General features: G+C 34.8%; 5 protein-coding genes and 1 long non-coding RNA gene across 8 annotated transcripts; 3 read left to right on the forward strand and 3 right to left on the reverse strand.

Annotated features, from left to right (window-relative positions):
- Nucleotides 1-11,869: 11,869 nt before the first annotated feature.
- Nucleotides 11,870-18,528, reverse strand: LOC145123720 (uncharacterized). Its single transcript, XM_079058932.1, has 2 exons — nt 17,834-18,528; nt 11,870-11,985 (listed from the first exon to the last, which is right to left on the reverse strand). The coding sequence occupies exon 1, from the start codon at nt 18,526-18,528 to the stop codon at nt 17,839-17,841; it is 690 nt and encodes a 229-aa protein (XP_078915058.1). The 3' UTR covers nt 11,870-11,985; nt 17,834-17,838.
- LOC145123721 (uncharacterized) lies at nt 18,460-19,126 on the forward strand. Its single transcript, XR_013715263.1, has 2 exons — nt 18,460-18,543; nt 18,798-19,126. It is a non-coding gene; the product is annotated as an uncharacterized LOC145123721 (long non-coding RNA).
- A 7,079-nt stretch (nt 19,127-26,205) lies between these two features.
- On the forward strand, nt 26,206-29,428 carry LOC145123943 (uncharacterized). 2 transcript variants are annotated; one of them, XM_079059126.1, is made up of 11 exons: nt 26,206-26,347; nt 26,439-26,754; nt 26,956-27,034; nt 27,319-27,413; nt 27,554-27,658; nt 27,880-27,959; nt 28,212-28,302; nt 28,385-28,492; nt 28,599-28,685; nt 28,775-28,843; nt 29,114-29,428. In XM_079059126.1, exons 2-11 carry the CDS (start codon nt 26,497-26,499, stop codon nt 29,255-29,257), a joined length of 1,116 nt encoding a protein of 371 aa, XP_078915252.1. In that variant the 5' UTR covers nt 26,206-26,347; nt 26,439-26,496; the 3' UTR covers nt 29,258-29,428. The 2 variants fall into 2 exon arrangements, with proteins under 2 accessions (XP_078915252.1, XP_078915251.1); XM_079059125.1 differs by having other exon boundaries at nt 26,207-26,754.
- Nucleotides 29,429-29,755: 327 nt separating this feature from the next.
- On the reverse strand, nt 29,756-33,401 carry LOC145123942 (5'-3' exonuclease family protein). 2 transcript variants are annotated; one of them, XR_013715415.1, is made up of 19 exons: nt 33,248-33,401; nt 33,027-33,143; nt 32,875-32,933; nt 32,695-32,754; nt 32,556-32,609; nt 32,433-32,481; nt 32,301-32,348; nt 32,155-32,220; nt 31,982-32,032; nt 31,776-31,895; nt 31,619-31,703; nt 31,454-31,535; nt 31,271-31,385; nt 31,074-31,130; nt 30,897-30,943; nt 30,749-30,803; nt 30,360-30,519; nt 30,107-30,181; nt 29,756-29,946 (listed from the first exon to the last, which is right to left on the reverse strand). XR_013715415.1 is itself a non-coding variant. In XM_079059124.1 (18 exons), exons 1-17 carry the CDS (start codon nt 33,257-33,259, stop codon nt 30,107-30,109), a joined length of 1,152 nt encoding a protein of 383 aa, XP_078915250.1. In that variant the 5' UTR covers nt 33,260-33,401; the 3' UTR covers nt 29,756-29,946. The 2 variants fall into 2 exon arrangements, 1 of the variants encoding a protein (XP_078915250.1); XM_079059124.1 differs by lacking the exon at nt 30,360-30,519.
- Nucleotides 33,402-33,798: 397 nt separating this feature from the next.
- LOC145126588 (uncharacterized) lies at nt 33,799-34,446 on the reverse strand. Its single transcript, XM_079061922.1, has one exon. The coding sequence runs from the start codon at nt 34,444-34,446 to the stop codon at nt 33,799-33,801; it is 648 nt and encodes a 215-aa protein (XP_078918048.1).
- Nucleotides 34,447-43,170: 8,724 nt separating this feature from the next.
- Nucleotides 43,171-44,172, forward strand: LOC145126589 (uncharacterized). The gene is made up of 2 exons (XM_079061923.1): nt 43,171-43,644; nt 43,687-44,172. The coding sequence occupies exons 1-2, from the start codon at nt 43,171-43,173 to the stop codon at nt 44,170-44,172; spliced, it is 960 nt and encodes a 319-aa protein (XP_078918049.1).
- Nucleotides 44,173-72,089: the final 27,917 nt, after the last annotated feature.

A 72,089-nucleotide genomic window follows, 5' to 3' on the forward strand; every position in this document is an offset into this window, starting at 1 on the left:
TACGGTTTTTGAGTTAAAATACTCCTATAGTATTTTTATGTTTGATTCTCGAAGTTTTTGGTAAGTTGAAGACTTGTTGCTCATCATGATCCTTCTTCGGCATACATTGGTCCTACCTTGGCTAAATATAGTTGATCAGACTATATTCATCCAAGATCTGACTACATACCCCGAAGCTGAATCATGGTGTCCAACTTGTCTTGATACTTTTATGTTATTGTCGTTATGATACCGAATTAATGAATGCGATTGTGCGAATACTTTTATAAAAATATTAATTTTTATTTTAAAGTATTTTTGAAAAGCTACGTCAAAGAATTTTGTCTCGTTGTATTTATAGTTTGTATATCTTACGTAGTTCGATATACTTAGTTCACTATAAACAAAGCTCTGATACCAATCTGTCACACCCCCAAACCGGAACGGCGGAAACGTTCGGAGGCGGAGGACGTCATGCTCAGTATCATAACCATAGTGAAGAAAGTAAACACCAAAAAAGAATACATGTTTCCAAATAAATTACATATGATGTCAAAATAGTTCAAAAGAAATCTGCGCCTTAGCGTCTTGCCTTCAAAAATCTTGTGGTTACCTGTATTACTGATTACCTGAGAATACAAGTTGTTTTTGAAAGAGCATCAGCATAAAGCTGGTGAGTTCATAAGCAATTTATGAATGAAAAGAATGAATGATGTTCCTTTTTGTTTGTTACAGGTTTGTTTCCAGAAAATCCAATATTTTCTAAAAGTTTGTTGTAGTCTTAACTGAACCAAGACTTAGTATATGTAAGCAAATCGTCATACTTGTGTATGTGTGTGTGGTTTTATATTTAAATAAAACTCCTTAAATCCCCGTGAACTGTGTGTTTTGTTAATTCCCCATGTGAGATGTTATAACCATACTAAAAACTCGAAGACCTCGTACTTGACGTTCTTCAGGCGTCGGAATTGTTATGACACTTGCGACCCCAGACCTGCCGGTCTAGCTGTTGCAAGCAGCTTAGGTGCGGGTTTGTCAGACCCAATAAAGATCTATACACAACTATCACGCTCTCCCTACAAGAGATTCTGACTATATCTACAGGACTTTCTTGTGGTACTTAAGAGTACCCTGAAGGCGAATGTCTCACAAATTTATTCATTAACATGTTCACGTAGTTTGTAATGAAATACTCGTTTTGTAAATCGATTGTGTTACTGTTTCTTTGTTAAACGAAGTGTCCAAACTATACCTATTATAGTTTATCAAGAGTGTTTTATGTTTTAAATGAAACCTTGTTATGCATGGCTTTGTATTTCAATAAAATGGCATTGAAAATACTAAGTATAAAATCTTACACACCTTGCTCAGCATGTTACAAGGTGTGAATAACTCTTAAACTTATGTTTGACAGTTTTACCCTTAACTGTCACTGTTTTAGAATATTTATAGAAAAATCATCGTAAGTCGAAAACTGACTCCGTAAACTCTGAGAGTTTAGAAAAAGAGTCTACTATATTCATAAATTTTCCTATAATTTTTGGTGGTCTCAAACCAGTGTGAAAATGTTCATCTTCACAACCTGGTCCGATTTTGTTGCTGCAGTGATAGGCAGTTTTGTAAAAATCACCATAAATTGTAGCAACATCGTATGGAGATGTGCAAGTAGTCATTTTAAAGGTATAAACCTGAACTATTTTCATATTAAACAGTTTTGAAAAATATTAAGTTTAAGTTGGGTAAAACAGTTCGTGAACAGGTCACAACTTTTCTGTTGTAAGCTGTCAAGTTAAGTTTTAAATATGTTTTGGTGTTTTAACTTGTATCCCCCTCTGAAAACTAAAGAAAACTGGAAAATGTAGGGGTATGAACTCACCTTGGGTGATTTCTTGAAGAGTGGAAGGTCAAAGACGAGGAGTATCAAGTCAAGAACACTTAATGAACACGTGAAGTGTTGGATGATCCTAAGAACGATTTTTGGTGTTAAATGTGTGTAGATGATTCAAGGATGTTAGGAAAATATGTAATAACACTTGAGTTTAGATGAAATGCTTACCAAAAAGTGAAGTAATAGCTCAAGAACACTTCCAAAAAGTGGCTGGAAGTAGAGAGAAAATGAGCTTTCTTGAAGGGTTAAGAAGTGTGTAAGTGAAGGAAATGATCAAAGTGAACAAAGAACTCCTCCAGGGATTTCTTTATATAGATGTTGCTGGAGCAATTTGCAAAGTTGAAGGGATGTTTACCTTGGTTTGTGTGATGTGGATAGGGTTGGACCAATGAGAAGATGACACGTGGAGACAAGTGGGCACACTTGACCCACTTGTGGGGTAGAATACTCTTCTTAATATAAATTAATGATTTTTAATTAATAAATCCTTGAGAAATGAATAAAATATGAGTTTAGGGGGTTTAAAATGATAAAAATATGAATTTGGTGAAAAATCCCCGTCAAAAACGGGCTTAGGAAGCGAAAGTAGTCGAATACTAGGTATTAAGGAGCGAACCTGCGAGGTTCGGCTCTTAGGAGGTGAGAACCGAGAGTGGGAGAAGGAGGAACCGAAGATGGGTGAAGGAACCGAAGGTGGAGGCTCGGTCCGAAAGTGGCAGGTAACCGAAATGGACCGAGGGCTCGGTCTATTTCGGGCGTAGGGAGGGTTCGGCTCTGACTGGCTTCGGTTCGCAGGAGGTTCGGTCTGAGATGCTGACTTCGGTCCTGAAGGCTTAGTTCGGTCCTAAATGGGACCTTCGGTCCTAATAGAAGGTTCGGCCCTAAGAGGTTCCCTCTAAGAGGGTTCGGTTCCTAAGAAGGGTTTCGGCCCTAATTAGCCGTTTTTCGATATAACTCCCCGATTTAAGCGGTTTTTGGTCAATTTAAGGGTCGGGATGACCCGGTTGACTATAAAAAGTTGAGAGAGATTTTGAAAGAGATTTGGGAGAGATTTGGAAGAGATTTAATTTTAGCCATTATTATTGTATAACCTCGTAATGCAAGGTTCGTGAACCCCGTTATGCTTCGTTTATGATCATTTCAAGTCCCCAAAAGGGTCCATAGTCGTGTTTTGATGCATTTAACTCCCTTTTTAGGGTGTTTACATTGCTAAACACATAGATTCTTCGAGACACTTGAATTCTTGACATACAAATGCACATTTTTATACATAGAATAACTTTTAACATACAAGTACTAATTAAGTTTGACCGGATTGACTTGTTGACTTTATCTTTGACTGGAATTTGACGGTTGTCACACGGTTCTTCATGTTCTTCCAGTAACCACTTTTCCCGAATTGCAATAAAGTCACTATGTTTACTAAATTTTCGATTTTGACACCGAGTTTAAATTTGCAAGAAAGTCATTTTATTACCACAAAATTTCAATTTTGACACCGAGTTTTTTTTCTCAATTATGACATTACATTTACAATTTTGTTGCAATGTCAACCAATTGACCAATTCAAGAGATGTTATTGTGGTTTAGAAGCTCAATTTAGAAGCTCGATTTTGTTCAAACTCACTTACAACAAGTAAATGAAGACCCCTACAAGGTCGATTTAGGGGTTCAAAGTCACTAAGCATCTCTTGAATCAACATTATAGGGGTCTTCATTTACTTGTTGTACAAATGAAGCTTCTAAACCATAATAACATCTCCTGAAAGGGTGAGTACGCCCTTTCACTAACTTTTAGGTGAGTTTGAACCACTAGATTGACCTTTAGATGCCATTTGTGAAGAAATACTCTGACGAGAATTAAATATTAAACATTATAAGAAATTGAAGTGTTAAAAGTAGTAATTCATACCTTAATCCACCAAATTGAAGCTTTAATCCATAACTCTCATAAAAAATCGGACTCATAGGGTTTAACTAGGTGAAATCGCACCTTGGTGTGTGTTTTTGGGAGTGTTCTATCGAAATGATCTGATTAAAGATCATTTGTTTTTTTAACTTGTTCCATTTTCCACGTCGTGGTACACTTCATGCCATGTCGTGGCATGTCTTTTATGACACCTCTCTCTTGCGATATTTCCCGACCTGTCACTAAAAATAAAAGGTAATCTACTTTCCTCCTCGCCGTGGTCAAACTTCATCACGTCGTGGTATTTTAAAGTACATTGATGTCACTGTTCATTTTACGTAACTGGAATCACTGTTGCGAGACCACGTCGTGGTCTCGTCTTTGCCACGTCGTGGCTTTGACAAAAATGTATTTTCTACACATTTGATCACTATGTTATTACCACATCGTGATTTTCATTTATAGGGGAATTCATTTATTTTTTTTACAAATAAATCGACCTTGTAAGGGGTCTTAAATCGACCTTGTAGAGGTCTTCATTTACTTGTTGTACAAATCGAGCTTCTAAACCACAATAACATCTCCTGAAAGAGTGACCATGCCCTTTTCGCTGACTTGTAAATGGGTTTGAACCATTGGACCAACCTTCATTTATGTATTGTATAAATCGAGCTTCTAAACCACAATAACATCTCATGAATCGGTCAATTGGTTGACATTGCAATACAATTGTAAATGTAATGACATAATTGAGAAAAAAAAAATCGGTGTCAAAATGAAAATTTGTGTGGTAATATAAAGACTTTCTTGCAATTTGAAACTTGGTATCAAAATCGGAATTTTCGTAAACTTAATGACTTTATTGCAATTCGGGAAAAGTGGTTACCGGGAAAACTGGGAGAATTGGTCATTTGGTTGATATTGCAACAAAATTGTAAATATAGTGACATAATTACGAAAAATATAATTTGGTGCGAAAATCAAAGTTTCGTTATAATATAGTGACTTTCTTACAATTTTCCCTGAAAAAAATGTTTCAATATTGATATAGATTGTTTAAATGGGAATTTTGGAAAAGTATGTTGCTAGTGTAAGAAGACATAACTCGGTTTTCTATATTTCCAAAAATATGGGTAAATTTTTGCCAATGATAGAAGTATGATAATCCACATATTCATTTCATATCATTAGTCGATTCTTTAAGTTAGTTGTATACACATAAAAGGTGAAATGTCGCCATTTGCTCTCAACTAACTTCTCTCTTAATCGATACATGATCGTATCATCCTCTATTACTTTATAAAAATCAAAACAATGGTCATGCATGAATCAATCATAAAATCGAAGGTCTTCATTGCATTTAATCTGTTTTAGATTCCACTCCCTTTCCTCATAGGCCATCAATAGATGGCATTAATTGAACATAAATACATGCTCTACATGGAGCTTAATTTAAATCTAATACATACCCTCAAAGTTGGGATATGTATCCTTGTGGGGCTATGTCTTAGATAATTGTACTTTAAACATAAACACTTATACAATATAGAATTAGCGGACTTTATAATTTATTCATTATCTTGAGTTGTACATTACAAAATATAAATCCTAAAAGATGCAAATGACAACGAATATATTATTAACGTACCAACACCATTTCATGCATGTTGCATTCGTACAAGTGCACTATGCATATGTCTATCATTTATGACTTTTGTTGTTTTGTCATTTTCTTCTGTAGTGGGTAGTTTCTTTTTGCAGTAACTGCTTTATGTAGTGGGTAGTTTTAGCTTTGTTTTCTTTCAAGACTTTGTATTTTGTCGTGTAATTTTTAGTTGTCTGTATGAAGCAGTTCCAGAAAACACTGTGTGTGTTTCCTTCTTTCTTTTTTTTGCCTTGCTGTGAAAATCTGCTAAGTGCAGAATTGTTGTGTTTACTCAGTCTCTTTGGTCAACAAAGTGGTATCAGAGATTGGTTCACCATGGCAGAGCTTCAGGTAGTCGGTGGTGTGAAGAAACCCAACCAACACAACTACAATACCTGGGCTACTTGCATAATGTCAAATATGCAAGGCCAGGACCTGTGGGAGGTTGTGAATGGATCTGAAATACAACAACCAGAGACTGAAGATAACAATGGTATCCTTCGAAAGTGGAGGATTAAGGTTGGCAAAGCAATGTTTGTTCTCAAAACAACCATAGAAGAAGAAGTTCTAGAACATATCAGGGACTCGGTGACACCCAAGGAAGCGTGGGATATATTGAAAATGTTGTTTTCTAAAAAGAATGACACAAGGCTGCAAATGCTTGAAAACGAACTGCTGTCTGTTTCACAAAAGGAACTGAGTATCCCACAATACTTTCATAAAGTAAAATCAATGTGTTGAGAAATCAATGAGTTAGATCCACAAGCCCCGATTGGTGAAACGAGGATTAAAAGGATAATTATCCATGGTTTAAAGCCCGAGTTTAGAAGTTTTGTTGCAGCAATTCAAGACTGGCCAGTGCAACCGTCTCTTGTCGAGTTTGAAAATCTACTAGCAGCCCAAGAAACGCTAGCTAAGCAGATGGGTGGAATGTCAGTGAAACATGAAGAAGAAGCGTTGTATGCAGATAGAGGGAAAGGAAAGTCCAAAGTACATTCTAATCTTTATGTTAAGCGCAATGAAGATAAACATAAATTTCCTGATCAAGAAAGGAAAAGTAAAGACAACGAGAGGGGAGGTACATCTGGTCAGAAGCATAAAGGACGTTATACAAACAAACATGGGTCTTTTAAGTGTTACAACTGTGGGCATAGAGGTCATTTGGCTAGAAATTGTCGCTCACCACCCATGGAAGAAGTTAATGCTGCAACTTCACAAGAAGAAGAAGCATGGTATGTTGAGGCTATGTTTGCCCAGGTTCAAGAAGACATGGCATTCACAGCAACTACAGAAAATCACCAAAACCATTTGGATGAATGGATAGTTGATTCGGGGTGTTCAAATCACATGACGGGTGAGAAGAAAAGACTTCAAGACCCAATTGAATACGGTGGCAGCAGAGTTGTTATAATAGCAGATAACTCAAAGTTGAAGATAGCTCACGTTGGAGATGTTAGTTTCTCACCGGAAGACAACAAGAGAGAACAAACTCTTCAAAATATATATCACGTGCCTGGAATGAAGAAGAATCTGATGTCGGTGTCACAACTAGCATCTGATGGTCATTATGTTTTGCTTGGCCCTAACGATGTGAAAATCTACAAGCATTTTGAAACCCCATCAATTCCTGTAATGCGAGGAAGAAGGTCTCAGTCCATTTACGTAATGTCAGCTGAAACAGCCTATGTGAAGAAGGCAAAGAGGAATGAAACTGCAGACTTATGGCACATGCGCCTTAGTCATGTAAGTTACGATAAACTTGAACTAATGATGAAGAAGAAGTTAGTTAGTGGCCTCCCTCAACTCGATGTAAAGAAAGACTTGGTATGTGTCGGTTGTCAGTATGGTAAAGCTCACCAACAACCTTACGAAAAGTCGAACTATAAAGCTAAGTACCCTCTCGAACTAGTACACTCAGATGTATTTGGGCCAGTAAAGCACCTGTCAGTTAAGGGCATGAAATATATGGTAACATTTATTGACGAATTTTCACGTTATGTTTGGGTGTACTTCATGAAGGAAAAATATGAAGTACTAACCAAATTCAAAGAATTTAAGGATGAGGCAGAGAGGGATACCAATCACAGTTTACGTCGTCTGAGATCAGATAATGGAGGAGAATACTTGTCATTCGAGTTTGATGATTACTTGAAAAAGAACAAGATAAGTCGTTAACTAACTTGCCCTAATACCGCGCAACAAAACAGGGTTTCGGAGAGAAAGAATCGTCATTTAGCTGAAATCTGTGGTAGCATGATCCATGACAGGAATGTTCCAGGTCGTTATTGGGTTGAGGCAATGAAAACAGCGACTTATGTGATTAATCGGATTCCTTAACAAGGGTTAATGTATGTATCACCATTTGAGAAGCTTTGGAACATGAAGCCTAATGTAAGTCACTTTCGCATCTTCGGTTGTGTTTGTTATGTCTTTATACCAAGTCATCTTCGTCACAAGATTGAAAAGAAAGCCATACGTAGTATCTTTGTTGGGTATGACTCAGAAAGAAAGGGTTGGAGGTCCTGCGATCCTGTCACAGGAAAATGTTACATATCCATGAATGTAGTATTTGATGAATGTTCATCTTGGTGGTCACCAAATAAAGAAGCCTTACCTGACTCAACCTTTCTGAAAGAAGAACTTGAATCATCTCGAGTTAATCTAAATGTTGACGAAAGTGATATTACTATAGACGACGAAGAAATCCGAACAAGAAGCCCACGACCATGGCAAACATGAAATTATCACTTTGAGAATGGTGATGACAGGGTTGATGAAACATCAAGTATTAGACAATCAATTAGGCCTAGAAAGCCTAACCCAAAGTATGCCAATGCTGCGATGGTCGAAGATGAAGCGATAGAACCGGAGAACTATGGTCAAGCTTGTACAAAAAGAGAATGGATCACTGCCATGGAGGAAGAATATGATGCATTAAAAAGGAATCAAACCTGGGAATTGGTTCCTAAACCAATGGGTGTAAAACCAGTGTCATGTAAGTGGGTGTACAAACTTAAGAAGAAGGCAGATGGGTCGATTGATAGATTCAAAGCACGTCTAGTTGCACGCGGTTTCTCTCAAGAGTATGGATTGGATTATGAAGAAACGTTTAGTCCCGTAGCCAAACTAACAACGGTTCGAGTTTTAATTGCTCTAGCAATCAACAAAGGGTGGACATTATGGCAGATGGATGTAAGTAACGCTTTCTTGTACGGAGAGCTTGATCGAGTAATTCACATGGAGCAACCACTTGGATTTGTAAGTAAATCCAACCCAAACCATGTATGTAAACTCAAAAAGGCCTTGTATGTCTTAAAACAATCACCGAGGGCCTAGTTCGGTAAAATTGCAGAGTTTCTTGAATTTAATGGCTTTATGATGACTCGTGCTGATGCAAGTCTGTTTGTGAAGACCGAGAGAGGCAAGATAGCCATTGTTCTTGTTTATGTAGATGATTTAATCATTACATGAGATTTTGAAGGGATGATTTCTCAACTAAAGGAGAACTTATGCACTCATTTTCACATGAAAGATCTGGGAAAACTGAAGCATTTTTTAGGATTGGAATTGGAGTATGGAGAAGGAAAAGCAATTCTTCATCAACGGAAGTATTCATCTGATGTATTCAAAAAGTTTGGAATGTTTGACTGTAAACCCATAATGACTCCAATGGAACCAAACATTAAGCTGGGAATGAATGTTGGTAAAAACCTAGAAGATCCAACAATGTATAGAAAGATTGTTGGAAGCCTTATTTACTTAACATAACCAGACCTGATATAGCACATGTTGTTGGAGTGCTTAGCCGATTCATGCAAAACCCCAAAAAACCTCACCTCAATGCAGTCTGTAAGGTCCTAAGGTATGTTAAAACAACCTTAAATTATGGCATCGTGTTTAAAAGAGGATGAGAGTGCAAGTTGGCTGGATTTTGTGATGCGGATTATGCGGGTGATTTGGACTCACGCAGGTCAACAACAGGGTACATATTCATGCTTGGATTTAGTGTTGTGTATTGGTGCAGTAAACGTCAACCCACTGTTTCCTTGTCGACCACAGAAGCTGAATACAGGGTTGCTGCAATGGCAGCTCAAGAGAGTGTATGGCTTATACAATTGTTGGAAGATTTGGGTCAAGAAGTAGACTACATGATTCCTTTGCTATGTGATAATCTTTCATCGATCCAACTTGCAGAGAACCCCACCTTCCATGCAAGAACCAAACACATTGAAGTCCACTATCATTTCATAAGAGAGAAAGTTTTAGAAGGGGTCATTGATCTGAAGTATGTGCAGACTACCAAACAAGTTGCTGACTCTCTTACCAAGGGTTTAGCAGGACCAAAACTGAAGGAATTTGGTGAGAAAATGGGAATGGGTGAAGCTGGTGTTGAGAGGGGATATTAACGTACCAACACCATTTCATGCATGTTGCATTCATACAAGTGCACTATGCATATGTCTATCATTTATGACTTTTGTTGTTTTGTCATTTTCTTCTGTAGTGGGTAGTTTCTTTTTGCAGTAACTGCTTTAAGTAGTGGGTAGTTTTAGCTTTGTTTTCTTTCAAGACTTTGTATTTTGTTGTGTAATTTTTAGTTGTATGTGTGAAGCAGTTCCAGAAAACACTGTGTGTGTTTCCTTCTTTCTTTTTTTTGCCTTGCTGTGAAAATCTGCTAAGTGCAGAATTGTTGTGTTTACTCAGTCTCTTTAGTCAACATATATTTGGGTATATCTTGTTTGTACAACAAAATGAGGATGTCATAATGCCTATAGATGGAATTACCAGCTCTTGAATACACGACTTAGGGCGTATTCAGCACGGAACGTTTGAGAGCTTCTAGCTTCTAACGTTTGACAAAACGCTCCGTTTTGAACAGAAAGCCTTGTTCGGCACTACAAGCTTCTAGCGTTTAGTTTAAACAAAACACTCCAAATCCAAATGCTACTTCATGTAGCGTTTAACAAAACACTATCCGCTACAAGCTACCCGCTACCAGCTAATTTTTCCGAACACGCCCTTATATCCCTTCCGCCTTAGTGTGATAGTAATTTGAAAAGACACTTCATTTATTTCTTTTAGAAATAGGCAGTTTTGTCAAATTTTTATTCATTGTGTTTAGGTATGTATATAAGTATGATTACCTTAAATAGAGAATATATAATGTGACATGAAACTAGTTGAACGTAGTCAGATAGTTAATATATAATGTAAAAAACCACCCTAAAATATTCCTTTATTCACGAAAAAAAAAGGTTGTAATAATATTGCATGCATTTGCAGTGATATTTATACATAATCATGTATAAATTTTTTTGATAAAAATTAAAAAGTGTTTGCAGGTGAATCCGATCCAAATAATTTTGACAAGAAAACTCTATTTCATCACTTCTAATTCTTTGTATCTATGTAACCTCAACTAAGAGAAAATTACAAATATAATCAAATCTCTTAATTACTTTGTGAAAAATAGCAAAAAAAAACAAATTAAAAAAAATATAGCCATGAAAATCGCAAATGGATTAATTAAGCACATCTGTGATTTTAACATTTCATCTGCGAACGTACAAGTCGTTAAAGCACAACCGTACTTTAGCGACTTGTACATTCGCAGGTGGTTTTTTTTTAGTTTTTTTGATTTTTTCCGTATAAATACCCCTTATCATCGACTAAAATCGCAGATGAACTAAGTTCATCTGCGATTTCCTCTCATCCCACCTATGATTTGCGTTTTTTTTTATTTTATTTTTTTTATTACGAAATTGATAGGGTTTAATTACAAAACAACATTATTATATATAAAGTTTTGAAAAAATTATCAATTTAGTTATTATTTCTTTGAAAATTTTATTTAAAACATCCCTAATAAAATGAATTCTCTAACAAAAAGTTTAAAAAATGTTTGAAAAATGAAATCATCCATAGTACTTACACAGAGAGAATTCTCCAAAAGAAAATTGAAAAATGAAAAGAAAAAAATTACGTTTTATACTCTTGAAAAGGAGAAATCACAGATGGATGCAAAATCACAGATTGACTGAATCCATCTGTGATTTTGGTGACTATTTTTGTAATTTTGATTTTTTTTTTTTTTGTTATTTTTCACAAAATAATTAAATGATTAGGTTATTTTTGTAATTTGCTCTTTTATTTATATTTATATTTATATTTATAAATTAATAGGTATGATGAAAGTATGACCACTTCTAACTCTACCAATGGACAACAAATAAACCTTAATATTTTTTGTATCATAATAACTTGTACGTTACGTAACAAAATAATACACAACATTTTCGACCATGCAATCTCCTTTTTAACTGTTTTCATCACCAAATGTTCAAAATGCAAGCCATGCAATTAAGCATTAGAACATATAATGTTTAGAACACAAACTGGTTATAATATACTACATATAAACCATTACACAACAAATTAAGCTAGAGTACTGCTAGATTCACTATATTCAGATCTACGATGCAAATTAAATACTAACCACATATATTATAATTATAGATAATGTCGATATCTTTCTTCTGTCTTTGTCGGCATGATCTTGGTTACCTTGGAATAAAGGACATAAACTATCGTTTAGTTAGTCACTACATAAAATTATCTAACAGACAATAAATGATATTTTAAAGTATAATTTAAATATATGTGCTACCATATAAAGACATGTATTAACAAGTCACTTGGGGAGTTGGGGTTCCTGCCGTATACTTGAGTAGATATTTAGTGATGTTTTTATATAATGTTTAGAGATATTATAAATATTTTAAAACATTCAAATCATGAGCAATATACCACTACAAAATCTACTTCTAGCAACAAATAAATATGTCGAATTAATTCTATTTTTAGTTGTGAAAAGTTGCAATTAATTTTCAATTTTAAACATTCAGACCAAAATTATACAATTAGATATAATTATACATGATGCATGTTTAATACGACTTCAGCTGGTTAGATAAAAAAAATGATAAAAAAATAAAAAAAACTTTCTTAATTACAATAATTTTCTTCTACCTACTCGCTAGATTTCTATAATAACAACTTTTTTGCTGTTTAAAAAAAACAATATAAACTTATGTTATACGATCTATAATAATAAATGTTGATTTTTTTATTGGTTAAATGATATTTTTATTGTTTTATAGTTATATTCATTATGTTGTGTAATGAAATAAAAACGAAATATGAATTCTAGATTTACTATAGCTAGTATTTATCCTAATTTTGTGTAATGTAAATTTTGTATGAATTCTAGATTTACAATAGCTAGTATTTATCCTAATTTTGTGTAATGTAAACTTTGATTTTATTTAATGTTGTTGTGATATGTGGTTTTTAAATTTATAAACATTATGTGCTCAAAAATAACAGATTTGATGAGAAAGCTTTATAAAACATTTCCAAAAATAGAGTAATTAGTTAATTTCAGAAGAAAATTTTAAAAATAGTTAATGATTTGAAAAGGTTTAGTTAATATCACTTTATTTAATAAAATTATTAGAAATATTATGTTATAAAGCAAAAAGAAGTTATATATATGATGCCAATGATCCAAGATATTTTAATATCGTTTAATAAGGAAAGTAGACTCATATATAACTTGGTTCAATTTTCATGTAATAATAACAAAATATATCTAACTATTATATCACTTAACTTTTATAATGACAACAATAAGTAATATGTTTATTTCTTTGGCAAAAAAATAGTCATGTTTTCTCTTGTATGCGGAAACTAAAACAGTTGTATGTGGAAACTAAAACGATGTGGTTTAACATCCACTGAGCATTTCATAACTACTTTCAAATTGATCTGGTCATTCTCATCATCTTAACCTTGTAACCTTAACATCAAACATCATGTTCCCAACGGAAAAAAATTAAAAATAAAAATGAATGAAAGTGAGAAGAAAAAAAGTTGGTAGTTTTTAGTTTCATTAAAGGAAGAATTGAAGAGAAATTGAATGATTACTTTTCCTTCTAATTTGGAAGGATTTACTGGGAAATTAACAAAATATTTAATTTTTCTTTTATTTCTATTCAACTTGAATTATAAAGTATAAATTTATTTTCCTCTCATTTTTCTTTTTTTTTCTTTTTGTTTTTTCATTGTTAAAACTCGAGACGTAAGGTATCAAATATTAATACACTATAATTTATTTTTTTATTTGTGTTATATCATATTTTTCAACTATCATATACATCAGTGCATATGTTTTAATTAGTTGTGATTAAAAAATATTTATTTAATTTTTAACTTAAATATAATAATTTCATATTTTAATTAATATGAAAATGTATATAAATTAATTAATAATTAACATATTATTATAGTTCTATTAATTTATGTTATAATATAAGTGTTCGATTAAACAAATAGTAATAATATATATATATATATATATATATATATATATATATATATATATATATATATAAGATATTGAATTAAATTAAGTATTTACTATCGGAGTTGATTTTGTAAATGAGGCTTTTTATTTATCCATAGAAAATTTGAGATATTGACAATAATGCCTTCATTTTAATTTAGAGAGAGAGAAAACAATCACTTGAATTTGTTTCCAAATGAAACACGACACTCCTTTTTCCTCCTTCCTTCTTCACTTCTTCATATTTTGTCATTGCTAATATTTAAATCATCTACCGCCGCCATTGTCGTCTGTTACCATAGTTTCTGGAGAACCCCAATGAAACTGCTGATGAACCTTTGCAACCCCCTCGTATCGGTGAGAAACCATAAGCTATATTATGTGTAGTAAATCATGAGAAGGTAGAAGGAAATAGACAAAAGGCAGAAAACCCATAAGGATTCATCATCCACGTCTGGAAATTACTTAAACTATCAAGTATTTTGTGAACTTGAATTGGAAGTTTAAAAATTGGGTTGTAAGGTTTAGAAAACAAGAATGCAAAACAAAATAACCAAAATAACTCTCTGATTAATCGGAAACTAACTCAAAACCGATGTTTTACAATCTGTTCTCATAATCATAAACTTAATTATGGACATGTATATATAGCCTAACATACCAACTTGTATTAGACTATGAAACTTATAATCAACTTGCCATAAACTAGACTTGCCATAAATTAGATTGCTTGGTCTCTAATTCCTCATCGACTTAGGATTCCAACAATCACCCCGAATCTCTAAGTCCTTCTAGAGAATTCTTCAACCCCGATCCATATTTAAAATACGGGCTCGTCATTGTCGTCACATTCCGAAAAATCACCTTCTTGTAATTTTTGGAGTCGTTCCGGACATTCAGAGGCAAAGTGATTTGGTTTGTCACACCGAAAACAAATCACCTTAGATCGGTCTTTTTCCCTATTTTTCCGATTTTTGTCACAACAACAATTACAATTTTTGCAATTATTGGAATTGGGTTGAGTTAAATCAGAATTTTACTTGTGGTGATTGGGCTTACACCTTTGTGATACCTAATTACATGATTTAGGCCCACTTGACCCGTTAGACCCATTAAACCCTCTTGATCCATGATTACCAGTCGACACCCCTTTTCCCTTTGTCGATCTTTCCTTCGCTCCACCAGACAAGCCATCGCCACCACCTAAACCACTGCCGCCACTGCTCGATGACCACAGAACCTTCGGTTCTTCTCTTTTGTCATCACCCTCTTCCCTAATCCTTTCCTCATAAGCTTTAAGCCTTCCCACAACATCTTCAAATCCAACCGATTTGAGATCCAAAACTTGTTCCAAAGAAGCAACTATGTAGATGAACTTCGCTCTTGGTAATGATTTGAGAAACTTCTTCACAAGCTTCGTCTCATCAATTACTTCTCCTAGGGCTGCCGATTTTGAGGCTAATCCAGACAATTTTCCTACAAAATCGTCAATCGATTCCGAGTCAGACATCTTCAATTGATCGAATTCTGCCATCAAGGTTTGTAACCTAGCTTCCTTCACGCGGTCAGCACCCATGTGTCTGGCTTTGATTGCGTCCCACAGCACCTTTGAGGACTCCACATCTCCGATTTGCATAATCAAAGTCTTCAGGATCGCCTGATACAACAGCCTCATCGCCAGGTAATCTTTCTCTTTGTTCTTCTCTGTTCCTGGATCAATTACTGTCCAAGCCTTATGGATTTTGAGAACTACCTTCATTCGTATAGCCCAAACAGTATAGTTGGTTGATGATAGCATGGGACAGACAACTGTGGTGGATCCAACTTCCTTCACATTCACCGGAGCAGCTCCTCCTGCATTAGACATGTTGACCTAACTCGTCAACAGGTAAAAATTTGATCTCACAGCCTTCGGTTCCTAAGATCTGATACCAATTAAAGTTTAGAAAACAATAATGCAAAACAAAATAACCAAAATAACTCTTTGATTAATCGGAAACTAACTCAAAACCGATGTTTTACAATCTGTACTCATAATCATAAACTTAATTATGAACATGTATATATAGCCTAACATACCAACTTGTATTAGACTGGGAAACTTATGACCAACTTGCCATAAATTAGATTGTTTGGTCTCCAAGTCGTCATCGACTTAGGATTCCAACAGGTTGGAATGTGCTAGCAGTGCAAAAAACTGAAGAAGTTTGATGGTGTTCTTAAATAAGCTAAATTAAAACTAAAAATGAAAGTAAAAGTTGTATGTGTGTTTAACAAAAGGTGTGTTTAACAAAAGGTGTGTTTAAGAAGATGAAGTGGTGCTTCGACGAATTCCATGGAGAAGCGATAAACAATGGGACGGTGTGAAAGGGGGATAGTTTTTGCACTGGGATTTGTGCGTTTTGTCTAATCAAGTGACGAAAATTGTTAATCACTTGTTCTTCACCTGTTCTTTCTCTTCATGGATCTGATATTGATTTTTTTTTTCTGGTGCAAGTTGAAGACCCCATCATCCATGACAGATTTCTTGGTTTTTTTGTGCATGTTCTCCTAATTAATAGAGGATGAAAAGTTGAATTACTTGGTTCTTTCTGTTACGCAGTAATCTAGTCTACATGGAAGTCACGTAATTCTCGATCTTTTTATTGAAGCGATGGCCACCAGGAGTCTAGGAATGTCTTTCTCTTTCTTAATTATTTACATATTAAGAACCAATGGTATAAATGTCAAAACATTATTTTTTCTAGTGGGATAATCAAATGTTTTTAGGAAGAATTAAGACCCATTCAATATTGATTACATTATACTTTAATAACTATTATTATCTAAACTATTAAATTATATTGGTGATAATGTTTCATTGAATAATTAGAGGTATATATAATTACAATAATTATTAAAAATTATAAATTATTTGTTAATATGTAAGTGGATATTGTTTTTTAAACAGTGTTTATATTGTAATGAGAAGTGAGACTATCACAAAACATGATATGTCATAATCGAAAGAAAGTTCAACATCATTCCACCGGAGTAGGTGGTCTTAAACTTGAAATTTATGATATAAAACTTCATGTCATATAAAAAGTCATATTGAACGATTAACACAAATAGTGTACTTGTTTTAGAAGTGAAGTACATGAATTCAATTATTAAACATGTTAGCAATATGGCGATCGACATAAAAATGAGTGGGATTAAAGGTCATACTCATACATGTTGGTGAGATGACATACAACTTGTCAAAGTTCATATGAAATGACATTTTATATGGACATAAGTGTTATTTAGGTCAAAGATATGATGTGTTGTTAGGTCAAAGATATGATGTGTTGTTATAAAAGCAGAGCTGATTGATAGATAACAAGTTTTTATTATATATAACAATGTTTTTTTTTCTTTTCTTTTTTTTGTTATATATGTACATAAGTGTTTTTTTTTTTTGTACAACATATCTAAGTCATTAATTGTTATTTATTACAAAAAAGTGTTATATATGAATTACTTCTCTTATAAAAAATTTCAATATTCATCCTTTACAAAATAGGTATTTTTTATATTTTCCACAAAAAACACACCAATTGTATTCACAATTGACCGCTTCTAAATTACCATTTCCTCATAAAATTTGTTTTTGTGTAGTTTCAAAAACTTTAAAATATGAGTTATTATATATTGCGAATTATTTTTCTTATAATGCGAAATTATTATTACGAAAATCATAATTTTTTACTATTTTTTTAGAAGTAGAGGCCTTTGAAATTTCTTTTTGCAAAAATAAATTAGTATCGTTGTGCTAAAATGAATTGTTTGGTTGATATTGATTTACGGGGAAAATATAATAAAAAAAGTAGGCATAAAAAATGTTGATTTTCCAATAGACCTATGTAAAATTGATGATTTTTTATGAAGAAAAAAACTATTTTGAAATATATATATCAATATTACAAAATAGCTAGTTTTGTGGTTTTTCTGTAAATTAATTGTTATAGGAGGAGAGCTTGTTACCTTGTTCAGAGAATTTGGTAGGAAGTGGCAGAGGAGCGACGGGTTTTGGACACAAGGTTGCAATTTTCCTCCTCTTGAAGATGATTTTCCTGCTGAAAATTAAATCCCAAAAACTCTTCATCGTCTACAAACGCATTGTTGAATGTATGGATGAGTGTAGGGTAACTGGACTGAAGGGGTTCCCTATCAACAAACGCAAAGCCATCTCCCGAATCGTAACTCGGATTCCACGTGAAATCCATCGGGGTTATAACTTCTTCTTCTTCTTCAATCGATTTTTCCTGGTTTTTGTTTCTTGAATCGATTGACCCCATTGGGTAGTCATCAAAACCACTGATTTTCGCGAGAGTGGAGATCTCCTGGTTCCGCTCACCACCTGTTCGATGAAATGCCTCAGAGGCATCGACAACAGATGTAAGCAACTCATGCTCATGGTGATCATTCTCGAGCGCATCAATCACTGGTTTCGCTTCCTTCATGAGCCAATCAATGGCTTTACTGGGTCGATCATACCCAAGCCTGTCTTGAACATCGTAGAACTGGATAGCCGTGTTGGCTGATAAACGAACACGCCGATCCCTCGGACCCTTTGATGTGCAGACTTTGCTATGGCGATCTTTTCTTCTGAGCGACCTAACGATTCGACCACCTCCTTCTACTTCAACTATCTCTCCAATTCCTTTGCTTTTCCTCATTCTCAAATCTCACAGGTAACTACCTAAAACTAAAACCCTCTTTGCATATTTCATTTATGTCACACACTGAGTGTGTGTATCTGTGTGTGATGTGGGTTTTAGATATGGTAATAGTACTATCAATTTGATGATGAAAGAATGCATGTACAGATGAATCACTTTATACTCTTTTATACCAATTTTCTTATCTTTTTTAACACTAGAAACAAAATTTCAAGCTTCACATGTATAAAATGTGTCCATTTTGATGTATTTTTTATATAAATTAGTTTCCAAATTGGTCGATTTTTCTGCCATCTCTGTGAAGAAGCAATCTATGAGGTTAAAGATTAAAGTGATTCACTGTGGAAGTGGGACTTTGGTGGGTGGTTTTGCTTTCAGAGAGAGTGATGTTTCATGTGAAAAAACTGTTCATAAACCAGGCCTGCTCATGCATGCATTATACTTGGGGGATTTTTATCTTTTTTTTTTTTGTTATTAAATAGATATGTTTCTTGATTTGTTTTTTTATCTAACTCATATCTATTGACATTTTTTTTTCATTCGGAATCATTCTTTTTTGTATAATGTGGTGTTTCTTATGTGTTTTCTTGAGATATGTTTAATTTGTTTGTAGTTTAATTATGTTGAGTTGCCACTTGCCAACCTTTTCAACTGAGTTGAGTTAGTTATGTTTTACAAGAATAGTTTGTAGTTATAATTAACTTTTATTTGTGTAGAAATGTTAGGCAAAAAAAAGTTATAAGATTTTGAAATATACAAAATTATATTAAACGTGAAAAAAAAAATTAAAAAAACACTTCTAAAAATTAATGCAATGAGTGTTGAGTTGTGCTTCCATAATGTCAGCCTTAAGTTGAAGGGTACTGGCTTCTTCTGCGTCATCAGATGTGTACTACCTCCCATCCATGTCAATGGGATCACCCAAAATATTTTCACTCTGCATACACCATACTTTTCAATCTTATAATTTATATGATTTTTTAATTAATTAATAGGAGCTTTTTTCATTTTTTTCATTTTTCAATCTTATAATTTATATGATAGGTGTTAACACAGTGAGATATGAGTCGATGTCTGATTGAGTTGTACATGTGCTTTTTATCAGACTCGGTAAAAAACATATATGAGGCTATAAGACCGAATCAAAGGCTTTTAATCATGGTATCAAACTGTTTAAATATGATCGAGTTAGACTCAGACTCTTTTATCAGTAAAAGACATCAAACAACCCCACAATACAAAATGATGGGCTAATAATGGGTTAACATGTACATATAGACATCCTTCATTATTAAAGGAACATCAAGAACAAGATGAATGGATTACCTCAAGGATTTGATCCACATAGATTGAGGGATTGAAACCGATAATAGTAGCTGAAGTTACCTCCTTTAGCTCTTAATTCCTGAAAAACTCGAAGTTTTTTTATGAAAATTTCCAACTTATATGGGACATTCTCCCCATTTCTAAGCAATTGTATTATGGTCAATTCAACATATCTTCATCTCATAACTTGGTTGGATTTCATTGTAACGTGCACCTCATGTCATCATAACATCATTTTGTCATAATTATCAACATACTTTCGATTCGACTATCACTCGATCGATCACATTTTGACTCTCATGACAATGTGATCACAACTTTAACCAAAAAAGGAAATTTCAAAGTCAATGTCAACATCAAATAGTCAATCTTCCAACATACTATACCCGATCACAATTTTGACTCTCATGACAAGGTGATTACCACTTTAACCAAAAAAGGAAACTTTGAAGTCAAAATCAACATCAAAGAGTCAATCTTCCAACATACTATGCCCGATTGTATAGAAATAAGCATGACCCGTTGTGATTTTGCACTTTTGGTTGAATGTTTGACTAATGTTGTTATATGAATATCACATCGAGAATTTCAAATTATAATTTGTGGAGTTTGCTTGAATATGTAAATAGTTTGTATGCTTATGTGGTAATACCATGTTAACACAAAATTTTCTAACTAAATAACAAAGTTGATTTGTTCCTTCGAAGGCCATGCTTACAATCGATGCATACATAAGTAACTTCAATATCGAAAAAGCAATATTTATCCAAACATATACTAAAGGAAACAAGATGAAAAGATGATGAAAGAAACAAAGTTGTTTAACATGATATTAACGCATATAGAAGAAATTCATTTATCATGTGATTCATCATGAACAAAAAATACTAAATCTAAAAGATAATATTACAATACTTTACAAAAGTGTCCAAAATAAATAATAAAGCACTTTGCATATGTTGACCAAACATGCATTAATTATATATATGAGTATATGATTTCTACAGTCTCATAGGAAAAGATAAATGGTTTCAAGAAATTGCATTCCAATGGTTCGGAAGTTTAAAAATGATCATAGCATAAGTAGCTAATGAATAGTTGGGAAGAAAATTGATAGTTATGTTATCCTTGAACATATCCATTATTAAAAGAAAGTTCTTGCACTTTTGAACCTCCCACTAGACATGTTTGATTCACAACTCAAATTACTTTCAAATATGACTAAAGGAGTAAAAAAAAACCTTGTGATTACTTACCCGTAAAGAACACAAATTATGGGTAAAAACATCCACCTTATCCACCACCAAGAACCGCACGAAATCAATCATATTTTTCACTTTTGGACCTCTTACAAGCAGGGAACACATCAGCTATCCTACCATATTTGGCGCACATAGATATCTCCCGATTAACAAACCCCCATTGACAACTAAACATGGGAGAGAATACATAGCAACTTCAACAATTCTTAAAGACTGTTTGATATGCTTCTTACTGAGTCTGATAAGTGGTTAGATCTGACTCATCCAGATTCAGATTGATATCATACTTACAAGCTTCTGGCTCAGTCCTGACTCTTCTTATATGTCTCTTACTCGATCTGATTTAATGATATATTTTGACTCAGTCATATATGACTTAATTAGCAACTATCAAATAATTTCTTAATTTCTATAATGTTGTGTTTGATACACAAGACATGATGGGATATGATGAAGAATAGATCACTCACTTTTTTTGGTAGAACAAAAGATGGGAGTGTGAGTCTTTATTCAGTTTTGTACCACCTTTGTTCGAATGGGACTAAATAGTTATAATTCTTTCCTTATTAATCAGTCTTGGCATTAGGCTAAAATATACTACTTAAACATGATCTAACGAATTAATTAATTAACAATAAATTAATTCTCAACTAATCTAAAATTGGATCAACGTCACAACCACCATCCTTTTAACTTTTCTGTTCTTATGAACTCCCCCACCTAACTTTCCCCTCTTCTTTATCTTGCATTGTTTTGTTATTTTTGTTTGTTAAATTTGTGTTTCTTTTATGATTACTAGTTTAACCTATAATATAATTTATGATGATAAATTCTTGTAAACTTTAACTATTAAAATATACTCACATTATATAAATTAAAAATATAAATTGGTCATTCTTAAACTAGTTTATTGTCACAAAATATTACTCATATTTTGGAGTTAATTTTGACGTAATCTACTCGCATTTTAAAATGTTTCATCATCATAAAATATTATCATATCAAATAATTTGTGGCTGTCGAATAAACATGTTGTATTTCAAAGTTTACATTGTTATCAAAATTCATCATATAAAACATGACTTGTCTAAAATTGTTGTCTTAATAGATCACTCGAACTCTAAATTTTAGTTGTCATTATTAACATAGACACATATTAAACGTTACATATATCAAATTTTGTCTTATAAAAAAGTGGTCATTTTTCTAAAATATGTTATATCTTATAAAATGTCTTCGAGATACACTTCAACAAATCGGCCAATAAATTTGGCTGAGGTTTCATTCTCTTTCCCAAAAAAAAAAGACAACGGTCGATTCATCTTTTTCATTCTCTTTTAGGTGTAGTTCTCATTAAATAAAAGGATTTTAAAATAAATTATATACGAGTAATTAATTAAACTTTCAATTTTTAGTTAATTTAAGGTACTTAAATTAAAATTAATTATTTGATTGGTTGGAACTGAAGCTTAAATCTTGTGGATGTTAGTTAACCTATTAATCATCGAACTTAAGGTATGTTATTTGATCTACATGTCTAGTTTTGGTGGAAATATGCCCATCTGCAATTCAAGTCTTATTTAGAACGAAGTGCATACTTTATGAGTGTGTTAGCAAAACTAGCTGGTAACTAGTAGCGTTTTGTTAAACACTACGTTAGGTAACTTTTGGATTTTGAGCGTTTTGGTTTAAACTAAACGCTAAAAGTTTGTGGTATCAAACGTGACTTTTTGTTCAAAACATAACGTTTTATCAAACGCTACGTGTCGAACACGCCCTATAAGTGTAGCAATGAGTGTGTGTTATCCATTCTAAGATATCTAACTAGGTTTTGGATTTAGTTTGTAAGAATATTAACTTTTAGGATTGAAATATAAGTTAAGGGATTAGTCTTGCCAAACGATGAAAGACGGTATCTCTTAACCCCCAAAACCTCCCATCTCCTTCATTTGGGTTTAAAGGTTTAAATTTGAGATTTATGGGATAATGTATTATGTTAATGATTTAATTAAGTTAAGGATGTTATTACGTGTTTAAAACAAGTTTTGGATCCACTATAATCACTTTTAAATCGTTAAAATGAAGTTTGGAAGTGCTAGAAATGGATTTGGCAAAGTACAATGTTGTTTTGGATTTTCTGCACATCTAAACAAATACATGGACCGTATGCTAAACACATACATCATAGAACTTATATATATTGCCTATGGGGCATTGGTCAGTTGTTACATTGTTTCCATATGGCCATGTGTCGAGTGTTTAGAGTTCAAATGAGTTAGACAAGTTTATTGACCTCAATTTGCTCTCATATTTTATGAGTGAACAGAGCAGGGAGGCTCTGTGTGGATTCATGTGATTTGGGATGTTAGATTCCGAGCTTAGCAACTGAATTTATGTGGCTTTTTCAACTTGAAAGGATAAATTATTTAGTTTTTGCATTGGATTATTTAACTAATACGTGTGATGTTTTTTTTCAAAGGTTAAAAAAATTATAGTTGTCATTTTAGTCACTAAGACCAAATGAAAGAGAATGGCTAAGATCTGAAGGAACGATCTTAGGCTCTTAAGAACTTAGGTTCGATGTTACAAAAACGATTATGCTGAGCTTAGTGGTTGCTTTTTGGTTATAGTTTTTTGTAGGTTCTTGTGATCCTAATCTAGGATTTCGATCTTAACAACATTGTTTTTCATATAATTTACTATTTGTTAAAACAATTACTTTCCTTAATAAATAGACATTATAAATTAGGGATGTCAATGGAGCCAAACGGGGGCAGAAATAGTATCCCCGCCTCCGCTCTCGAATTCTCATGTTCCCTTGGCCTCGATCCCCCTGTGTCTTCGCCCTTGATCCTACCCTCAAATTTCAATATCACCCACACTTCCATCCCAGTTTCCCTATTTCCTCTGAATCCCACGTTAACCATGTTTGGCCCGAAATCCCTCATTTAACCTTATTAACCCTTTTTTTACTTGTTTATTTCGTTTAATTTTAAACATCACACTAGTTATTTAAATACTATATATATATATATATATATATATATATATATATATATATATATATATATTACACAATGGTTACTCCAAATTTATTTATTATTTTTATAAATAAATTAGTTAAATATAGGATAATAATTTTGGGGCCCCCGTGGGATATTAGGGACAGAGCGCCTATCCCCTGAAACTAAAGAGGGGTAGAACATGTCCTCGTCCCCAAACCTTAAAATATTATAAAAAAAATATCTTCGTACGATAACGGGGACCCATGGAGTCGGGGTCCACAGGAGATTCTTGACATCATTCCTAGTATAATTCTCATGTACATCCTCCATACATTTCAATTTTTTTTTATTTTTCAATTTTCCTTTTCGAGTATTTGATAATTAATATATGAGTTATATTTAACTTGCTAACTGAAAAACTAGTTGATAGTTCAAAAGTTAACTGTTAACTTATAAGGTAACTGATAAAATTTATATTTGATAAAAAATTATATGATAAACTAGTTGAAATTATAAAATAACATTTAGAAAAAAAATATATTTTTTTTATAATTGATTAAAGGTATATTTAAGAAATTTATATAAAACTTTTCAAAAACTATTCTACATACCTTTTTTTAAAAGGGATAATGACTTAAAAGGGTAATATATTATTTAATTTGTATACATTTGGTCACTGAGTTTTTTTTTCGTCCACATTTACCCCCTTCAACTTGTTAAACTGTACTTATTCAGTCCTTATGACCGGTTACACCAGGTTGGCCGGGAAAAATGACTTAATAAGGTAATATATATTTTATTTTGTACACATTTAGTCCTTAATTTTTTTGTACACATTTAGCCCTTAATATATTTTTTTTTGTTTCAAAATAAGAAATTTTTGTTTTTTTACTCATTCAGTACTTATGAATGGTTTCTTTAAGTTTTTCACACGATATCTTATATAGGGAAATCATTGATGAGGTGTTTTTGGGGCTATTGATGCTTATGTCCATCGCGATATCGACTGTTTGGTTGTGTAGGTCTTGTGGTTTGTCTTAGGTCTTGTGGTGGTGTGATTTATGAATTTTGAAATGTATGATGTGCGGGAAACACTCCTGAACCTACTACATAGGAAGTTATTAATGCTGATTATGCCATACTTGAGACACGAGTATTTATTCATATTGATTTTAGTTTGGATTCTATGTATACAAGTAGTATTGGTATTGATCAAATATATGAAGTTGGACCTTATTTGATTTGTATTTGTGTTTAATTTTGATTTATGTTTAATTTGAATTGTGTATGGCGTGTATATTTTTCCTTATAGTTATTCAAGAGGTTGATTCGATGGTTTTAATCAAAAACTTTGAACTTAGCAAAAACTTATACAGAAAGGTAAAATGGTCATTTTTATAATTCAGCACAACAATTAAGAGGTTCTAACCAAACAGCATATTAAAAATTTAGATCTTAAAAATTCAGACCCTCTTAGAAATTCAGACCTCTTAAAAATTCAGATCATGCCATACAGCCCCTAAAATACGAACGGATGGATATAAAGACCGTTATAATCCAAGATCGTATGAAGAAGTTGTTACGTTTAGAACACATGACCTAAGCAACCAAGTAGTCGAGATCGCAATGGACATAAACATCAAAATCCCCAAACACATCATTAATGATTGTCTCACGTAAGATGTCGTGAGAAAAACCAAAATAAATCATTCATAAGTATTGAATGAGTACAAAAACAAAAATGACTTATTTTGCAACAAAAAAATATTAATGACTAAACGTGTACAAAAATATTAAGGACTAAATGTGTATAAAATGAGAAATATATTACCATATTAAGTCATTTTTACCAGCTAACCTGAAGTAGTTGGTCATAAGAACTAAATGTTTACAGTTTAACAAGTTGAATGAGTAACATGGACAAAAAGAAAATTCAATGCCCAAATATGCACAAATCAAAAAATATATTAACCTTTTAAATCATTATTTCTTTTTAAAAAGTTAGTTTACTTGTCAAATATGACCCTCTTAAAATATGTAGCACGCCATTTGCCATAATTGAAATATATGGAAATAAAATCTTAATTGAATTATGTGGTGATGAATATCGCGAGATCGGAGATACTATAAATTACGACTTTAACTATCAGATTGTGTGCTTAAGATTCGCCACCGTCGTCGCCGTTTCCTTGCCGGAAACCTCCCATCCCTGTTTAATTCCCGGTACTTTTTCTCTATTCGTGTTCTTCCTTGTTATTCGATTCATTAATCACGGAATCAGGCGCATAGTTTTTCGATAACTATAAAAACGCAGAAGCAATCAGTTCAGTGAAAATTGGGTAGAAAGTCGATCGATCGTTGATCTGTTCGAGATGGGAGACTCCACCGCCACCGTCAGTGGCGGTGATAATAACACGTCTGAGAGAAACGCGGCGGAAGAAGTTTGTAGAATCGTGGAACAGAGTAAAGAGTTGCAGGAATCTGCGGCAACTTTAATTTCTCGAAATTCACAGGAGGAAGCTTCACTAAGGCAACGAGCCCTAGCTCTAGATTCAAGTATCAAAAGGCTTCATTCATACATTGCTTCCTCCGTCAAGAAAGGGAATTTGGATCCAAAAGATGCCGAAAAAGTAAGGCCTTGTGTGTTTGATTGATTCTTAATAGTTCACTCTCGAGAAGCTACTGTGTGTATTTAAGCTAATAAATACTGAATTTTTCGTTGCAAATTGAAGATATTATTGTGTGGACAGCTTTACTTGCAGGTTTTTTTAGTTATAAAAATGGATGCTTTATTTGGGTTGTAGTTGATTGTTTGTTTTATCCTCACACAGTTGGTTGATGAGCTAACTAGAGCGAGTTATACATTGAGTGAAGGAGATGCAGCTGCATTTCTTCCCAGCAAATCTTATGGTGATTTGCTTCCATTAATTAATTTAATCCTTCATTATTATGCTTGTGAGAACACTAGTCACACCACTTTTTGATAATTCATACTTTCCAATTTCAAATTGGAATGATTTTGAAAACGTTGAAGGAAATTTTGACAACTCCATAGAGCTATGAAGAGTTATATTTATAAAGTGGTAATGACTTGGTGTTTAGTTAAATCCAAACAAATTTTGTATTTTGAAAGCAATAAATTTTAGCTAAAGAATTCGAAAATAATTATCTTAATTGGTGTTGTTTGGTTACAGGAAGATTTTTGAAGATGTTTCTTGGTCCCATAAATGTTCATGCTACCAGAAAGGATGTTCAATTGAAAGTGAAAGAGGAATACAATAATTTCAGAGTAAGTTCTAAACCTTCCACCTATATAATATCTTAAACCTCTTCCATAACTATATTATAACTTGAAGATGTTTTCATTTGGTTAATTTTTTTTCTAAAGAGAGAATTTTATTTTCTTTCTTTTTGGTTCCCTATGAGCAGGATAGGACTGCATATCTATTTCTTTTTTTCCCATCATTGCTTCTGCTTCTAAGGTCATGGGTATGGAATGGATGTTTTCCTGCATTACCTGTTCAGATGTACCAGGTACTGTGTGTTCTTCTCATCACACTCTTGTATCCCATTTGTTACACAGGACACATAACAGGTTGTACTGTGTTTGACATGCATTGGACTGGAACTAGAAAGATCTCTTTTCTATGCAAAAGGCGTTAATGCCCTCCTCATCCTCATCATTGAAAATAACCCTAGAAAGTTTAATGCTCCCTTTAAAGCTTACTAGATAATTACAAGTGTGCCCTTTTCAGGCGTGGTTGCTCTTTCTCTACACAGGGTTGGCTTTGAGAGAGAATATCTTGAGAGTTAATGGAAGTGACATACGTCCATGGTAATAATTCAACAAACATTTTGGTCTCATTAATCTTTCCTTCTAAATGTTTAAGCTGTGTAGGGCCCACATGTTACACAGGACAGGTTGTACTGCATTTGACATGCATTGGACTAAGACTGATGTTAAGAAGACAAAAAAATTGCAACTTTTTTTCCCACTTAAAAAAGTGGGCATGGACTTGTTCTTGTTCTTGATCTTTCATTTGTGCAAAAGACGTAAATGCCCTCTTGATATCTTGTGATTTTTCAGGTGGATATATCATCACTATTGTGCTATGCTTATGGCACTCATCAGCCTCACATGGGAGATAGAAAGGCAACCCGATTGCTCCCAGAAACAGGTTAAATTATTTCATTTCATGTAATATTAGGCTCGTGTGTTTAAATTTTAATCTTATTTATTTTTTTTTTACATTTTTTCAGAAAGGTATACAATTGTTTTTGAAATGGGCAATCATGCAAGGAGTTGCAATGCTTTTACAAAATAGATATCAACGCCAGAGGCTCTATACTCGTATAGCATTGGGAAAGGTATTGTTATAATTTTTTTTTTTTAAATACAAAGAAAAAGATTAAATGTGACCCTAAAAATCATTAAAAAGAAAACGGATCTTTAAGGACTTGATTTTGATTGCAGGCTAGAAGAATGGATGTTGTGTGGGGTGAAACTGCTGGAGTAGAAGGTCAAATATGGCTTTTATACCCAATTCTCTTTGTCTTACAGGTCATTTTCTGCTTAAATACCAACCTACTTTCATAGCATTGTACTTCCAATTTACGAATTTACCCTTTGCTTATCTTTTTTATTCGTAGGCTTTTGAAGCATATGTGGGTCTGCTATTGCTTAAAACCGCAGTGGTTGGTGTCGTTTCTGAGTGGCAGGTATGTCATTATCTATTCTAATTCATACTTGTATTTTTTACGATGCAGATCAGAAGGGCATTTACGTCTTTTTCACATTTGAAAAAGATCAAGAACGAGTCCCTGGTCCACTTTTTTGGTTTGTACATAAAAAAGATACAATTTTTGTCTCATTAACATCAGTCTTTTTGGATGAGACAAAATAAATAAATGCAAATTTTGTGTTATTGACATCAGTTTCAGGATCAGTATCAGTCTATTAAAAAAAATAAAATTTATATTTTTGACCAGGTGGTTACGTGTGGAGTTCTTTTGATAATTATGGCGGTAGGGAATTTCACAAACACGGTAAAAACCCTGGTGTCAAAATCACGGGTGAAAGCCAAAATGAAGAAAGGTAAAAGTAAAAACGATTTGCTTCAAGGATCCTCATGACTTCAATAATAAAAAACAAGAGGATGGATGGATATATCATGTCATATTATTAGCATTTGTGATGCGTATTTTTTTTTTAACATTATATTTGAAGAGTGGACATTTGGATTTTGTTAAATTTAGAATATTAGTTGTGCCCAAAACTAATAAACTACTTTATTTTTGTTTAAATTCAACCATGTTTATATACGTACTTTAGAATTTGCTTTATATTGATAATTAGATATTAGATATTTGGTTTGTGTTCAATAGAATGAGAAACTAACGAATGCCGATGAATATGAACAATTCATGACATTTGGGTTGGTTGTTTTTGGTTTATATGTTAGGTTCTAATTCGGGTTTGAATGTGATGCAGGTTTGCTTTGCTTTACGTTGTTGAATCGTTTTTACTTTTTATAAAGAGTTAATTTTATTAAAAAAAAAAGTGTTTCCTAGCATTGCTATATTTAACATGCAATCACATGAATCATAGAGAAAGAAACATGCAAAGTACACTTTACTCTACACAGACGTCAATATTACTGATGTAAAGAAAACAGTCTTTTCAGTAAAAGATAACATGATACCTCGATTTTAGAGCGAAATTATCATCAGAAACTAGAAACTTCTTAATATTACAAAACAAAATATTAAAAAAAAATCATCAAAGTTGGAGGGAGACATCAGGCATACAACAGAAGCAGCACCTACAAGTGTAGAAAAGAAATCTCAATGATAAATAAAAATATTTAAATGGCCAAATCCATAAAATGATGAAAGTTACAGGTGTTTTTTTTCCTTTTTTTTTTTCTTTTTTGTATTTTGACCTTCATAAACTTTGAATTAAAAGAAAATTAAAAAACGAACCTATTTCTTTTTTCTACCAGCTCCACCCTTTGCCTTTTTGTTGGCTGATTCTTTTGCAGCTTTTTCATTCGTTTCCTGTCAAAAAAAAACGTCATAAACTATAAAAAACAAAAACAAAAAAAAAAATCCATACACAGCATTTTCTCAAATAAGTTTTTATTGGAAGAAAAAAAAAACATGGCCTAAGTCAATCACTAGTTTCTCAAAACCATTAAAAAAAAGTTAAAAACACGGCTAAAATCTAAAAAATCACCATTTTGGCTTCATGTGCCAAAGCATACACCTTTGGATAACATCAGGGGGTGTTTGGAACACAGACTTAAAGTTGGAGGACTAAATCTGCTTATGATCTTTCCAGTTAATATCTTAGTCTTGGTTACTTGTTTTGAAGATCCAAGAATGCATTTAGTATCCTGACAGCCAAAGGGTTAAATTCGTAATTCGGTAATTATGCAACAATGTTCCACCTTTTTTTTCTAATTTCTTTTTAACTTATTTTATTAAATATTAACTACTCAAGCAGAAAAAAATAATCAGGCCTCAATTTTTGCTAAAACAATTTAAGAGAAATATAACTGGTGATGATTCCACGAAAATAAAAATACATTAAAATAAATCAACTACTAGAAAAGGAAAGCGTACCTTTCTTTTAATGGGAACAGAAGTGCTAACAACTGGTTTAAAGAATGATTCTAATCTGGTATAAAGAAAGCACAAAATAAAATTAAAAATAAATAAATAATTAAAAATGCATAGGCAAAAAATGAATAATTAGGTTAAAGTTTTTTACCGATTTTGTGACGACTTGTTCTTGGAAGCTTTTATTTTCTCTACTGCCTGTTATTAAAATACATGATTAGTTCTATATTTAGTTAATTACATACACAAAGAGCTAGAAAAAATAAATACAAAAAGATTTTTTTTAAATAAATAAATAAACAAAAAGTAAATCATTTGGTGTCCTTGCCTTTGTGACTCTGTCACTGTTGAACCCATTTTCAGTCACCAAGAAGTTTAACAACCCCTGAAAATGAAAAAAAAAAATGTCCAATTATTACATCATACTTTGAAAAAATAATTAATTAATTTTAGCAAAAATTAGTATAATTTGGTAGATTTTTCAAAGTACATTGCTATTTTTTGTTATTATAATATGAATCTCACTTCTTCATCTGGAGAAGTCCATTTAAGTTCAAGCTGTTCATCATCAACACAAACCAAAGGCTCTTTGAAAAGGCGTCTAGCCTCCTGATATGGCCAATTCTCAGGTATTTGATATCTGACAACAAGGGTAAAAACGTAAATAATACTCTCAAGATTTTTTTAAAAAATAAATAAATAAAGAACCTTTCTTTATTTATATTTTCAAGAATAGTTTCTATTGACCCGTGTTGACGAATGAGCTTCAAAGCTGTCTGCCCACCAATACCTAAAATTTAAAAATAAAAAAACATTTAAAATAAAAAAAAATTTTAAAAAAAAACTATAAAAATTATATATTTATTTAACAACCTCTAATACTATCACAATAATCACATCCACATAGGATACAGAGATCAATAAATTGATCCATTGTAAGGTTCAGTTCCTCCAAAACCTGTTATAAAATTAACACCTCAGCGTTAAAAAATAGTAAAAAAAAAAATTATTTATTTTTTTAATTTAAAACCTTGGAAACATCAAATTCCATCACGGGAATTTTTCTTGAAGCAGGATCCATTAAATGTCTAAGAAATTTTGGTGCACCAAAAGTAAGAGAATCCATATCTTCAGAAGCAACAGCATACACCTGAAACAAATTTATATATTATAATTAAATATATTAAATAAAAAAAAATGTTTGTTTTGTTTGCATATACGGAAAAAATACATTACCTTATCAGCTTTGCAAAGGGCAGCACATTGTGCCTCTGCTTCAGATGGGGCCTACACTCCCATAACAAATAAAATTACAAATTTACCCTTATTTACTTTCATTCCATTTCCATAAGTGTGATGTTATTTTCTCAATTATTATTTAAAAAAAAAAAAAAAAAAAAAAAAGTTACCTCAATAACAGGCACTCCCATAAGCCTTAGAAGTTTTTTGCAATCCTCATTATGTTGTCTTGTTACCTAAAAAATTATTTATAGTTTATAACATAAATAAATTAAAAATTAAATAAACATTAAAAAAAACATAGATAATTAGATACCTTCACAGTACGTTTACTAAATTTCTCAATGTCTTCTTTATTGCCGGACTACAACAGTGAAAAGATAAAAAAAAATCAAGTAAAAAAACATGAAGATCACATAAAAGAAATGGAAACATGTCCTGAAATTACCTTAATAGCCTCATCTAACTCGGCTGTTGCATCTTCTCGCCTTGAGTATCTGTGTAATAATAACTCTAAAACTATGTCAAATTATTGACATTATTTGTAATGATAAAACAAGAATTAGGTTACCTTTTTGCAAGTTCTTGTTTCTTCAAATCGGGAGGTGCCCCATCAAAAACATAGCTATATATACAGAGGAAGGTCAAATTGGTCATACATATAAAGAAATGAAAGATTAAAAAAGAAGAAGAAGGAAATAGGGATTTACACTGGCTTCAATCCAGATTCCAGAAGCCTAATAGTCCGATTGAACATTCCTTGCAAATGGCTGTTATACATACAACAAATTGTAAAAATGAGACCCAAATTGTGGATTAGAATAATATTCAATGATCTTTCATCCAAAATTAATATGTTTAAGAGGGGAAAAATCGTTTGAGACACTTACCTAGTCACATCACCAGCCTCATTGGTCAGCATTTCTGTCCCACTTCTTCCGACGACAATCTACAGTAGATCCAATTCATATGAAGCATAACACATACGTATAGTGATTTATGTTGAAATGGGAAGGGAAAGGGGAAACGAGAATTTGGGTACCAGAAACTGGTAGATGCTCATGCTAGCATCGATGGCGATTTTCCGACCAAAATAACTCTCGAATTTCTGCTCTTTCATGGCCTTCGGGGCATTGTCCGCTAGAAGCTTCGTTAAACCCTAAACACCCAAATTCAAGAAACAGTTTTCAATACAGTTTAAATTACCAGAATCAAACATGTTAACGACAAGAAAAGATTATCAGATTTTAGGAAAATAACTACCTTTATCCCCATTTGCGTGGATTGGTGGAAAAATCAAGTAGAAATTAACGAGAAGAACGACCGATGCTCAATCCGAACTAGGGTTTTTACCATTTTCCCGCCTCTTCCGACTGCCCATATATGTAGAGAACATTTTTCTTTGCCCCTTGTACTATGGAACTATTACTCTTCAGACCTTCACGTGTCTAAACATATGGAGACATATAACGAGTAGACTAAGACCCCGTTTGATAGTTGCTGATTGAGAAAGTGCTGACTGGGAAAGGTCTGTCTGGATAAGAAATCATGACTGAGTAAGAAATTCTGTTGTTTGATTGTACATCTGACTGAATGTGCTGAGTGATGAAAAATGATCATTTTACCCTGTTGTTATATATAGCGATGGATGAAGTTGCTGAATAATTATAAAAACATACAGATTGTCATACAAAATGTAAATTACACACAAGTCATTTAAAAATCCAAATAAAATTGTCATACAAAATATAAATTAAACATAAATCATTTAATATCCAAATAAAAACATAATGAAATTTAAATAACATAATAATTTAATGTAAAGTAGGTGAAAGTAGTTGATTTGCAATCTGATCACGCAAAACACACATATATTGAACGACTTCTGGGCCCCATTCTATGTCTTGTATGTTTTCTCTATCAATTCTCCCACCTTGGATGTCAGGAGTAACCATAGTGACCTCCTCAAAATTTGTAAACAAGTCATCTTCAATATTGTATTTCCTTATAAAATTATGGACCGCGACACAAGCAATAACTATGTCTCTTTGCACTGTAAAAGGATAAGGAGCCATTTGTTTTAAGATTGGGAATCTCGCCTTCAATACACCATAAGCACGCTCAATAACATTTCTAAGTTGTGCATTAGCATAATTGAACCTTTCTTCTCTAGTTAAAGATCGGCCTCTTCGAAAATCGGCTAACCAATACCTAGTATTGTGGTATGGAGTCATAAACCCACGAGTGTTTGTATATGCGGCATCACAAAGGTAATATTTATCTGCAACTTCTTTCAAAACTCTTGAATCATGTGCTATACCCTCCCAGCCAGCCCAAACAAAGGTGAATATCATATCAAAATCACAATTTCCTATTACATTTTGAAAGCATTCTCCTTTTTCCTCTTCCTCTATAACGAGTTTGTTGATCAACGGGTACAACCGCATGTACAAGAGTTCCATCTAATGCACCTATTGCTCCGGAAAAAATATTTTTTAACCGTCTATGTCGTTCCGAGTTATGTCTTGTTGGATTAGGAGTTGTTGGTACTATAATTTCTTTTGCAAAACACATCATTGTCGTTAGGACCTCGTGAAAACACTGATGAATCGTTTGTGTGGAGTGTTGAAATCTTCCCTTAACCGAGTGAAAACGTTCATTATGTCCTATAACATGTAAGAATATAGTCATCTTCTCTTCAATGCTTATTTTCCTACTAGCTTACAGCCAATTTTTTGGGTAAAATAGTTGCATAATAAAGCAAATGCCTCTTGTGTAAGACGCATCATATCGAAACATTGTGTAGGGTCTCCGTACATCAAATCTTGCGTATACGCATACCCGCTTGAATCGTTATCTCTAATTCTATGAATTCTGATTAGCATGTGTCGGTTTGACCTCAACCAATAAAACACAAGTAAAAGAAAAGCTACAACTTCACCATCAGAAACCATACTTGACCTGTTACAAACAATTAGGTAACATGTTAAAGTAACAAAAGTCATATAACAAACGTCATATAACAAAAAACTAGTAAATAACAAAAGTCATATTCAATATCCAAATATCATCCAAAGTAACAAAAGTCACATAACAAAACAACTAGTACACATCATCCAAAGTAACATCCAAAAAAGTCATCAAACATAGGATCCAAAAGTCATGCAAATAACAAAAAGTCATGCAACAAAAAACTAGTAAACATCATCAAAGGTAACCATACTTCCTACCCGCACCCATCACCCACGACTCACAACTAGTATGCGAAAGTCATATCCAAACGTTTCTAACATCGACACTTTCACCAAATAGCAAAAGAGCGGTCTTGTGTCTTTCATCTTCTTCTCCCCATTCCACTTTGTTTAATTTCTCCATACACGCATCAACATCCTAATCTATTTCACCTTTTTCAATTCTTTCATTTTTTTCCACTAACGACCTTGCAAGCTTGACAATCTCCTCTTCAACTTCTAATGCCCTTGCATCTCTTTTTTTCCACCAACTTTCGTATTTTTTGAACGCCCCGAAGATTCTTCACTCGCACCTACGTGTTTTGTTGAGGTTTCCATTGGAACATCATCATCAAAATCATGGGCACTAAACTCTTCTACAAGACGAGGGAGTGTAGAAGATGGGCCCCAACTTTGAAAACCGGTTGAGGTCGACCCTTCAAATTGTTGGGTGCAAAGATCAAGAAACAGCAGGGGTTTAGTTTTCAATGACAACACGAACTTGTTCAACTGTTTAAAATTTTATAAATATTAGTATTTATATAAAAATAATCATAATAGTATTTGTTATAAAAATATTACCTCCCCTCTTCCTTCCATTGTTCATCGGTCAGGTTAAATTTATTTTTTATAGGGTCATATATATTGCCGGTTTTGTTTTTCAGTTTCACCCAAGCAACATACTTTGATTTGTAGTAGTCAAAGTGGTTTCTCATTTGCTTCTGATCAACCTCTTTACCGTGTTCGTTTATCAATTTTTCGCGTACTATCTTCCATGAACTAGCCTTAAGGCCAGAACCCTCACAACCATTAGTGGTTAGTTCATGGATACATGCATCAATAAAAGTTTTGTCCTCACTTTCGTTCCAAACCAACATCCTAAAACATTAAAATAATTTTCTACCAATGAATCAATATCATCCTAAATAATAATAGAACAATTAAGGTCAACATAGCTTATACACACAAAAAAAAAATCCAGCTTTCATAGATTATAAACAAAATAAAAAATTCACAGCATTGCCAACATAACTTATAAACAAAAAAAGATTCCAGATTTCATAGCTTATAAACAAAATAAATAAATAAATAAATAAAATTCACAGCATTGCCAACATAGCTTATACACAAAAAAAAAAGATTTCAAATTTTGTTCCAAACCAACATTGTCATCATAACTTTCATATTTCATAGCTTATACACAAAAAAAATTATGATTTTTTATTTCATAGCTTATACACAACCAAGTTTCAGATTTCATAAATTAGAGCAAAGAATGATTCTAATTTCATAGCACTTAAACAAATAGTTTCAGATTTCATAACATTACAGCAAGATGAATTTCTGATTTCATAGCCAATTTAAGATTTCATAACATTAGACCAAGAACAATTTTTTATTCCAAAACCAATTTTTGATTTCTGATTTCACAAAAAGGGCAACAACTCAAATCAAGTACATATGATCTAAAGTTTACATTGTTTCATGATCCAAAAAAACTTCTCCAGGTATTCATAAACTCAAAACCTAAAACATTATGCAGATGAACTACATAAAAACAACAGAGGTATAGCATTGGTATAAACTATATCGCAACAAACCCCAAGGATCGAACCAATTTTTGATTTCATAACCAATTTAAGATTTCATAACATTAGACCAAAAACAATTTTCTGTTTTCACAGGAAAAAACCGAGGATCGAACCTGTTTTGCCGTGTTTCTCGTCGGAGCTGGAACGGAGGGAAGTCTCTGGTCGGTAGTCGGACTGAGAGAGACCGCAACGATGGAGAGATTTGTGCGATGGCGGCCAATTTCTTTGCTGTCTCTCTATTAGGTCACGATGGGAAGAAAGAAACAAGAGGGCATGAAGGTAATTTGTTGAGTCAGCAACGTCTCAAGGTCTGACCGAGAATCTTATGCGCCAGCTGTTCTGATTGAGAAAGCTACTTACCAAACGCATTTTGTCTGACTGAGTCAGCCCAAATCGCTGACTCGGTCCCAGTCAGACATAAATAAACGGGCCCTAAACTGCAAATTTGGTCTCTATGGCAAATTTGGTCTCTATGGTTTCCATAAAAAAATGTAGATGAAGTCCAAAATCTTTTCAACTTGTATCACTGGTCTAAAATAAAAAAAAGTTATGGTTATGATCCCTATCAAATTTAAAAAGACTATTATATCCTTTTATTTTGTTTACTTATTTTTTTTACATTTATGTTTTAATTTTAAGATTTTGATAATTAAAAAATAAGGCAAAATCCCACTTGTCATACCTCTCCACCGTATCCCTTTTTCTTTCTCTCTCTCTCTCTCTCTCTCTCTCACATAACTTTTTCTGGACTTCGTCTTCTCCAGACATCCCCAAAATGATGAAAAAAATCCAAAATTAAGCCCAAGAAAAAAAAAGTGAACTAAACAAATCAAAGAACACCCCTACTCGTGCCCTTTACAACAAATTTCTTATTCCTACATTTCCAACCTTTTTCCCTTAGATCATCGTATTCACCTCTTGAAGTGGGTTTACAAACCCAAAGCTTAAAAACCCCCTGAATCCAAGAAAAAAAGATTTTAATGTAAACCCAATGAAGATATGTTAAAGAAAGAGAAGTCGCCTACCGGAGCTCCTTCTCCGAGGCTGGTGCTCGGTGGTTAGGATTACCTCTTGACGTTCATTTGGTTCACTGGAAAACCACAAAGAAGGGGCGATGAGTTCAGCGGACATACACATTGATATATATATATATATATATATATATATATATATATATATATATATATATATATATATATACACACACACTTATTTCCGGTGAGAGGGAGACAAGGTATCAAACCTTACCTCCATTTTCGTCTTCTGATAGTTTCATTTTATTTACTTTTTTATAGTTTGTTTTAGTATATTTCATTCATAATTTAGTTAATTTTCATGCATATTTTCCTTTTTGTTATTTTATGACCATTTCGGGTACTTTCTAGTTTCGTGAGCATAATTGCAGATTTTAAGGAGACTAGCGGAGCGGGATCTTTGGGAAGAGATTGAACTTGGAGGACGACAAGAATTTTGGGCTTGATAACTAGTGGAGTTGATGCATGGAGTGGGCTTGTTGAATATTTTAAGGAGACTTCCCCGCCCCTGATTATTTGCCCGTTAACCACCACCAGCCCAACTTCCTACTTGATTGTTACGCATTCGAGCGAGCGGAGATGTTGGACAGTCGGGGCAATGACTCATACAGTTGGCTTGACGGTGACAAGCATCCGGTTTACATCCTCCCCAGTTGGATTGGTGATTCATTCGAACCGGATGACCCAGACACTTGGCTTCCTCCGGATCAGTTGACTCCAGTGGGTGTACTACCCGACTCAGAGGATGAAGAAGATGAAGAAAAGCTGCCCGAGGAGGAAGACCATTTTGACCAGCCTCCGATGTATCAGCATGACCACTTTCAGGCTCCTCCATAACATTTTGACCAACCTCAGTATCAGCCGCAACAACAGGGGGGACACGAGATCCCATCATATTTCCCCCTACATTCTTTGACCAGTTCTCCACAATGTTCTACACAATTCAGTGCATCGACACTCAAACACAGGAGAACACCCGAGCCATTCAGGATGTGGCGACCCGCGTTAGTAGACTGGAGCAGTCATTCCCATCCACTTCCCGCCAGGTCCAGGACATGTGGGACTACCACTACCGTCACAGACACTTTCGACCGCCCGATCCTCCGATTTAGGTCATTTCTGCCCTTACCTTAAGCATTGAGGACAATGTTTGTTCTTAAGCTTGGGATGGGGTATTCCCTTTTAATTTTTCATGCATTTTTTAGTTAGGTTGCATAACATATTAGTTTTGGGCTAATTTGCATTTATTTATTTATTTTATAAAATTCCAAAAAGATTTTATTTTCTTCTTTTCCACTTTTTATTTTTGCATAACATTTAGCTTAGGGCATTAGCATTAATGCATTTTTGTTGTTTGTTCATTCTCATCCCCTTGGATGCCATGGAACAGGTTCATAGTTATTGTATCATTATTGATCCATGATCTTGTTGTTATCTCACACATCGAACCGGGACCATTAGGCCGCAGTTTGGGACTTCATATTTGGGATTAACTGTTGGAGCTTAAAGGGGTAAGTGATCATGGTCATGTAGTTTTCATGAAGAATTATGCATGCAATACTAAAAATTGTAGAATATACTATAACAATGGATATTTTTAGCCTGCGGCCCATACCACTGAGAGGATCACACTTGATCATGTTTGAATCGTTAGGATGAAACACTGGTGCTTGTCCCCGGGTAGAATCCATAACCGGTCTCTTTACATCACCATATTTTTTTGCGATTTCCTTAGGATTTTAGAGAGTCTTTTAGCCACATTTGGGCATTTTTATTATATTTAGAAAATCACAAGTTTGAAAAAGAGCCTAATCTCTATGCTCCACACATGGCCATTTTCACAATTTAGACCATTCAGATTATTATTATCTTTCGGTTCCACTAATATACTTTTGGGAACCAAATTTCAAGTCAAAAAGTTTTTTTGATAAAAAATTCGATATGTTAGTGCATTACCTTCAAGTATCTTTTTGTTCTAATAATAAAAAATAATAAAATAATAAAAATAATAAAAAAAACCCAAGAATCTCAAGCAAGCAAATTACAGGCTGCGATTATCTTAGATTGGTGACCGGTTCAATTATTGAACAAAATTTTCTTACATTTTGGTCACCCGACGTTTGATATTCATTTATATAAGTATGTTTTATTGTATATAGATCGAGTTGTTTTTTTTCGCAAATTGGTGATGTTAGGGAGTCTGTCGAGTCAGATACTACAGGAGGTTCGGGCCAACACTAAGTGAACTGATTCCTACAACGGTGCCAGAGCGATGCACCCTAATCATACATGAGAGTAGCCGATAGACATGAGATCGCACAACTTTCGTGATAAGAGTGTACACTTAAAAGAAGAGTTCCACACGAGCCCATCCATCTGCTTTATCCCTACTATGAATGTTTTTCATTGTATGCATGTCCCATTGGGGTTGCGACTGACCATTCCTCCTTACTCACGTAGAGGACTTGTTCTGGCTGTGGTTTATGGTTCCGTTGTCATCGGATGAAAATTTCTTGGGATAATAGCAAGATCAATTCTGACCATGTTGACTAACGGTGATTAGGTTATATGGTTCTATCCATTCTTTTTATTTTTCTTAGGATAGTTCATCCCAAGTTCATTTTAGTCTTGTCTTACTTGAGGACAAATAAGGTTTAAGCTTGGGCAATTTGATAGTTTCATTTTATTTACTTATTTTTATAGTTTATTTTAGTATGTTTCATTCATAATTTAGTTAATTTCCAAGCATATTTTCCTTTTTCTTATTTTATGACCATTTTCGGTACTTTCTAATTTCGTGAGCATAATTGCAGATTTTCAGGAGACTAGCGGAGCGGGATCTTTGGGAAGCGAGTGGACTTGGAGGACGACAAGAATTTTGGGCTTGATAGCTAGTGGAGTTGATGCATGGAGTGGGATTGTTGCTAATTTGAAGACTTGGAGGAAAGAAACTTTAAATTTGCAAGAAACGGAAGAATATTCGAGCGTGTGTAGATTACTGATCGGCCAATTACGTGAGCTATGGATCATTTGGAAAAGCCAAATTGGGATTATCATGAAGAGAACTTAAAGAAAAATGGGCTAGAAGCTGATCAAACTCGAACTGGGCCAATGGACTAAGCTGTAGAGGCCCAAAACTCAAAGAAGCCCACAATCAGGTACCACCCACGCAACCCACCCGCGCAAGGCTGTGCGGCCGCGCATGACACTGTAGGGGTAATTTCAGAATTTCATTTGGATGACTATTTGAGGAAGATTGGTGTGCATCTTTTGCACACTTTTGCACATTCGAAATTTGAAGGATTCTTTGGAGATTTTGGAGCATTTTGAGAGCTTGAACACTTGAAGAAAAATCACTTTTTACTCCTTGATTCTAGCTAAATGTTTGGTACAATCTACTCTTACTTTGTTTTCTTAAGTTTAGCCATGTTAGGCTAATCTAACATTGGTTGACTTTGGTGAAATCATTTGAATGTTGAAGACTCCATGAATTTGTTCTTGAATCTTTATGAGAATGTTTTGTGTTTTAACATCTTATTACTACTTGTACGTTTTTATTCATGAGTTTAAATGTATTTGTAGTGATTAGTTGGCTAATTTCTTGATTAAGTAAAGGATCCTCAAATTACCAAGCAACAAGTGGTTCTTGTGTTGGTTTTACTTCACACAATCATAAAAACATTTTCTCCAACATGGAAGTGAAAGCATTTGACTCCTCTTGGATTTGGTGACTTTTTGGTTCTTAATGCTAGTTGACTTTACTAATTACATGCTTAATGGAAATTGTGACTTTGACTAAGGAAATTGTTATGAGCTTTTCTAACTATTTTAACAACTAAGAAAAGTCTAGGTAATCTCAAGCTTTTTGGATTACTATAGCCAAATTAAAGATTTAAAACACGTATTGCACCATTGGATTCTAATGATATGTTCATCAAATGTTCAAGTGAGGAAACCTTAAGTCAACCATCTTTCTCTTATTGATTTTACATCAAACCCTTGTATTTGTTGAAATTGTCTATTTAAATCGTAGTTTACTTCTAGTTTATTTAAAGTATTTCAACAGACGAAAGCCTCCATTTTTACTTTTATTGTCAATTACAAGTATTTTTACAGAGAGGTTTTTCATAGAGTTATAAAATTGAACCAATCTTCGCGGATTCGACCCCTTTACCACTATACACTATTTTAGGGTACAAGATTTAGGGTTTTTTATTTTGTTGGCCTCGACAACCACCAAACTTTGGGGTCGTTTTCGGGGATTGGTTTATTTTTAACCAATTTGTTTCTCTATGCCCAGATCTCAACGTACAGGTGCTTTGATTTATAATCCGGAAATTGAAAAAGAAGCAAGACGTTTGGCGAAGGAAAAGAGAATAGAACGTGGTCAAACTTCAAACCCTAACGGGGATCCGGAGGTTGAAACCGCTTCCTCTAGTGACACTGAACACGATTCTAGCCCCGACCCTCACCAAGAAATTCCCGAAACATCACCCCTACAACAAAATCCACCCATCATAAACCAAATTGCAATGGCGAACGGAGAAGGAGCACCCGAAAGAACCTTAAGACAAATGATGGAAACCGATGTTACACAAACTCCAACCGGTATCAATTACCCCATTCTGGAAGGAGGTTCAGAATTGAAGTCAAGTTTAGTTCATCACCTTCCAACTTTTCATGGATTTGAAAATGAAGACTCACATAAGCACTTGAAGATGTTCCATATCGTTTGCACTAGCATGGAGCCACAAGGGTCAACCGATGACCAAATTAATATAAGGGCATTCCCATTTTCATTGGCCGATAGAGCAAATAATTGGTTATTTTATCTTCCACCGGGGTCAATCAACTCATGGACCGACATGGCAAGAGCTTTTCTTGATAAGTTCTATACCGCTTTAAGAGTCTCACGTCTTAAAAATGAGATTTGTAGAATCCGCCAAGGTCAAAATGAGACTTTTCACGACTATTGGGAGAGGTTCAACAACTTGTGCTATAGTTATCCACAACACCAAATTCCGGAACAACTCCTCATTCAACACTTTTATGAGGGATTATTACCAATGTCGAGAAAACTAGTTGATGCCTCAAGTGGTGGAGATGTCTTTAGCAAAACTCCTCAACAAATGAGACAACTCTTCAACACCATAGCCGCAAATTCCCAACACTTTGCCCCGCGCCAAGACATGAAGAGGGACACGCATCAAAAAGTCAATGAAGTGGTGACAACAAGCCTCGAATCTCAACTCAAAGACTTGGCATCCTTTGTCCAAAAGCTAGCCACGGGACAAACTCCACAAGTGATGGTTTGTGGAATATGTGCAACAATGGGACATCCTACGGATATGTGTCCCATCCTTCAAGAAGATGCGGAACATGTGAATGCCACAGGAGAGTACCAAAACTACCACAACAAACCATACGGTTATCAAAATGCTTACAATTCAAGTTGGAAGCCAAATCCCAATATGAGTTATAACCCAAGACCATTGCATCAAAATGTATTGGTTAGATCTTCCTACCCACCACAACAACCCCATTACCAACATCCACAACCTCACTATCAACCCAAACTGCACCCTCCACATCATCACCAACAACCTCCTCAATCCCAACCAAGTAGCTCCGGAATGTCTCTTGAAGACATTGTCAAATCTCTTGCAACTAGTACCCAACAATTCCAAAAGGAGACAAAAACTAGTATTTCCAACCTTGAAGCACAAGTGGGGGATAGAGTTACATCTTTAAGCAAGTTGGAGCCCCGTGGCAAACTACCTTCTCAAACTGAACAGAATCCTAATGTCAATGTGGTGACCTTGAGAAGTGGTAAACAAACCGAATAGAGTAGTTCAAAGAAGAAGTCAAGGGAAGATGAGGAAGAAATAGAGATCACTCCCATTGAGGTTCCTATTGTCAAGAATGATGCACAAGCCGGAGTTCCAAAGAAAGTTACCCCTCTAGTGACACCGATAATCATTCACCCATCATTCCCCTCCCGACTTGCAACCTTAAAGAAGCATACGGAGGGGAAGGAGATCCTGGACACCTTCCGAAAGGTGGAGGTAAACATTCTGTTACTTGATGCAATCAAACAAATCCTTAGATATGCAAAAAATTTTAAAGAACTTTTCACCAATAAAAGAAAATTGAAGGGAAATGAAAAGATTTCAATGAATGAAAATGCATCCGTGGTTTTGAAAAGAAAACTTCCACCTAATTGCAAAGATCCGGGAATGTTTACGGTTCCTTGCAAGATATGGGATGTCACTTTTAGTAGTGACATGCTTGATCTCGATACTTCTATTAATGTCATGCCCTATTTGGTATAAGTATCGTTAAATGTTGGCCATTTAAATGAAATCGGTGTCATAATTTCACTTGCGGATAAATCAAGTGTTTTTTCCTAGAGGTGTCCTAGAAGATGTTTTAGTGCAAGTTAACCAATTGGTCTTCCCGGCGGATTACTATGTGATTGATTTCGAGGAACAAGTTTCCTCCAAATCGGCTCTAATCTTGCTTGGAATGCCGTTTTTAAAACGGCTAGAACAAAGATTGATGTGTCTGCGGGTAGTTTAAAAATGGAATTTGATGGTGAAACAATAAGCTTTAATAATTATGATGCTATGAGATATCCTAGTGATGTTTCATCTTTGTATTTTGTTGATGTTGTTGAACCACTAACCCAAAAATTGTTTGAGTTGTCTAATGGTGATATGTTGGAGATGATTCTAAGCAAGGGGTTTGATTGTGGGAAGCTAGACGAGAAATTAAAGCTTTATTCTTTAGATCCAGAAGTTGAGAAGTTGGTCAATAATTTGGAAGTGAAGAAATCCATAAACTTTATGTCAAGCAAGTTGAATTGTCTCTAACTCAGACAAAGTTACCACCTTCCCTTGTTTAACCACCGGAATTGGAATTAAAGGTCCTACATCAACACTTGAAGTATGCCTAATTGGGAAAGAATGAGACCCTTCCGGTTATTATTTCCATTCATCTAACCGAATTTGAAGAAGAGCAACTCCTCAAGGTGTTGAAGGAACACAAAGAAGCCATGGGTTTGACAATTGCGAATATCAAAGGGTTGAGCCCCTCCACTTGTATGCACAAGATTTTGATGGAGGATGAATGCAAGCCAAGTCGGGATGCACAAAGAAGATTGAATCTGCCATTAATGGAAGTTGTGAAGAAAGAAATATTGAAGCTTCTTGATACAGGAATGATCTATCCAATCTCGAATAGCAAGTAGGTGAGCCCGATGCAAGTAGTACCAAAGAATACAGGAATCACGGTGGTCGAGAACATGTATTATGGTCCCCACCCGTATGCAAAACGGGTGGAGAGTATGTATTGACTACGGAAAACTCAATGCAAGCACAAGAAAAGATCATTTTCCATTGTCTTTCATTGATCAAATGTTAGAAAGGTTGGTCGGGAAGTCTCATTATTGTTGTCTAGACAGGTATTCCGGTTGTCACCAAATCCTGGTGGCACCGGAAGACCAAAAAAAGACAACCTTTACATGTCCATTTGGCACTTTTGCATACCGGAGAATGTCATTTGGATTGTGTAATACCCCGACCACTTTCCAACGTTTTATGGTTAGTATTTTCGCGGAATATGTTGAAAACATAATTGAAGTTTTTATGGATGATTTTACGGTATATGGAAACTCCTTTCAAGAATGTTTGACCAATATCACCAAGATTTTGAAAAGATGCATTGAAACAAATTTGATTTTAAATTGTGAAAAATGTCATTTTATGGTGAGTCAAGGTCTTATTTTGGGTCACATTATGTCAAAGAAAGGAATTGAGGTAGATAAAGCTAAAACTGATGTTATTTAAAGCTTACCTTACCCGACTTGTGTTCGGGAAGTTCGTTCTTTTTTAGGTCATGCAGGTTTCTAGCGAAGAGTCATCAAGGATTTTTCAAAGATAACAAGACCAATGTGCCAACTCTTGCAAAAGGAGGTTGATTTCGAGTTCAATGAGGCGTGTAAAGAAGCTTTTGACAAGCTCAAGGAGTTGTTTACATCCGCCCCCATCATACAAGCGCCAAATTGGGATCTCCACTTTGAGATCATGTGTAATGTAAGCAACTATGCTATAGGCGTCGTTTTGGGTCAAAAGAATGGAATAGCCTCCCAAGTGATCTACTATGCATCAAGAACACTAGACAATGCGCAAAGCAACTACTCTACCACGGAGAAGGAGCTATTAGCAATAGTGTTCGCTTTGGAGAAGTTTAGGCAATATCTACTTGGCACTAAAGCCATCGTGTATTCGGATCATACGGCTCTCAAGTACTTGATGACAAAGAAAGATGCAAAGCCAAGACTCATCTGGTGGATCTTACTGTTGCAAGAATTTGATTTGGAAATTCGAGACAAGAGTGGATACGAAAATCTTATTGCCGATCATCTAAGCCGGATCACTTCAAATGAAACTCCTCTCCCGTTGCGGGATGAGTTTTCGGATGAGAATCTCTTTTCCCTTACTCAATCTATTCCTTGGTATGCCAACATCGTTAACTTTTTGGTCACGAAAAGGTATCCCGACACATTCACACGTGCTCAAAAAGATAAATTGAAAATTGATGCAAAATATTATGTGTGGGATGAACCTTACTTGGGGAAACATTGTCTCGATCAAATTATTAGGAGGTGTGTGCCCCAACAAGAACATCAATCCATTTTGCAATTTTGTCATGAATTTGCTTGTGGGGGACACTTCGGACCTGATCGAACTTTAAAAAAAGTTCTTGAGTGTGGATTATTTGACCATGTCACGCGATTGTTATCTATTTTGTAAAAGTTGTGAACGGTGTCAAAGGACGGGGAATATTTCTCAAAAGAACCAAATGACACAAAATCCAATCCTTGTTTGTGAAGTTTTTGACGTAGGGGGGATTGATTTTATGGGCCCATTTCTCGTCTCATTTGGCAATGTTTACATCTTACTCACGGTTGATTATGTTTCTAAATGGGTTGAGGCCAAAGCCACAAGATCGGATGATGCCAAAACGGATATCGAGTGTTTAAAGTCTAATATTTTTGTGAGATTTGGTGTGCCTAGGGCCTTGATTAGTGATAGAGGGACACATTTTTGCAACAAGATGATGAAGGCTTTATTGAAGAAGTACAATGTGACCCACCGTGTCTCCACCGCCTACCACCCTCAATCAAACGATCAATCGGAGGTTTCAAATCGGGAGGTGAAGTCCATCCTTAAGAAAACGGTGAATCCAACGAGAAAGGATTGGAGTTTGAGGCTTGATGGTGCCTTATGGGCCTATCTGACCGCTTATAAGACCCCGATAGGCATGTCTCCATTTAGATTGGTTTTTGGAAAGCCATGTCATCTGCCCGTGGAATTAGAGCACCATGCATTTTGGGTGGTCAAGCAATGCAACTTCAACATTGACGATGCGGGAATACATAGGAAGCTTCAACTTCAAGAGTTAGAAGAATTAAGAAATGACTGTTATGAAAACTCGAGAATTTACAAGGAGTAAACGAAGCTTATCCATGAAAAGTCTATTACCCGGAAGCATTTTGAACCGGGACATAGGGTCTTACTTTACCATTCACGATTGAAGTTATTTCTGGGCAAGTTAAGATCAATATGGATTAAGCCTTTTGTTGTAATCAAAACTTTTGACCATGGAGCGGTAAAGATCTAAATTGAAGAAACAGGACAAATTTTCAAAGTCAATGGGCACCGTTTGAAGCTAATCTATGAAGGTTTCAATGCTAATGCTCTTGAAATCATCCATTTGGATGTCCCGAGGTGTTGAAGCAAGCTGGGAAGACGTCTCGCCAAAGACATTAAAGGACATTTTAGGAAAGCATTGTGCTTTCGTGTCTTTGAATTCGAATAAAGAAGTTTTGAAGATGTTTTGATGTTTATTTTGGAGTTATCTTTGAAGAAAATAATTTTTCCAAGTGTTTAGGCCTTTAAATTTGTAACGCCCGTAGATCCGGGCTAGTCAATTTAGAAATAATGAGCATCAAAAATGAGTTTTTGATGGAAGATTATTTATAAGTATTAATCTTAACCGAGTTGTAGAATATGTCACAAGGGTTCCGTACATATAAAGAATGCCGAAATCCGAGTTATAACGAAGAAGTTATGGCCCGTCGAAGTTTCGCGACAAAACCGACACGACACTACGCGACGTAAATAGTGAATTTACGATAGAGAACTTTTTGGCCTTAGTGATCTAAACAAAAGTTGTAGTATACGTTAAACCGAGAGCGTGCATAAAAAGAACGCCCAAATCTGACTTCGTATGAGGAAGTTATGATTTTTCTAAGATTTGGCCTAGCAGTGCACGACCCGAAACTCGAATTTTAGATCGAGCAGTTTTTGGCCAACACGACCTAAATGAGAATTGAATATCTCATTAATAGGAACTCAACGACAAAAAGACAGACGAATACGGAGTCCGTATGTAGAAGTTATGAATTTTACGCGGACATTTAGCAGTGTAGTCACCTTCTACTGTTAAATTTAAGATCGGTCGAGAATTAGCCGACGGAGTCAAAAGGAAAGTTGTAGATCTTATTTTTACCTACGTGTGGATATAAAGAACGTAAAAAACATAGCTCGTATGCGAAAATTACGGATTTTAGAAGTTGGAAGTGTGCTGTGCAAAAATGGGTGATGTGGCACAATATTGGCCATTGCTTTCTCCCCAAGTCTTGCCACCAGATGGTGGCATGTGGCACCAAGTTCAGCCATATTTCACCCTATAAATAGAACCTCTCCCACCGTCATTTTCTTCACACCTTTCCCATTCTTTATTCTCTCTACACTCTCTCTAAACCTCCCAAAAAAAAACTCCCCTAGCGTTAGAAGAAAGCCCCGGAGCGCTCGACGGCTCCGAGAAGAAGAGCTTTCGGCTCGGAAGTCCTGCCCCTGCAGAGCCCGGCTTCTAGCCAAACCCCCTCGTGGTTTTGTCAAAGGAATTGTTTTAAGATTAACGAAGTGTTGTCCGAGTACCGAGTCACCACCTTATCAGGTGAGTACATAGTTACTTTCATCTTACACATAGATATGAAATATTTTTATATAAATTACGTGCTATGTGTGCATATAACATGTATACTTGTTATCTATATTGGATGAACGATTTTATACATGTTTTAAATGATTTAAACTGTATATGTATTTTATATCTACGAATATGTTGGGTGAAACATGGGTAGATGAATGATGAGAGGTGAAAGATGATATGAGTGAACATTGGCAGCTATAGACTTAGTGCCTAATAAATAACATCGGCAGCTATGGACTTAGTGCCTATTGAATAAACGCTGGTAGCTATGGACTTAGTACCTGATAGATAAACGTTGGTAGCTATGGACTTAGTACCTATTGAATAAACGTTGGTAGCTATGGACTTAGTACCTGATAGATAAACGTTGGTAGCTATGGACTTAGTACCTATTAGATAAACACTGGCAGCTATGGACTTAGTTCCTATTAGATAAAAGATGGTAGCTATGGACTTAGTACCTATTAGATAAACGATGGTAGCTATGGACTTAGTACCTATTAAATAAACGATGGTAGCTATGGACTTAGTACCTATTATATAAACGTTGGTAGCTATGGACTTAGTACCTATTAGATAAACGATGGTAGCTATGGACTTAGTACCTATTATATAAACGATGGTAGCTATGGACTTAGTACCTATTGAATAAACGATGGTAGCTATGGACTTAGTACCTATTAGATAAACACTGGTAGCTATGAATTTAGTACCCGATGAATGAATTTTAGCAGCTATGGAATTAGTGCTTTACGAACGAGCATTGGCAGCTATGGACTTAGTGTCTGTTATATAAACCCTGGAAGCAATGGACTTCGAAATGAACGAATGGAAGATAGATGATTCTTAGGGTAGATCCTTAAGAGTAATGAAGATAATGGGGATGGGTAATTGGATTGATTGTTTGATGTTTAAACATAATAATTATATTATTGTGGGTTGAAAACCCTATGTACTCACCAGGTTTCCTAACCTAACCCACTCAAGCTTATTTGTATCACAGGTGTCGATACGAAACTACTTTACACTGAGAGATTTAAAAGAGATGTAGATCAGTAGTGTAAATGAATGTAAGTTCTGTTTATGCTTATGTTTTTGTATTGACGATGACATCCCAAGGTTTTAAAAGGAATAAAAATACATTTCTTCGGAAATGCTTTGATAACACATTTATCATGTTTTTCTGGGAATAAATTCCGCAACATTTTTATTAAAAGAGGTACTCTGATTTTTATAAAGCATAAACAAAATCGGTCTTTTCTGGCCGTGAAAATGGGGATGTCACAAAATTCAAGCCAAGAGTACCAGCAAGTTGATGCGAAACGGAGCCGGAAACTGCGAACAGCACGCGCCCGCGCGAGCATGTTTGCCCCCTTGCTCGATCCAGTGCGCGACCGTGTGCCTCTCTGCGGGTGGCTTGCGCGGATAGACCTGAATGGATGGAACGAAATGCGACTTGGAAAATTAGACTGAAAGACATGTGCGGCCGCGTGCTGCCCATACGCGACCCGTGCACATGACCGACAGAAATCCCATTTTTGTTGACTAGACTTTGACTTTCGTTGAGTGGGTGTTTTAATGAGTTGACTAATATTGACCGGGTGTTGACCTCAATTGACCATGGATTAAAACTCTCCAGCCACTTTCTTCTTCTTTAAACCCTACAATACCTCCACCATTCTCTCTCAAGAACACACCCACCTCCATTAAAGCTCCCCACAAAAACTTGATTTCCCGGAGTTCTACTGGTCGGAATCCCGCGAGACCACCGCCATTCTTCACCATTTTTCCTCCTCTACAAACCCCACCAAAATAATTCTCGATCTGTTGCCGGAATTAGGGGCCCCACCACCACCACTTCGCCGTTTTCCGGCAAACTCCGGTCACCTCTCGCAATTCCGACACCACCAAAGTGCTTCTTTTTCCAACTTCTATACATCTAACTGAACGAAACCGCAATTTCTCACCAAAAATTTCGCCAGAAATTTTGAGCCACCATGAGCCGCCGCCGGATTTTTCGCAAGAATCAAGTTGAAAATATTGTTTTATTGAACAAGTCTTGCATTTTGGCACCCATGAACATCCACTAAGCTTGGGGTGCACGGGAGCCAATTTTGGGTTCAAGTTCAATTTTTGGGGACGAAAAACGATTGAATCGGGTATATTTTTTCCTTGGCTTTACTTACACTGCATGCTCAAATGTAATATTTGCAACCGATTATGCTTTGAAAAGATGCCTAGGATTTCTAGCTATTACCAGAATTATTTAAAAGATTAGTTTGAGAATCGTTGAGCGTGGTCAATTTTGCTTGGAAACTTGATTAAAAAGTGTTTAAAATTTGGTTGAGATTTGTTCAATTTGACTAGAAATGCTACCAAATTTTTGTTGGAATTGTCAAAGAAAGGAAACGAGTGGTGTTGTTTAAAACCGTTTTAAATTGTCAAAAATTGGGTGCAATTATTTGTGTTCGGTTTAAACATTGTTATATTATTTTGAGAGTGGTGAGAATAGAGGTTACATGGGTGAATTGTTTTTGTTTTTGTAGGTCTTAAAAATGGGCAAAACTACAACTCGGTCACGCTCCCATGGATCATCCATTGATCCTAACCCGCAAAAGGATGTAGCCAGAACTTAACGAAAAGCCACTAGAAAACGGAAGCAAAGTGGAAATGAGGGAAGCGGTCCTTCCCTTACAAAGGAAAAAATCAAAACATATCGGTCTAGCCTTCGCGGACGTCCAATCCGGCCCACAAAGTTTTACTACGAAGAGTCATTGACTAAGCGTGGGGTACACATCAGTGTGGGAACTATGTTCCGTAGTATGGGTTGGGGTGATTTTCTTAATCTCTGTAACAGGACCTACGAAAAGCCCACACTAGAATTTATGTCCACTTTCGCCACTGATGATGAATCCGAAGTCCTTACCTTCCAGTTACAGGGTCAAAATCATCGACTCTCATACGAACGACTGAATTCTATCATGGGAGTCGATCGCACCAACCAGGAGACCATTCGTTCTCAAGAGTACACCAGCTTCCTACGATGCCCCAATGGGCGTTTTTAGTTACAAATAAGCGGTCTCGACACGTTCAATCCGAGCCGCCAGAGGGCCAAGCACATAGTTCATCATTGTTGGCGAATCGCACACCAAATTCTCACCACCAGCATTTTCGGTCGCCTCGAGCCCGGTCAAATAAATAGATGCGAGCTCTTCTTCTTAGACTGCATGTCACTGGCTGGGCAACCTGATTTCTCCCTATTCTTCCTTGATAAATGTGAGGTCGACCGTCAGCGTACCAAAGGAGAGATCCAATCCTCTGAAGTACCTGAAACAAAACTAAAACTGTAAGCCAACGCTTAGTGAGTTCCCCCAAAGTACCATCTTGGAGAAGAAGGAGCTCATTGGAGAAGTGTTGGTTGTCTTGGAGCTTGTAGATCTAGACCTTGTTCACCTTGATCTTTCTTCTGGAGGTATAAAGCTTCAATCTTGATGGTTCTTTTATGTAGATCTAGTTTTAGATTATGTTATGACCTTGTTTTGCTCCCATAGTTGGATCTTTTGAGTAGAAGTTACTCCAAAACCTTTGAGCCTCATTTCTAGTCATTTCTAAGGTCATTAAGTTATAAAAATCGAATATTGATGGGTATATATCTTATATTCATGTTTTAGTGGCCTTTTGGTGAAGTTATGAACTTAGGGCTTTGGTATGGACTCCATTAAGCCATGCAAAGTCATAAATCCAAGAACTTTATACTTAAGATGTCCCTTAGAGTTAGATATGGGATTTGGATGATTTGGTATTTAAACATTTAGAGCTTAAAGTTGATGTTGGGCAATAGAGTAGTACGTTAGACGTACCGGGGTGGTACGCGGGGCGTACTCACCATAATGTCTTTATGGGCCATTTTGGGCTTTGGGTCATTTAGGCTTTTGGGCCATGAATTGTTGGGTCAAGTATGGGAAAGGTAAAATGGTCTTTTACCCCTTAGCATGATAGAATATGATTGGACCTTTGATTATGGGTTAATACCCTAATTATTGATTAAGATTGATCTTGGATATGTTCAGTGTGAGAAGTCGTGGTAGTAGCAGCTCGAGTGTGAGATTTATTGACATCAGACTGAGGTGAGTCTCTTCACTATAGTCGTGGGTCGAAGGCACCAATGCCAACCCACTGGATTATATTTGTAGGAGGATGACTGTCTTTGTGACACTTGTTGATATGCCTGTATGTGCTTGTTGTCTTTGTGACTCATGCTTATATGTCTGTATGCTTATGTATGTCGGGTGAAACGGACCAGGGGGTTGATACGGACCCGAAACAGCTACAAGTTGTTATATAGAGTGATTATGGACTCGGGGTTGATACGGACCCGGGGGTTGATATAGACCTGACACAACTGCAAGCTGTTACATAGAGTTATTATGGACTCGGGGTTGATACGGACCCGACACAGCCACATGTTGTATGTGGTATTTTGGGGTGCTCACTAAGCTTCACATTACAATTTTATGGTTATGGTTTTAGGTATTTCCAGTTCAGAAGGGAAGGGCCCGACGTGACTGCACAACACCCCCCAGAGTTTTATTCAGCAGTAGCCGTTTATGTCTTTTACTCTGATGTTTAAATATTATATTTACTTTGAATGTTTTTGGGAATAAATTGTTGTATGGATTAATGTTTTAGAAATGAAAATTTTTCCATGGATTTGTGGGTCGTTACAGATATCAATAATCAAACTTGCTAAAAAACAATCATTTCATAACAAAACCCGCGCCAATGGCACGCCGAGGCTTCCTCTAGTTATTCTTATTTCATATTGTTACAAAAGTACAATGCTAATATGTTATATTAACTAATTGTAGAAATAGAGTTTTTTTTTCATTAATTTGGTTAATTACAAACAAGGGAAACCATATTTCACTTGCTTAAAATTATATAAATTCATATTAGTACATATAAGTTCATAAAAACAATGAACTCTTAATGCAATATTTTGGACCGATTTAAGCTAATTTGAAGCTCCGAACAAAATAAAAAAAATGAGACATTTTCTTTCTGTTGTATGCGGGCACTTAATAACAGCAGATTTTTTTCCCTTCTAAAATAATACAAGTACTAAAATAATACAAGTAGATACATAAAAAATGAGCCTAAAAAATTTAATGATCATGGGTCATCGTTCTCCATATACTGATAACGCCTAACAATATTGAAAATATAAGCACAATACGAACAAAACAGAAAAACTTACGTAGCAAAAATCAAAGCCACTAAATTAAGGTTAAATAAAGAAACAACGACGTACAATTATTTAAATTTAGCTTTTTTCTATTAGAACACAATATTTTAAGTTTTTATTATAGTATCACAATTTAGCATCAATACCAACGAGACTGTCTAACCCTTGCAGATAGGTATTTTTTAAAGTAAAATAGAAGTTTGCAAACGAGCAAAGTTATTCGTGAGCTACTTTGGTTGATTTTGTTAAAAGCTCGATTTGAAATCGATTTTAAACGAGTTGAGCTCGAGCTTAATATAAGCTCGTTTATTAAACGAGCTCGAGTTCGAGCGCATGTCATAAAGCTCGATTAGGCTCGCGAGCCTATATAAAATATAATTAATTATTATTATTATACATTGAAATAAAAAATATTTGGGGAATTAGGGATTTAGGGTATTAGTAAACGAGCTTCTTAACGAGTTCGAACCGAGCTTAAGCTTATTAAGGCACGTTAGACAAAAATGAGCCGAGCTCGAGCCCGAGCCAAACTTGTATAATTTTTTACGAGCTTGAGCCGAGTTCAGTACAAAAAAGCTCGAATCGAGCCGAGCTCGAGCCTCGTATAACTTAAACAAGCCCGAGTCGAGCCTGTCCAGGCTCGGGCTCGGCTTGGCTTGGCTCGTTTGCACCCTAGTTGAAAGTATAATAGAAATTTATACCATATTATCTTAAATGAACAATTCTTGAAAGTTTAAACTTTTTTTTTTTATAGTTATTTACTTATATATTTGTACTTCCATGATCTATATAAAATTCAACTGAAAATTGGCTATCATTGATCTTTGCATTTAACTCTTATATTCTAAAGATCATTATTATTAATCTTTATGCTATAAGAAATAAAAATATTTTGTGAAGTCTTTAAATGTAATATTCAATAAAAAGTAAAAACAAATAGCACATTAACCATTCCTTTCAAGATTAGCTTAACATCAACATCAAACCACCCCACCAATGAACTTAACGAATCTTGATCATACCTACCTATTTAATCTCCAATCACTCTAAGAAACTACGTGTAAAATGTCAAATCTGGTGCCATGAGTCTCATCTTCTATGTCATCTTTAAAGTTGAGATGTTTTTGAGACCTATATAAATAGGCATATACACGTATGTATATAAACATAAATATCAAGATTGAAACAAGAATTACACCAAATTTGGAAACCGCACAAAGATATGAAACCGATTTTTACAACAATTTTGTGTGTGTTAACAACTATAATGCTTTTGATCTCGTTGAGTGCAGGGTATGATGTCATAAGTATGAGGAAAATAGAGATTGCTAGAAGAGCGTTTGAGAAACAATTTGAAAGAGATACTGCAAGTGGAAAGAACGGTGACCCGATGAGATTGAGTCCCGGAGGACCCGACCCACATCATCATTAGCATCTTTATTCGGTAAAATGTTTCTATACAAATAACTGAATAAGCAATCGTAAATATGCAATTTATATAATTTCTAGTAATATATGAGAAATCTTGTGTGATGCATATGCTCATTTTAATGATTTATAGCCATGCATATGATAACTTAAATAATTTACAATCATATATGTAGCTGAAAAAGAGTTATATCGATATGTTCATTACTCTCGAAAATTGAAGAGACGCTTTAAATGATTTATAATCACATATATGTAGCCGAAAAAGAATTCTGTCAATATGGTCTTTAATGTGGACAATTCAGTATATTCTTAGAAACTATCAATGTTTTAAAAACCGATTTTTTAGTTGAATCAGTCTGATGATCGGTTCCTGGTTCAACCGTCATGTCGACCCGCCTTCTAGAATTTTCATGTATTTTTTATTTTCCGGCAGTAGATCAATCCAAATTTATTAAAAAGACACATAACCATAAATTTTATATCAATCTAAATACAACAACAGCAAACATAAAATATAACAGCAAAACAAAATATAGTTTTAGATGAATACAAACGTATCAAGATCAAACCAAATTACGAATTTTTGGACATTAAGGTGTTAAATGCATCAATTTCACGATGACTTAGTAAATGAAGCTCATTATTAACTTTTTCATAAAAAATATTGTCACCTTGACATCAAACTAGTTCAATAGTGGTTTTTATTGGTTCAATATAACTAGTTCAATCAATTTTTTTTAAAAAAACTGATAGATTCGTTCCGATCCATAAATAAACTTACAATTAATGCTAGTTGAACCATTTTCTTCCTCGGATACTGATACAACCAATTTGAATAAAACATTGCATTAAACCAATTAACCGTCAACCACATGAATCATTAGCTTTGCCCATCTATTAAAGATTAAATAACTTATTAACTTAATCCATGTAATGAAGATTAAAGAAATCATAAATTAACCCATTTAAAGAAAAAGATAATAATAAAATTACCAAAATAAATGGTCCCCTTTAACAAACTAACTATTTCGTTTCTATCTTTTTAACAAAATCACTACCTATTTCTCAATACCTCAATTGTGAAATTCCAAAAGTTACAAAATTACCCTTTTAGAGGTGTTTAGTTAAGATTAAAAAAAGAGTTTTTTTTTTTTTTTTTTTTTTTTTTTTTTTTTTTTTTTTAACTTATTATTGGTTTCACGTATAAGTTAAAATGAACGTTTGGATAAACTGTTTTTAAAAAACAGCTTATAGCGGTGTGGAACCGGAGATACGCCATTTTTTTAGACAAAATTACAAAAATGGTCCCTGTGGTATGCATTTTTTTGTGGTTTTAGTCCAAACCCCGACTTTTTTGGATTAGTGATCCTTTTAAGCTAGTTTCGTTGCGGATTTGGTCCCTCGGTAAATTGAAATGACTGTAATGCCCTTCTGATTTATTTTTTATGTTTTTTTCTATTTAATTTAAATGAAAATGAAAATAATTAATTAATTTGGGCCCATCTCCTCTCTCTCTCTCTCTCCTTCTTCTTCTTCGTTTTTATGGTCAAAAGTCAAAACACCACTGGAGGTGGGTGCATTTTCGGTGACCAAGAACAACAACCCCCTCCCCTTGTGAAATCAAGCAATCACCGAACACCACTCCACACCAAACTGTTGCTACTACTTTTCTTCTATGGATTGTTGTCGGCGACGAGGCAAAAAGAACCAAGAAAGGCTCGCCGTAGATCGGCATCCCTTCCCCTCTCATGTGTATTTTTACTCCCAGATCAGTGAAGAGGTTGCTGGAAACAGCCCCTCACCACCATTGCCTTCATTTTCTCCTTCTTCGTGTTTACCAACGGATGGTAGAGTGACAACCGAGAGCTGCCGGAGTCGCCCTCGTTGATGAAGCAACCGATGGCAGCCTCCCTCCTTCCTCCATTATTGTTGTCGATTAAAACAACAATCCAAACACCCCTGTGTGAGTTTCTTCTACCCTCAGACGCTGGATCGGCCTTGACATTGGCCAAATCGAAGTTTAAGGCTGCCGGAAATCGACCACCCCTTCTCGCGACTTGGACTGCTCGTTCCTCTCCCGAACAGAGGAGCAAACATAGAGAATGGATCCATAATTGGTTGCAGGATCCAGATGAAGACGAAGATGAGCTGCTGAAGAGAAGCATTAATGAAATCGAGTGAAACGAGAAGATGAAACAGTAGATGTGAGTGGTTTCCTTTTGAACAACATTGATCTGGGTTTCCTTGAGAGCGATTTGATTTAGGATCAGTTCTTCTTCTTGTAGCCATTTAACAAATGGGTTTCTTGAAAATGGTATATGTAAAATGTGTTTGTTTATCATATGAACCAGGAAATCGCCACTAACTCACTTTTGAGTGTTCTTAAACCGATCAAAGCCGCCTGAAACTCACCGGAAATTGATTTCTTTGGCAAACAGCGGTGGCTAGGGATGAGAGACTGACTGAGAATATGTAAAATGAGAGAGAGAGAGAGAGAGAGAGAGAGAGAGAGAGAAATTATTTTTTAATTGTTAAAATAAATAAATAAATATTAAAATTAAAAAAAATGAAAGATAAATGAAAAATAAAATTAAAAAAATGAAAGATAAATGAAAAATAAATACCCTAAGGGTAATATAGTCATTTTAATTTTTGGAGGGACTATTTTCACATACAAACTAGTCCAAAAGGACCACGAATCCAAAAAAGTTGTGGTTTGGACTAAAACCCCCAAAAAATGCATACTACAGGGACCATTTTTGCAATTTTGTCTTTTTTATAAGTTACTAACCCCTAACTTATTAAAATCTCTTATAACTTATAGCTGTCCAAAATCTCTAGAAACCCATTTTTGATCAATTTGTCAAACACTAAAAAATTTTATCAACTTATCGCGTTTTGACACCAGATAAACTAATCCAAACACTTTTTTGAAAACTCCGTTTTTACGCCGCTATAAGCTAATAAGCTATAAGTTAAAAAGTTAAAAGTATTTTTAATAAACTTAGCCAAACACCCTCTAACTAACAAAAGGTTGCAAAAACTCTTTATTTTCTCTCTCAAAATAACATCATCATTTGGTAAAAATATAAACAATTTCGTCACACAATTCTGAAATACTAACATTTTTCTCAATTTTATTTTCTCTCTCAAAATAACATCATCATTTAGTAAAAATATCAACAATTTCGTGACACAATTGTGAAATATAACATTTTTCTCAAATTTTATTTTTATTTTTATTTTGAGGGAAAATGATAGTCACTTTGTTAATAGGGTATAATGAAATCTCTAGAAAAGTTATGATATTTTGGTCTAGTTTATGCAAAAGTCTTAAATTTTATTTTGTTAACAAATAAGTCCCAATTACCGGATAAAAAATTCAAATCAACCCTTTTTTACCTGTAAACTATCTTTTACCCGATTACTTCTAGAAAAGTCTCATTATTTGGCAAAATTTATGAAAAAGTTTTTTTTTAAATTTATTTCAACTCTTTCACTAAAAATCTGAAAATTTATTGGTTGAAACTATGAATAAGAATAAACGTTATTAAACTTCATAAAACTAGTGATTAAAGACATCTACATCTAATTATTTACCATAAAACAATGGCGTTAACATCAGTTTGAACTCATCATTGGCTATATAATCCATTTCCCATACAAATTTATGTTACAAGTATTATAAGATATTCAAATTATGTGTTAAACACCTTAGTACAAACTACCTAAAAGTAGGTTAAAGGAAACTCAACTGTTATGTTCATATAAGAGACCATTGACTGATGACAAACAATCAATACAATAGTAGATTATGTGAGACTGTACGGATTATAGAGAAAAATATGAGTTTTATCTTTAAATCTTAAGCGTATATGAACAATTCCTCAATTGATTAGTTACTTTACATGCCAACAATCACTGGGTCTTTTACAAATTTGATTTTGATACTTTATTATTTTTGTTGCAATTGATCATTATTTTTTAAAATTTTTATAATGTTGATCATTTAACCGGTCAACCCAGTTACCCGTTGACGTGTGAAACTATTTGGTTATGTGACATTGACATGACATAATAACGTTTCAAAATTGGCACAAAAGACACTATGTTTTCATATTTTATTTTTTCAATTTTGACACCAAGTTTTAATACAAAAGTGGCACAAAATACAGTATGTTTTTAATTTTGGCACAAAAGTGGCATAAAAGACACTATGTTTTCAAATTTTCAATTTTGAGACCAATTTTTATAAGAGGTTCACATTAAGTATCTGGATGTGGACTCCGCATCTCAAAGCTCGTATAAAAATTGTGTATTTAATAAAAAGTTACAGTTATAATATAAATAACATATTTATACATAACATTATGATTTAAATTTTAAAAACTTGTAATTATACAAAAAAATGTGGTTTCTAAATGTTAAAATGTATATATACGATTTCAAATGAAATATATATATATATATATATATATATATATATATATATATATATATATATATATATATATATAGTTTCAATTGGAAAAATGTCAAAATTGAACAAAATTTAAAAAATGATATTTGATTTAAACCACAAAAAATGAAATATCCAAACTGAAAAAAAATGAACATAATGTCTTTTGTGTCATTTTTTAACATTTTGACACATCACTACCACATAACCAAATACAATCATGTCAGCATACCATGTCACAAAAAACTGTCATGACAATGAGTACCGTCATGACAATGGGTAACTGAGTTGAGTTTGTAACAAAAGATAACATAATGTCAAAATCAATTTTCTATAAAAATATAATGACTTTTATGCAATTCATCTTTGTTAATATGATAAAAACATACCATCATTTTAATTATTTTTGTGATTTTAATTTACTAAATGGTATCATGAAGATTAATGAATTAATTAACTTAACCTATGTGTTGGATAATAATAAAAATAGTATATTGGAATAGAACATCCCTTTTGACTTAAACTTTTTCTTTCCACATAAGATCACATGGTCACAATTTCATTTTATCCTAAAAGTAGTCATCATCATATAATAAAAACACTATTGCTAATACTATGTTTGACCATTAAAAGTCCAAAAAAGTATTAAACTTTGATAAAGATAAACTATGATTAGGCTTTCATCCTTCCTATCCAATTAATTATACTAAAATTAATCTTACTTTTAATATCTTGTCGGCATTGTCCTCTAGTGTTTTTGGTACACGAATGCATCCCATCACCAATTTGTCCAACCCAACATAAATTGATAAAAAATTGTGACTTTTGCTAACAAAATTGAATAATAACAATAGTTGCATAAAATGTTTTGGATCATAAAATCACAGAGTCAAAATATAAGATATAGCAACGCATCTTTATTTATTTGTCTTATAATATTATATTTTTATTTTGAATTTTTTTTTCTTATTAAGACACTCTATATTTTAAACTTTGTCAAATTATAGCATTATATGTTTTATTTTTTTCCTTGTTTAGATGTTATATTAAAAAACCTATCTAAAAAAATGCTTGATAAACCGAAGTGAACCAAAAAAATGGGTTTTTAATTTTCAATTTCGTCTTTAGTTTTTATATATAAAAAATCAAACTGAACCTAAAAAACCGGTGTTTCTAAATACAAAATTTTTTCGATATTTTACACATACCTATATATTGCTATAACTCGATAGATTTTTTAAAGTACAAAAGTTTAATAGGAATAACTAAAAGTGGTAATACTATGATATATTGATATGGAAATCAATAAAAGTACATTGATATTTCTTTATATTGAACCCTAAAATATACGAACAATGACACACCCTTAAAAGGCGAGGTCAAGTTACAATTGACGTTTTGGTATGCATGCGGCAACTAGGTTCATAAAGAGGTAATAAAAGTTGTCTTCTTTTAGCATAAAAAAACAAACTATAATATAGATTATGATCTAATTCCATGATTACCAAATAATATATGATTAAGTGCACAAGATGACTAGATAGACAACTTAAGGATAATATTATCTTTATTGGATAATCAAAGAGGAAACATAGTGGAATGTGATATTCTCTTCGTTCCAATATGTTGGTCACTTTTTAGTTTTTTAAACCTTTACGTGTCCTAAAATACCCTTGATTTATCTTTCTCGTTATAAAGTTAACTATACATGGTTACATGATTTACAAGGGTAAAATCGACCAATGGTTCTTACATTCCTAAATTAGTGCACTGAAACCTCGAAGGACTAGCATTTAGAAACTACCATTTGACTTACAAGGGTAAGATGGACCAACTTTTCATGATAACTACAGATCGACTCATTTGACCTTCAAAGTCAAAGTATTTCTCAAAACTTAGAAGAGAGGGAGTAATATATCGGGTTAAATGCAAGAAATAGCAACACACTTTCATTGATTTGTTTATTATGGTATTCTACTTTTTTTTTCTTTTAAAAAATCTACACAATTACAGAAATGCCATCAAAATACAATCCAATTTTCACTTCTATAATTGGACAGACTCTTCAAAGTATAATATTGTAATAAGAAAAAAAAATGAAAACACGATTTTATATTGATAATACAATGTTGTAATATAAAAAAAATGAAAATATAATAAACAAATCAATAGAAGTAGGTTGTTATTTCTTGCTATATGGTGTGATCCATACTTAAAATAGATATTGTATGACTATAATTATCAAGTCAGTATGTCACTAAGTTTAACAAGGCATGGGTATATTTAAAATCTAGTCAAAGAAATTAAAAAAAAAAAATTACCTACCCACCCAAAAAAATAGATCTAATAAAGCTTTACGGCTTTGTGCTGATATCTTTATAATTGCATGTGTGGAACTATTAATTATATAAAACAATATAATTCTTAACATTTTCCCAGACTGGAAGCACTATATAGATTCAGCTAGAGTTATGCAACTATCATTCAACAAACTCGATCATTATTAATTTTATATAAATCTCTATAACTGATTACCAGTTTCAAGTATCATGAAAATGGCTACTTCATCTTCTAAGCTAATTTCAATGTGCATTCTTCTAATACTTTTGTTTACAAATGTAAGTAGTTTGGGGACAAGTTATCGTGGGGTTAAGGGTATGGAAAGAGGGGTGAAAAGCAGAAAGTTTTTGAATGATTTAGTTTTAGAGTTGTCTAAATTGAAGAATTATAATAGGAGGAAAATGGTGGACACGGCTAGAGTTGCCCCTGGTGGCCCTGATGGTCAACATCACTAGCGGTAGGAGGCGGTGCACCACCATCACCATGCATGTTCTCTCATTGTATAAGGAAAGTTTTATGTACCCTTTTACTACGGGAAAGATTATAATGTATGTTAATTAGTATATTTGAAGAAATGATTACAAGTTTCACTTCTCTTTTAATCTTTCTATATACAGTTATCCAGTTATGGCTTGTTGGAGTAAAAAGTTTTCTATTGAGAATTGCTAAAAGACTTGAAATATTAAAGTAAAATAATTGTGAAAAAATTGAGTTATGAGCAATTTATTGTTTGACAAGTGATGCCACGTCATTGTTTTCTAGGTTTTAAGTTGCAAGATGTTGTAAAAAGTAAACAAAAAAATTGTAAGTTGGTTGCTATTTTGGGTAAAAGACAAGGTATGTTGCCTATAATGGAATAGTTCATTACATACTTGAGTTATTTTTGCATTTTAACAAATATGAAAGTTGGATTTATAACTACAATGATTAGAAAACTTATGCACGTAAAATTATATGTTTATTTTTCATGTAAAATGACATTAGAAACTTTGGACATATTATTATATGAGCGGATAATATATGATATCTACAGTAAAGTCCAAATATTTTGGGAAAAGTTTCAAAAAAGTCCTAATTTTTTTTGAATAAAAAAGCCCAATAAATCGGATAAACCTAACAATTCAATCCTTTGCATCCGGTAAGCCTCATTTAACCGGTTACAAATGTCTATGTGGACTGGACATGGTGAGGTGGATGTGAGTCACTAAAGAGAGTCAGATATAAAGCTCATACACACGCATAAGAGTTTCATTCACTCGTGTCCTAAAATCGAACCAGGAAGAAATCGAAGTAAGAGGAGGATCCACAAATGTCGTCTTCATCTTCTGTAGGAAGCAGATGATCAAATCAAAGAAGGATGAATCGTCTAAGAAATAGGTGCTATTATGGTGATCCCGTTGGAAGATGGACTTTATGGACTTTGTCAAACCTAGGAAGAAGGTTTATAGGCTGCCCAAATTACCAGGATGAACTCAAAGACTGCAAATACTTTCATTGGATGGATCCTCCTCTACCAAACCAGTGGTATGCAAATCTCTTACTAGAATTTCAAAACAAGGGTAATTTGGAGAACAATGCAATATTCGGGGAGTTTGGACAACAACAAGTTGAGGGGAACTTTTTTGGAGGCATTGTTGAACAACCAGTAGCACAACAACCCATGGAAGGAGTGGGCATTCATTAACTGAATGTAAATGAAGGTGGAAGATGGAAATCATTGTTTTATGTGTTTATGGTTTCTTTTGTGTTTGTTTTGGTGATGTTGAAGGGTTGGTATGATAGACAGAAGATGGATGGGAAGTAGTGTTTTGGTTGTGTTTGTTTGGCTAGTATTAATGTGTTTGGGTTGTGTATGTTAGGGTACTATTAATGTCTTTTGGAATATGTATTATGTTATGTCCCATTATATAATGAAATGACTTATCAATTTTATGTTTATGTAGGACTTATAAGTGTTTCCAGTGTAATCATGAATGAATGGAATCAATTAACAATGAATAGAATCAATTAAAAATGAATGGAATCAGTCATAAATGGAATGCTTAATGAATGGAATCAATAAACAATGGAAGCACTAATGAATTAAATGAATAAACAATGGAATCAGTAATGACTGGAATCATTTGTGACTGGAATCAAGTATGGCTGAAATCAAACATGGTTGGAATTCCATTTAACTAAACAATGTAATCATGATTAAAGCACTGGAATGAAATTAACAACATACACATATACAATATAATCAACTTCAAGAAAATAAACCATTTTTATCATAGAACATGTAATATTAACCAAAGCCAAAAGTATAAAAGGCTAGTTGTGTAAATGCCAAAAACCATAATCAAGGGGCCCAACGCCTAAAGTTTAGATGGCTACTAACAAAAGGGGCTATCTATAGTTGCTCAAATCTAAAAGTTTTTAACCACTTGGGTTGTGGTGACTTGGTAAGGCATGTGGAAGATATGGTGGATAACCTATTGACCCATGTTCAAATCCTGGCAATACTCAGCCTTTGTGGCCATGGAGGTTCGCCTGCAGTGACTCTAGGGCATGAGACAAAGCCTCATGTTTGCATCGGAGGATTAGTCGGTGCGCGAAAGCTGGCCCGGAAACCACCCTCGTTAGGGAAGTTCCCTTTCCAAAAAAAAAATCTAAAAGTTTTTTTACATGTTCTTAACAAAATCATGGGTTAGAAACACCCTAATCTAAGCTATGTGTGTTAGATAAACTCATCCCCTTCCCATTTTTTGACAACCACCACTTTCTTCAACTGTATTTCTATTATCCTCTCAGAAGGCTTCCTCATTCTCTGTAACATCTCAAAAGTTTCAACAAATTTAAACTTTTCAAAAACGACCAATTTATTAATAAAAGTGTTTACAAACTATTATTTCCAAAAAAAATTATTTAAATTTAGAGTCTCCCAAGATCCAATAAGTTGTAAAACCAAGGATGTGTACGGTCACGCCTTCACATTGCCACTGTCCACTAGGGTACCTAAAACCATAAACCAAAGCTGCAAGCACGAAGCTTAGTGAGTTCCCCCAAAATCCCACCACACAAACAACTAACAGCAAACTAGCATGCTCAAAAACTCATGCCTGGACCAATCAACCTCGGGCTGGAATACCAGGCACGTCTATGATGGGTCCACTCATCCTCGAGATGGAATACCCTCACATCATAAGCAATTTGGTCCAATCAACCATCGGGTTGGAATACCAAACATGTCGGGTCCAATCAACCATCGGGTTGGAAGACCCCATGCCTGTTGACTGACGCACAAAGTAGTCCAGTCTCACCACATACCATACTATCATATCGGGTCCAATCAACCATCGAGTTTGAATACCCCAGGCCCAATCAACTATCGGGTTGGAATTCCAATATACAATGGGTCCAGTCATCCTCGGGATGGAATACCCTCGGGCCCAATCAACCATCGGGTTGGAATGCCCCCGGTCTATTGGCTAACGCACATAGCAGTAAAACCTCAACCACCAACTAACATATAACCAATCAACAGACAATCAAACGGATCCTACATATCACTAAGCATATCATCATCCTATATATCAGGATACCGATCTAACAGATCACTACAACATATGCGATAGACCAGGATAACAATCCAATGGGCCGACTTTGGTGCCTTGGACCCGAAAATACAGTGAGGAAAGCTCACCTCAAACAGCCGAATATCTCAGATAAAAGCTCGGGCTACCGATTCGGAAAATCCCGCGCACTAGCACCAACAAATAATACGAAATTAATAATTGGTCCACAACCCAAAGCTAGGGTTCAAGTCCTCTTGTTCAACACTCAGGGTAAAAATCCATTTTACCCTTTCCTTACTTGGACCAAAATCCGAGGCACACCAATAGCATCAAAAGCCCACTAAGGCCCAACTTCCTAATCGGCCCAGAACCCATCTTGGGCCTAATCCTAGGAGGACCAAACTCCTAAAAGATACCCAAAGCTCCAAATAGGTTCAAGAACCAAAAAGGCCCACATACAGAAAACTAGGGCCCAACAAGGCCCAAATGCCCAAAACCACATCTCACTTCATGACCAGCCTTGGTCATGTCGTGAGAGCTCACTCAATCAGATCACAACTCATCACGACTCAACATAGTCAACTCAGCCAAGGAAAAGTCAACGGGGCTGCCCTCACGTCGTGAGAATCCTTTATCACGTCGTGAGGCCCAAGCAGATGACCAGAAACGGGACCAACGTTTCTCACGTCGTGAGACCTTGTGTCATCGCGTCGTGAGAACAGTCTGATGCTAAGAATCTAACTTTTAAGTCCTTAATCCAGTAAGCCTTAAATCCTATTTCTTTCAGAAGCTAACAAGGACTCCAAAGGCCAATAAAAACGATTACTTGATGGACATGCATGCCCCAAGCATATCCTAAACCCATCTTAGGTCAAAATGACAAGAAATGGCCCCAAACTCAAACAAGATTCATAAATCACAATCACACTCCAGATCCATACGACTAAATCATAGAGAATGACTCATTGATCCATAAATTTGCCAACTTTATGGATCCAAAGCATGCAATCCAACATAAACATGCAAAAACGAGCTTAGAATTTAGATCTAGCAATTTGAGCTCATAAAGATTGGATCTTGGATACTTACAATGGTCCAAAATGTGCACAATATGATGATGATAAAGCCTCCTTGCTGAACCAACACTCTAGAACCTCTTCTTCTTCTTCTTCTAGCCACCAAAACACTAAAATGGATCCAAATCAACAAGATGGATTAGGGTTAGGGTTTTCTGAGTTAGGGGAAGGTGGAGGCTGAGAAATGAACCCTAAAACCGAGATAAGAGGGCTTAAATATGTGGGAAACCCTAAAACTTTGTTGGCTTGGGCTGCAACGCTCCTTACGTCGTGAGCTCTTATTGCTCACGTCGTGATCTCAATCCCGGATGGAATCTTCATGCGGCCCTCCTCACGTTGTGAGCCTCCATGCCTCACATTGTGAGGACCCCCTTTTCACCAAAATCTAACCTTTTGACCTACTAAAACCCTAATTTGATTCATCCAAGAAAATGGATGTTACATTCTCATTTTTGGTCTCCTCCTTCTATTATCCTCTTGATGCATATCCTCCACACCCACGACCTCCTACTCCATCCCCTCTATACCCAAGTCATCTTCATTGATTCCCTCCCGAGCCATCCACTGTACACCCATTCCATCTGCATTGATTCCATCCTCATTCATGTCCTCTTGATCCATTCCCTCCTGATCCATCACCTCTATACCCATATCATGTTGATCCATGTCATCCTCACCCATATCATGTTGATACATGTCCTCCTCACCCATACCCTCCTAATCCATCACTTCAACTCCAGATGGTTGACTTTCAGAAACTGTTGCTACAATTATTTGACTAGGAAATCCAAAAGTTTGTAACAAGCATAACAAAATATTGTTATGGAAATTAAACCTCAGAAATTAAAGATTATAAAGCATACATGTGATATATCAAGCTCCACAGGTACTTGTTTTAAGCCTTCAAATTCATCTAATTCTTCTTCATTGATTCCAAGACATTCCAAAATCTCCTCTATAGTGTAATTTGACTCTCTCATGAATTGAATATCACTCTTTACATCTACTCTAACTTCATCGTCAACTTCAGGACTCACCACTTTAGGACTAACTTCATTGTCAACAGTGGGAGTAACTTCATTTTCACTCTCAACATTTGGAAACTTAGAAGTTCTTTCATCAAAATTTGTATTCACTCTTCCACCACATCCCATAACACCACCTCTCTTGCCTCTTCCACCAGATCCCCTGCCACCACCTCTATTGCCTCTTCCACCATATCCACTGGCCCCCACCTCTGTTTCCTCCTCTATCACCTCTTCTACATCCTATCCAGTTACTCGAATCAAGATCCAACCTGGGCCTGCCTTTTTTTTGGGTTTTGGTTCAGGGACAACCTTTGGATTTTTGCAAGATGTTTTATTATGTCCCCTTTGAAGACAATTCTTGCATTGTACAGTTCTTCCCTTGGAAGACACTTAGGGGTACTTGTCCTCATTCTCAGAGGCATGTATCGTTCTTTTAACACTGGGTCTTCCTGGGATCCTCCTTGTTGTAGGTGGTAGGGGCTTGGTATCGTTAGTAACTTCCCACAAATTACTTCCATTTACTATAAGTATGTTAGACTAGTATGTAGCCATGTAGTTACTCTTGCTAAACCAAGTGCTAATGAATTCCTTTGGATCTTGGTTGGTGTATAAAATTGTTACCTGTGCATGCACACAAGGTATCCCTGATATCTCCCACAGTCTGCGGTTGCAGTAATGGTGTACTAAGTTAACTCCATAACTCTGAAAGTCATTCCTAATTTCATATGTTTTAACACCACTTGGCACTACATACCAAGTCCTGCAAATATAAACACTTAGGTTTGTAACATCCGGATTTCCAGGGAGATTATCGTGTATGTTAATCTTGACATTTGAGGAGGGACTCGACGAGTTGAGGGACCAACTCACCGAGTCGAGTCGAGTTGATCGCGTGAATTTAATGAAGGACTCGACGAGTCTGAGGAGGGACTCGCCGAGTAGGTGCTGGGCAGAGAAACCCTAATTTCCCGGGTTTGAGACCTATTTAAAGGAACTTATAGCCTCATTTGCGGCTACCCTTCCTTGAGAGCAAACCCTAAACGTGTATGGAGAGCCATAAGAGTCTTAGAAGCTAAAACTTGGAGTAAACTAGTGCATCTCTTGAGGAGAAGAGGAGATCACCCATCAAGGGAGCTAGAGAATCAGTGGATCTGGTGTAACTTCGTGCAAGGGCTTGAGTAAGAGGTAAAAGCTTGCACCTTTCTTGTTATTTGGCTTTGTATGCATAAGGTCTCTCATGAGGCATAGACTTCAGATCTGGACCTTGTGAGGTCCAGAGAGTCCAAAGATTATAGCTTTAGTTAACCATAGAAGAGTTATTGTGGTTAATCACCCTTGTTAGAGTTATATTGGCATTATGAGCCTTATATGTCATGTTTAAACGTAAAGCTTGCAGCTTTACGTGACAATCGACCCTCAGGATGGTAGATCTAGTGTTTGGGGTGATGGATCTGCCTTAAATCGTCTGAATGAACATTTTGTCTGAATGAACTCGCCGAGTCGATGAGCCGACTCGACGAGTTGGTTAGGGTTTGTCCCGAGGAACCGAATCAGGCGATAGCTCGATGAGTTGGGGGTCAACTCGACGAGCTGAGCTGGACTGTCACGAGATTTCTGAGGAAAGTAAGTGGACTCGACGAGTCGCAAGGGTGCACTCGGCGAGTCGGGTCAAACATGGACTGTTGACTCGAGTTTGACTTCGGTTGACTTTGGGGCTTTGATCAACATAAGTAGTAGAGACCATGGAGGGGTAAAATGGTCTTTTATCCACTTCAAAGAGTTAAAGAGAGGAAGAATAGCCTTTGGTCATTAGAGTTGTGATTAGAGTATCACTTAGAGATATTCATCCCTTGTGTTAGGTGGAGGCTAGTTCGAAATCCGGGAGCGGGGTCTTTACTTGCTGCTGGTCAGGTGAGTCTTCTCACTATACTTTACCATGAGTGGCAATTAGAGTTATGTGACAGAGTATCTTGTATGCTATGTATGTGATGTGCTGCACTGCATTATTTCTATGTGATTTATGCTGTGTGTATTCCAGAGTTTACAGAGTTAGGACCGGAAGGTCCACAGAGTTAGGACCAGAGGGTCCACAGAGTTAGGACCAGAGGGTCCACAGAGTTAGGGCCAGTGGGCCCACAGAGTTATAGCCTCGAGTGGCTAATATGTGTTATATGTGGTATTTTGGAGAACTCACTAAACTTCGTGCTTACCGTGTTATATGTTATGTGTTTCAGGTATGTCAGAGGATCGCGGGAAGGCACCAGCTTGATTGTACACACCAGAGAAAGAGTTATGTTTTGAGGATCCTGGATTTTTAATGGAGTTGTGTTTTGTAATTTGAATAAACGAGATTTCCATACAGTTTGTTATGAAAAGTATGCGATTTTAAAATGAAAAATCTGTTTGAAAAATTACGGTGTTACAAGGTTAGTATAAATACTTAATTAAAACCTACATTTATTTATGAAATACAGTTTATACCTTATATCTTCACCAAATGCCTCCATCTTCAGAAGTGTTGCTTCACACACTTAACCATCCCATTTCTATGCATCATCTTTTAATTTGTAGAACTTTTCCATCATGTGAGTCTTATTTCTTCAAGCATAGCCAAGAGAGGCTTCTTTCTATCATCTACAATGATTTCATTAAACCACTTTGAAACCCCATTCTCTACAGCCTCACATGCCAAACCACCACTAAAATATGCCTTTCACCATGAATGAGGGTCTCTAGCCATACGATGATCATAAGAACCTTCACTTAAAGTCTTGATCCTTTCCATGTTTATCTTGAAATACCCTTCTGTTGTGGATTTTGCAGCTACCCAAAACATGTTTATGAATTCTATTCCACTATACACTTTCCTAAAATTTGCATAAATATGCCTAGCACATTGTCTGTGCTCCACATAGGATATAATTTCCTTTGTTGCTTCAATAAGACCCTAGTACATGAACAAGTATATTAGTAACTGTTATTAGCAAGTACAACAGATTACATGTAAATAAAGGAACCTGTCATTACCTTGTGTTGATCACTAATGACACATAATCCCCTTCTAGCATCCAATGAAAGATCTTCACTGACTAGTTCGATCCAAGCACCATTTCCAATTAACCTTGTTTTCAACCTAAAAAACAACCCATGTTATAGGGTAAATTTGATTATTTGCATCTCTGCCAATTGCGGTTAGTAGTTCATCCTTGCATTGTCCCTTTAAAAAACAGCCATACAACCCTATAACCCTACGACACCCTATCTTCCACCTCTCGTTGATTGATTTAAAACACACATACATTCTATGAAAAGTTGTAGTCTGATCAGGGTTTAGGTTAACAAAAATCCTAACTATGCTACCTGGATTGGACCTCATCAGTTCATGTCCATAATCTCACACTCTTGCATAATGGTCACTCAATTTGCCATGAATTAAGGACAGTGCCCTACACCTTGATCTATAACACATTGACCATGAGACTTGTGACATCACCAAATTCATGGTCATTTTAAAAATTTTATTTATGCTTATTTGAAAATCAGAGTATTCATTTTAAAGAATAATATTGTGGTATTTGTTCCCAGAAAACATGATAAATATTTTATCAAAACATTTCCGAAGAAATGTATTTTGTTTATATTAAAACTTTGGGATGTCATCGTCAATACCGAAACATAAGCATAAACAGACCTTACATTTATTTACACTAGTGATTTAAATCTCCTTTAATCTCTCAGTGTAATGTAGCTTTGTATCGACACCTGTGATACAAATAAACTGAGTAGGTCAGGTTGGGAAACCTGGTGAATACATAGGGTTTTCAACCCAGAATAATAAAGTTATTATGTTTCATCATTAAACAATTATCCCAATTACCCATCCTCATTATCTTCTTTATTTCTTAAGGATCTACCCTAAGAATCATATATCATTTACTCATTCATTCTTAAGGATTGTCCTGAGGAATAGGAACGAAGTCCATCTTTGCCGAGGTTTGTATAACATGCACTAAGTCTATAGCTGCCGATGTTATTTGTTAGGCACTAAGTCC

Source organism: Lactuca virosa, chromosome 7, assembly GCF_052849685.1.
Source record: "Lactuca virosa cultivar CGN04683 chromosome 7, Lactuca_virosa_CGN04683_v6, whole genome shotgun sequence".
Classification (NCBI taxonomy): domain Eukaryota; kingdom Viridiplantae; phylum Streptophyta; class Magnoliopsida; order Asterales; family Asteraceae; genus Lactuca; species Lactuca virosa.

Bases quoted from the DNA above. Each gene is read 5' to 3' on its own strand.
- LOC145123720 (XM_079058932.1), bottom strand. From the start codon at position 18,528: ATGAGGAAAAGCAAAGGAATTGGAGAGATAGTTGAAGTAGAAGGAGGT.
- LOC145123943 (XM_079059126.1), top strand. From the start codon at position 26,497: ATGGGAGACTCCACCGCCACCGTCAGTGGCGGTGATAATAACACGTCT. The intron at 26,755-26,955 runs GTAAGGCCTTGT...ATCCTCACACAG, and splicing joins ATCCAAAAGATGCCGAAAAA to TTGGTTGATGAGCTAACTAG. The intron at 28,844-29,113 runs GTATGTCATTAT...ATTTTTGACCAG, and splicing joins GTGTCGTTTCTGAGTGGCAG to GTGGTTACGTGTGGAGTTCT.
- LOC145123942 (XM_079059124.1), bottom strand. The intron at 32,610-32,694 runs GTAAATCCCTAT...CTGTATATATAG, and splicing joins GAATCTGGATTGAAGCCAGT to CTATGTTTTTGATGGGGCAC. The intron at 30,804-30,896 runs GTAAAAAACTTT...TCTTTATACCAG, and splicing joins AACAAGTCGTCACAAAATCG to ATTAGAATCATTCTTTAAAC.
- LOC145126588 (XM_079061922.1), bottom strand. From the start codon at position 34,446: ATGGAACTCTTGTACATGCGGTTGTACCCGTTGATCAACAAACTCGTT.
- LOC145126589 (XM_079061923.1), top strand. From the start codon at position 43,171: ATGGGACATCCTACGGATATGTGTCCCATCCTTCAAGAAGATGCGGAA. The intron at 43,645-43,686 runs GTCAATGTGGTG...CAAACCGAATAG, and splicing joins AAACTGAACAGAATCCTAAT to AGTAGTTCAAAGAAGAAGTC.